This window comes from Acartia tonsa, chromosome 12 (genome assembly GCF_053477335.1).
Source record: "Acartia tonsa isolate MP-2025a chromosome 12, ASM5347733v1, whole genome shotgun sequence".
Classification (NCBI taxonomy): domain Eukaryota; kingdom Metazoa; phylum Arthropoda; class Copepoda; order Calanoida; family Acartiidae; genus Acartia; species Acartia tonsa.
In genome coordinates, this window is record NC_137271.1 from 1,133,088 (window position 1) to 1,195,059 (window position 61,972).

At 34.8% G+C, this 61,972-nt stretch overlaps 2 protein-coding genes and 5 long non-coding RNA genes across 7 annotated transcripts in view; 6 read left to right on the plus strand and 1 right to left on the minus strand.

The window, feature by feature from the left end:
* The window catches only part of LOC145334421 (vascular endothelial growth factor receptor 1-like), a 51,874-nt gene extending 42,137 nt beyond the window's left edge, over nucleotides 1-9,737 (minus strand). Inside the window, exons 1-2 of the mRNA XM_080179876.1 lie at nucleotides 9,687-9,737; nucleotides 9,137-9,206 (exon numbers count right to left, since the gene is read on the minus strand). Of these exons, the coding sequence (XP_080036002.1) occupies nucleotides 9,137-9,206; nucleotides 9,687-9,693 (77 nt within the window). The 5' untranslated portion in view covers nucleotides 9,694-9,737. The remainder of the gene's footprint in view (nucleotides 1-9,136; nucleotides 9,207-9,686) is intronic.
* Nucleotides 9,738-33,514: 23,777 nt separating this feature from the next.
* On the plus strand, nucleotides 33,515-43,937 carry LOC145334504 (uncharacterized). The gene is made up of 3 exons (XR_013884840.1): nucleotides 33,515-33,671; nucleotides 34,195-34,274; nucleotides 43,801-43,937. It is a non-coding gene; the product is annotated as an uncharacterized LOC145334504 (long non-coding RNA).
* LOC145334506 (uncharacterized) lies at nucleotides 35,007-35,625 on the plus strand. The gene is made up of 2 exons (XR_013884842.1): nucleotides 35,007-35,288; nucleotides 35,587-35,625. It is a non-coding gene; the product is annotated as an uncharacterized LOC145334506 (long non-coding RNA).
* LOC145334507 (uncharacterized) lies at nucleotides 41,919-43,173 on the plus strand. Its single transcript, XR_013884843.1, has 2 exons — nucleotides 41,919-42,836; nucleotides 43,135-43,173. It is a non-coding gene; the product is annotated as an uncharacterized LOC145334507 (long non-coding RNA).
* Nucleotides 43,938-48,147: 4,210 nt separating the features above from the next.
* On the plus strand, nucleotides 48,148-49,680 carry LOC145334505 (uncharacterized). The gene is made up of 2 exons (XR_013884841.1): nucleotides 48,148-49,451; nucleotides 49,570-49,680. It is a non-coding gene; the product is annotated as an uncharacterized LOC145334505 (long non-coding RNA).
* Nucleotides 49,681-49,999: 319 nt separating this feature from the next.
* On the plus strand, nucleotides 50,000-53,701 carry LOC145334422 (uncharacterized). The gene is made up of 8 exons (XM_080179877.1): nucleotides 50,000-50,119; nucleotides 50,304-50,421; nucleotides 51,053-51,094; nucleotides 51,387-51,499; nucleotides 51,931-51,990; nucleotides 52,254-52,330; nucleotides 52,850-52,903; nucleotides 53,371-53,701. Exons 1-8 carry the CDS (start codon nucleotides 50,043-50,045, stop codon nucleotides 53,511-53,513), a joined length of 684 nt encoding a protein of 227 aa, XP_080036003.1. The 5' UTR covers nucleotides 50,000-50,042; the 3' UTR covers nucleotides 53,514-53,701.
* A 3,312-nt stretch (nucleotides 53,702-57,013) lies between these two features.
* LOC145334508 (uncharacterized) lies at nucleotides 57,014-59,301 on the plus strand. The gene is made up of 3 exons (XR_013884844.1): nucleotides 57,014-57,346; nucleotides 58,250-58,285; nucleotides 59,205-59,301. It is a non-coding gene; the product is annotated as an uncharacterized LOC145334508 (long non-coding RNA).
* Nucleotides 59,302-61,972: the final 2,671 nt, after the last annotated feature.

The following is a 61,972-nucleotide window of genomic DNA, read 5'->3' on the forward strand; positions in this document are numbered from 1 at the left end:
AATTCCCATCCCCCTCAAGTGCTCCTAGAGGCCTCTAGGAGGCGTAACTGCTAGTGGATGTAAATTGTATATGGATGTTGTCTTACTTATTTTTAAAATAAGCATATTTTCTTAGAGCTAAGCTTCCAAAGATTTATAAAAACACACTTAGGATAACAAGGTAAAATTCCCATTCCCCTCAAGTGCCCCTAGAGGCCTCTAGGTGCTTAGCTGCTAGTGGATGTTTATTGAATATGGATGTTGTGTTACTTGTTATTAAAGTAAGCATATTTCCTTGGAGCTAGGCTTACAAAGATTTACAAAAACACCCTTAGGATAACAAGGTAAAATTCCCATCCCCCTCAAGTGCTCCTAGAGGCCTCTAAGGGCGTAGCTGCTAGTGGATGTATATTGTATATGGATGTTGTCATTCTTGTTATTAAAATAAGCATATTTTCTTGGAGCTAGGCTTACAAAGATTTATAAAAACACCCTTAGGATAATAAGGCTACAAGATTGTTTGTAGCGAAGCTATTCTTTAGTTTCAAATATTTTTTTATAGTTAATGGATATAAAATACGTGGATATATTGACAGGCGAAAATTTGTAGTCAAATTAGTATTCTTCTATGGATCTCATTTCTTGGCCAGTTCGATCATCTAGCAGGAGGGGAGGGGATGTAGTAAAATGGGTGGTATTGTCATTGTAGTAAAAATTACTTTATTAGAGTACATAAAAATCTGGTGCAACATCCAAGTAATAATATATATATATTGTTTTTGTGTTATAACAAAAATTTTGAAAAATTAAAAAAAGATTCCTGTGATTAATGTGTAAAATAATGGTTTAATTAGGTTCGATATAGGATTAAATTCACTAATATTTTACCTAAAAGGATCTAAAGGGATAATAATAGGGATAAATTGATGTACCTCCCCAATTACAATACACAAAATTACCCTTTCAATAGATTGCAATTAGTAGTTGAAACGTTTGGACACTCAAATTAATAAACCAACCAATCAAAATTCAATAAATGTCTCCAAAATTGAATAGCCTACGAATAAGAAAAGGTTATCAGAAAACTTTGGGGACTAGTGAAATAAACAGCCTGATGTCCCCTCCCTCCCTGCACTACCCGACCCCGTCTGTTGTTTTTTCTTCATGTTTTTTTTTATATATTTTAAATGAGTACATTCTAACGTTCTGATGGTGTCATCCTTGTTTTCAGTTCATTCTTATGCAGATAAATAACCCTTTGGACCTACAAATTTATATTTAATAAAAGAACGAACATTTTAACTCGGCAATTAGGAGACCGTTATCGTAAAACTTTGGGTACCAGTGCAGTGTAATGTACAGTTTTGTAGATTATAATTAGTAGTTGAAATGTTTGGACACTCAACTTGAACTAACTAAAGTCACCGAATTTGTAATGTCAACGAATAAGAAAACGTTATTATAAAACTTTGGGTACCCGTGAAATTTCTAGTCCAATGTCCCCTCCCTCCCTGAATTTAATGTATTTATATAATTGCGTCATAATAAACAAAACATTCATGATTTATATTCTAACAGAGTATTATGTATATAGTAGACTATAAAAGTTTTAAAGATTTTTAATCAATATAATAGATTTGAAATCTGCATAAAATTTTAAGGATTTTTTATAAAATTCGTTTTTTATATAATTCTTTATTTAAAGGCGCAAATACGATTTAAGTTAATAAATTTTGACCAATAGGATAGCTGGATTGGAAACTACCTACGCTCTAATTGGTTGAATGATGTACGTCACTTAAGCTTCTCCAATCAGAGCGCAGATAGTTTTCAATCCACCAATCACAGATCTCAAAATTATTTAACTTAATTTGTATTTGCGCCTTTAAATAAAGAATTATATAAAAAACTAATTTTATAAAAATTCCTTAAAATTTTATGCAGATTTCAAATCTATTATATTGATTAAAAATCTTTCCAACTTTTATAGTCTAGTATATAGGGAACTAGAAATGCCTGGATGTACCATCCAGGTTTAGATAAATTAGTGAAAATTATTGTTTCCTTCTGTTATAATACATTATTGATATTGCTTCTTATAGCTATTCTTTCATAGCGTAGTGGTATGATATGAGATAATGGGGTACGAAGATCAGAGGTTCAATTCTTGTTGTTAAAATAAACATTTTTTTTATTTCCTTTAAAAAAATTGAATTTTTTATTAAATAAATAAAATAAAACTAAAACTAATTTTGAAAAGTCACTTAAAATCTTTAAAAAAGCAATTTAAAAAAAAAATTTCGCCAAGCCTCGAACCGACTTCCTTGGCTTTAAATATTCTAAAGAATATTTCTTTTTATGATATTGTAAACAATATCGGTAATTAATAAAATAAAACTAATTTTGAAGTCACTTAATATCTTGCGGATATAAAAATCAAAATTTTATAAAGTAACAGGATATTTGTCTGTGTGTTTGTATGTTTGGAGGGTAGGGAGAGTAATATAATAGTTATTTAAAGCATCGTATTATTAACTATTATTATATAACACTGGCTTTAATCTGAAATGATTGTGCATTTTTATATTCATAGAAAACTGGATATAATAAGATGTTAAATATATTTTTCAGTCTGTTATGTTAAACAAAATTTTTTTTTGAAAATTAATGTCTCTGCTTGGAGTCGATCTTGAATAACCACGACCTTAGCCGTACACCGTACCCCTGTGCCACAAAAGCCGCACTAATAACAAACAAAAATTGGTCATGTTTTCACAACCCACAACAAAATTAATAATGGGGGTTAATCAACCCTCCTTTTTCTTCCATTGTTCTTTCCTTGAATATTAATCTTTTTCTTCCATTGTCTTTTACCCTACTATTAATCTTTTTCTTCCATTTTCCAATCCCCGACTATTAATCTCTGAATATTATAAGAGGGGATAGAAATTGAAATTTGGGGAATGGGTGGGAGAGGGTTTACCAAATTTCTTTTATAAATATTATTATAATAGCTAAAACTATTATGCCGATATTAAATTACACCAAATTTTTGTTAAAAATATTGTTATAAGAGCTAAAAAACGTTCCGCCGACATTAAAATACTCTTTTGTTTTAATTTATTGAATATCTTAAATTGTAAAAAAAAGTATTTGGAGAACCCTATTTTTCCTTTACTGTTTTTTGATGTATATTGTTAAAAGAATATCGTTTTTAGGATTATTATATGTGTATTTACTATATATATTATATATGTACGGAAAGTAAAATAAAGAAAGATTTTTTTTAAGATAAGATAAATATCTCAGAAAGTACTTTACGTATCTTATTGGCATGTTTAATATTCAATTTAAAATTAATCTAATAATTTTTACAAAGACGACATTAAATAGGTATGATTTTTAAACATGTTGATTGTTGAATTAACACCCCAACATGTGTAATTTCTTGCCGCGTCAAATTTTTAAAAATTAACCCGCTTACGCTAAACTATAATAGTTTAGATAGATGACCGTTATGAAAACATGTGAAATTTTATAGTATACTATAAGACATAAATTTTTGTATACATTGTCTAATTTTGAATATGATAATTGGTGTCCTCCATAGTTCAGTGGGAGAGTGTTGGTTACTGGTTATAATAATCGAGCGTTCTAATTCCGGCTATGGTTTATTTTTTTCAATTCATTTCCTTGTCTACCTTGGATGCGAGTTCAAGACTTACGAAAAACAAATTTTAAAAAATAGCTTTTTGATATTTTAAGTGACTGTTAATACAATGTAAATGTAATTATATAAACTTTTACCAAATATTACTTATTATATCAGAGAGTGAAACTGATATTTAGTGTTTGGGTAGTTTCGAACTGACAACCTTCCGACTTGAATCGTTTCAAAACTGAATCCTCATCTCTACCCCTAAGCTAAGATGACCATTATGAAAACATGTGAAATTTTAAAGTATACTATAAGACATAAATTTTTGTCTACATTGTCTAATTTTGAGCATGAAACTTGGTGTCCTCCATAGCTCAGTGGGCAAAGTACTGGCTATTGATTACAATGATCGAGCGTTCAAATCCTGGCTGAGATCTATTTCTTTTTCAGTTAATTTCCTTGTCTACCTTGGATGCGAGTTCAAGACTTACGAAAACAAATTTTAAAAAATAGCTTTTTGATATTTTAAGTGACTGTTAGTACAATGTAAATATGTAAACTTTTACCAAATATTACTTATTATATCAGAGAGTGAAACTGATATTTAGTGTTTGGGTAGTTTCGAACTGACAACCTTCCGACTTGAATCATTTCAAAACTGAATCCTCATCTCTACCCCTAAGCTAAGATGACCATTATGAAAACATGTGAAATTTTAAAGTATACTATAAGACATAAATTTTTGTCTACATTGTCTAATTTTGAGCATGAAAGTTGGTGTCCTCCATAGCTCAGTGGGCAAAGTACTGGCTATTGATTACAATGATCGAGCGTTCAAATCCTGGCTGAGATCTATTTCTTTTTCAGTTAATTTCCTTGTCTACCTTGTATGCGAGTTCAAGACTTACGAAAACAAATTTAAAAAAATAGCTTTTTGATATTTTAAGTGACTGTTAGTACAATGTAAATATGTAAACTTTTACCAAATATTACTTATTATATCAGAGAGTGAAAATGATATTTAGTGTTTGGGTAGTTTCGAACTGACAACCTTCCGACTTGAATCGATGCAAAACTGAATCCTCATCTCTACCCCTGAGCTAAGATGGCCAATATAAAATCTTGTGAAATTTTAAAGTATACTATAAGACATAAATTTTTGTGTACATTGTCTAATTTTGCACATGATAATTGGTCTCCTCCATAGCTCAGTATATAGAATGTTGGTTTCCTTATCTATAGATTATGGGTTCGAAGCTGTCCGAGAGGGCCAGGGATTTTGTTGTTATTGAAAATTGGGAGTTTCTGTGTAGTAAAAGTTGTCTCAAATGTAGGTATTAAATAACACAATGTGCAATAAATTGATGTAGATTTATTATTCTTGGGTGTACATCCCCAATTATTATACACAAAATTATCCCTTCCGTAGACAAGTTGTGGTTGAAACTTTTGGACACTCAGCTTAATGAGAAAATTCAATAATTTAAATTTCAATAATAAGTCCCCAAAGTAGTTGAACTAACGATTTGTTACGATTTTATAAAACTTTGGGGACTAGTGTAATATGTAATAAAAATCTAATTGTAACCTTACTCAATGTTTATATTCTAACAGAGGTTCATGGCTAAGGGATAAGACAATGGACAATAAATTGATGTACAACCACAATTTTGATACACAAAAATTATCCGTAGACAAGTTCTGGTTGAAATGTTTGAACACTCAACTTTATGAAAAAAAATCCAAATTCAATAAAGTCCCAAAAGTCAACGAATAAGAAAACGATTTTATAAAACTTTGGGGACTAGTGTAATAAACAGCCCAATGTCCCCTACCTCCCTGTTTATTTTCTAACAGAGTCTCATGGATAAGAGATAAGACATTGGACGATGAATTATGAAAAACAAAATTACCCTCATGTCTATTATATTTTATAATGTAAAGCTTGAAAATTACTAGTCTGTACAGACCAATAAATATAAGTCCCTAGAAACGAATGAGATAATTATTTATTTATTGATAAAACCTCAACATCAGTATAATTTACATTCCAATGTCCAGTTTTCATCGAGTATGAGGTATAGGACAATGGGCAATGTTTTAATCTTCAATAAAAACTTGTCTTCTCGACAATACAAACAAAAATCATTAATAATATTTAATCATTAATAACTAGTATCAATAACGTTTAGAGATCTTTAGATACACACAAACAACTTTATACTTTAATTTATAGGATTTTATAGGACGGACACGCCTTAATTATAAAGTAACTGCTCTATCTATAAAAAAAAGTTTGATTCGAGGAAAAGTTAGACATGTGTACTAAACATAGGTAGCAGGGAGTGTGGGGACAATGGATTGTAAATTAATCTGGTACTCAAAGTTTTATAACCAAATGATCGTAATATTTTTGAGCACTTGTATTGTATGTTATGGTTCCTAACTACAACTAACTTTCAACATATAATTATAATCTACAGAAGGGGTAATATTGTTTGTCATCAATGGGGATATATATATAAAATTATTGTCTATTGTCTTATCCCTCAAGATTCCTGACATAGGTGTATGTAATATGGGGTGGGTAATCCCTTCCCCGCATTTTATATTTCAAATTTTCATGTACCCTAATAAGGTGACAATCCCAGCTGGCTAAAATAATTACACACTCCATCCCCTTCTAAGCTACTACTCCATGAACGAACCAACCAATAAATAAGGTCCATTTTAGCAACCCAAATTGACAACAACTTTTCCCCTGTCAATAAATCCACGTATGACCATATGTCAATGTGACACTTGATATATTAATATTTGGATGTTGCACCAGATTTTCTTGTACTCTAATAAATTAATACTCACAGCTGGCTAAAATAAGGATACCCTCAATCCACTTCCTTCATACCAACCCCCTTACCTTCTAATGGATGAACGATTTGACTAAACTAAATTTGACGACAAATTTTCCATTGTCAATATATCCACATATTCTATATCCATTATTAGACGCCAGGGGCGAAGTCGCTAGTGGCTCGATAAAGTGATACATGTGCAGAATTGAAAGCACACATCACCTGCATGCAAAAAGTTTAACTAGCGCGAAATATGTTGCTAATATAAACAAGCTGTCAGTCATAGTTTTGAGTACAACAAATTGCGAGTTAGACCTTTTAGGTAAGGTGTAAGAAATCAGGTATACAGGTATTGGACTATAGGTATAAAAATAATATTTCATGCTGTCTAGTACTTTGGGCACTAGAACATATGCAACTTTTATTATTTTGTCTAACTTTAAAGATTTTGGAGACCACTGCAGAAAAGGATGCCGCTAAACCAATTATTCAAAAAGGACACAGTGGGATCTTTTGCCAAAAAACGAGACATTAAGGGTAGACAAAAGTAAACATCAATAAAAAAGCTTGTATTTGACGAAATGAGGTAATTTCTTTTGCTTTAACTCAAAAATAACATAAATTTTGCTCCTGTTAACTTCTAATGTGCATTTGGTAAGTACGTCTGGCGGTTTTGGAGGAGCGAAGCTACCCTATTTTTAAAAAATATATAAACCTTCATAACTTTAGTTAGGATAGGAATATTTTAACAAAATAAACGTTTATGTAAATATTTCTTCAATGCAAACAATGTTTGTGAACATGAATATAGCGTCAGGTGCACCCAGTTCGAGTCCCGGCATTTTTAGGTAGGTCCAGTATAAGTAAAATAGGACACTAATAAGGCATGTTTTCTAATGTTTTTTTTACAGATATAAACAACAATAACATAATTTTCAAAACACTTTTGATTTTGTGTTAATACCTTTATTCTAAGTCTAGCTATCTTCATTTAAAGTTTGTATAAGAATATAAACATAATTGCTTATATTATATTCTCTCTCAAACGTATATTTCTCTCTCTCTCTCAGACGCATATATAATGTTTTTGCAATATTATAATTAATCCCCGAATTTAAATTTCTGCTGAACCAAAACCAGTTAGAAATACAATTTTTTTCAGAACACATGAAATTTAGCAAATTTAATTGCTAAAATAAAAGTATTTATAAGTCATCTTTTTTTAAGGACTCCTTGTTCCCTTAAATGTCCATTAAAACCGCGAGAACGGCAAAAATCGTTAAAAATCACACCTACGGCGGCAAATAACGGCGAAACGGTTGGCCGGAGGCAAATAATGCATAAGTAAAGAAAGTTCCGCCTCAAAAAGTTAGAAAACATTGCAGAGATGACTTTGAGCTCTAAAAAGACTCCTTCCCCCTCTAACGAGGGAAAATTTCAAATTAACAAGAACGAAATTGTTCAAACCATGCAATGTAAAATGCTCAATTACTCAAAAACGGCCGGGAGGCCCCAGGTTATGAAAACTGTTTTAAACACAATACATGTTGCATATTAATATTGTTATTTCAAAACCCGGGGCATCCTGGCCGTTTTTGGGTAAAATGGAGATAACTGATTTTTTGGGGTTAAAAATCTTAATATTTTTGGTGAAACTTTCTCACAAAATGTCAATTTACACCACCAAAAAAATATTTTTTTTAAATTTTTCTTTAATTAGACATTGGTACAGGTATCTGAAAAGTACCTCAATCAAAAATTATTTTCATAAGATGAACATAAATGTATTTTTTGTTGCTTTGAAAAAATTGTGTAAAAAAATCTGGAAAATCATCAAAACTGAAAAGAAATTTTTCACTACCTTTTTTAAAAATGGCATAAATCCGCCAAAAATGAATATTTTTTAAAAATTTCTTTTCTAGCTGTCTACTTACAGCCATTATTAATTCCTAGGATAGATAAAAGTCAATTTTAAATTTTTTGGATGTCCCACTGGATCCCACTGTGAAGGAGACAAATCTTACAACAAATTGTTAGTTTGACCTTTTGTAGAAGTATCAGGGATCTGAAAGGATATGATAATGGATATAAAATCAATATTTGGGCATTAGAAACTATGCAACTTTTATTATTTTGGCTAATTTTAAAGATTTTGGGGACCACCGCAGAAAAGAATGCCGCTAAACCAATTATTCCAAAAGTAAACAAATTGCAAAATTGACCTTAAAGAAGTATTAGGGATCTTAAGGGATAAGACAATGGATCTAAAAAATATATTTCTTGCTGTCTTATACTTTGGGTACTAGAAACTATGCAACTTTTATTGTTTTGGCTAATTTTAAAGATTTTGGGGACCAGCACAAAGAACGCCACTAAAACAGTTATTCCCAAAGTAGACAAATCTTACAACAAATTGTTAGTTTGACCTTTATGAGGTAGTAGGGATCTTAAGGGATAAGACAATGGATGATAAATTAAAATATATCCTCTTAGTGAATTAACAAAATTACCCCTTACTGTTGATAAGAACTATTTGTTGACAAGTTAAAACTAGTTTGGTACCAATCATTAAAATTTAATGAAAGTACCCAACGTTGCTGTAAAACTTTGGTTACTTTTTTGGATATAGTTAAAAAAAACTTACCTAGCATTATAAGAAACACCGTTGGAAAGCCAAGGCAATATCAGTGTTAAGAAACATTGTAACAATAACCCTAAAATAAAATTTTTTTTTTTTTCTTCAAATAATTAAAATTATCATAAAAGGTTAAAAAACAGGCTCGGCAGCCACATGTAGGCCTCAGTAAAATCTTCATCTTATAACTTTCACATTCAGTGTGATATATAACCCTGTTCCAAAACAGACAATCTATTTTTAAAATATAAAATGTCTACTTGCATTTTCAGCATTTAATTATAGAGATGATTTGTTTATAACATTGTACATTGCTGTCTCAAGAATCATCACTCCAAAACATTTTTAAAATGGACGTACGGACATTCTGGTAACGATTATAGAGTTGTTACGTTTTCTTAAATTGACCTAACTACTACAGGAATCACCATACAAAGTTTGAAATCGATAGGACAATTCTAACATGCCTAAATTAACGAAAAAAGCTAACCGTTGCGGACGTACGGACGGACGGACCTACCCTATTTATAGAAAAGCTTCACGTTAAAAAAATAATTACCTTTCATGTCTAAGTAGAAAATACAAGTTTTCTTTCAACATTTACATTTCTGAAATATTTTAATAACTTTTATGTTTATTAGTATCTTAAAACAGCTCTTGAATGTTTTTCCAATCGCTTTTAACTTTGAACTACAAAGGAAATATACCAATCTATAATTTATTGGTGGAAAAGTTTAGACACTAAGGATTATGCATACAATGCTATAAAAAAAATTATAAAAGTTCAACGAATTAAAAACTTTGGGTACTAGCATAATTTACTGTAAAATGTCTTTTCTAATATTGATCTAATAAAAAGTAAGTAGTTAGTATTTTACAAAAAAGAAACAGTAACTTATAGTACAGTAAACATATAAAGATAATTTACATAGCCCTAGACATCTACGGATGGACGCACAGACATAGTTGATAGTCATAGAATAGCAATGCCACGAAAAAATATAACCTAATTAAAAATAAGATGTTAACTCACAAACAAAATATAAATTTCACATTTCAGACATTACAAATTGTTTCGAGTTTGAAATCAATCTTAATTTTAAAGGATTTTTACAAATATTTTGGAAGATTTAAAAATGTATGTTCAGTTCAGCGTAGTAATAATCGCGTAACTGCATATTTTGTTATTAATTTTATACTATTTTTAAACTTAATTAAAGGGACACTATAAAACTTTAGATTAATACTTCTAAATTTTCTGGGATCTAAAGGGATAAGACAATGGCCTATAAATTGTACATCCCCAATGATGATACACAAAGTTGAACCTTCTATAACATAAAGTTAATGGTTGAAACGTTTGAACACTTAAGTTAATAAATCAATCAAAATTCACTAAAGTCCCCAAAGTTTTTAACGAATAAGAAAGTTTTTTTTATAAACCTTTGGGGACTAGTGTAATAACAGCCCATTGTCCCCTCGCTCTTTGTTCTTTATTTAATATTAGTCTGAACGTCGCACGTTCTGTTCAGAATTTGAAACTAAATTGGCAATTCTTATATAAACATACAAATAAAAAGTAATCCGTTACGACTAAAAAACACAGCAGTCAACTAAATATAGAAAATCTAATATGAAAGTTTTTTCTATCGAAATAAATAATTTAAATTTCTTTTAGTTTAAATAATGTTTAAAATAAAGTGACCTTTTCATATTTAGTTGCAGGGAGGAGAAAATATTTTTTATGCAGTAAAAACATCATTACTACAGAGAGAGAGAGATAGGGAGAGAGAGAGAAAGAGAGAGAGAGAGAGAGAGAGAGAGAGAGAGAGAGAGAGAGAGAGAGAGAGAGAGAGAGAGAGAGAGAGAGAGAGAAAGAGATAGAATGAGAGAGGGGGGACAATAGACTGTTTATTTCACCTGCCCCCAAAGTTTTATAATAATATTTTCTTATTCGTCGACTTAACAACTATGAGGAATTCAGTGAATTTTTATTGGTTCGTTCATTTAAGTGAGTGTTCAAAAGTTTTTACCAATAATTTCAATCTACATAAGGGGTAATTTTATGAATCATCATTTGGGATGTACATAAATTTATTGACCATTGTCTTATCCCATTATGCCCCTATCATTACTAGAGCTGGATCTTTAATTCATTTTAGTGGTGAGCCAGATCGGGGTGAGCCAACTTTCCACCAATGAGAGTACAGCATTTTATGAAATGCCGCGCTGTGATTGGCTGAAATTCGGCTCACCCCGATCTGGCTCACCACTAAAATGATTTAAAGATCGAGCTCTAAAATAGATTGTATATCATTGTAAAAGTTAGTAAGGTTTTCATTTGTCCAAAGCTAAAAATATCGAAAGTTGTTTGTCTAATTTAGTTATACTTTTCTAAGAATAAAAAATATGTTAGGATGGTTCTATGCTATTTTTCTGACCTTTCAAACCCTCCTCTAAAGGCTAGAGGCGAAGCAAGAGTAGTAGCTTAATAAAGTGTTAGATTACGTTACCATACTTCAAACAGACTTCATAGCTTTTTTAATTATACGACCTTTATCCATATGTCCTAACTAGTTGTACCTGTTTAGGGGCCAAAGCAATGACCTTTTTTCTCCTAATATCATAGAATGTTCAAATCATTGAAGCTTTGTCTCAAAAATCAGCCATGTGACGTCATAAAAATGAGGGATTATCCATCTCTTTTTAACGGGTTTTCTTTTCCAATACTCATCTCATCATTCATTTTTATGACGTCACGTGGCTGATTTTTTGTGACACCTTGTAAGCTTTAAATGATTTTTAATGTCTTTAGTTATGACGCAGTTTATGCCAAGACTCAAACCCCTCAAAAACTAATGCTGTTATTGTAATCCATGTAGAAAATATACATTAAATATAAAATTTTAGGGGGCAGAAATGCTACGAGTACCATATCCCTCCATTCCTCCTTCCCTGGCCGTGTTTATTTGTTTTAGAGTAATAATGTTTATCATTCAATGTTTGAAAGTAATAAAAACAGCTTTTTTTAGTAGCGCAGCTACTCTATCATGAGGGTAGGTACGTTCGTCTATTTGTAAAACAAAGATGGTCTTTAAAGGGTAAGACAATGGCCGATAAATTGAGGTAAATCTCCAATGATTATTCACAAAATAATCTCTTTTGTAGATTCAATGTTTGATAGTAATAAAAACTGATTTTTTAGTAGCGAAGCTACTATATAATCAAGGTATGTCCGTTCGTCTATTTATCAAACAATGATGGTCCAACCAAGGTAAGACAATGGCCGATAAATTGATGTACATCTCCAATGATTATTCACAAAATAATCTCTTCTGTAGATTCAATGTTTGAAAGTAATAAAAACTGATTTTTAAGCCTAATTGACAAACAAAGATGGTCTTTAAAGGGTAAGACAATGGCCGATAAATTGATTCACATCTCCAATGATTATTCACAAAATAATCCCTTCTGTAGATTACAGTGTAGTGGTTAAAACGTTTGAAAACTCTACTTAATCAAACAACCGATGAAAATTCAATTAATGTCTTCAGGACGTTCTTAGCCATACTGAAAAATCATGAATAGCAACGTATTACAGACAGTTTTCCTCGAGTATTAAAATAAAAGTTAAAGTTAGCCTGGGTGTAAAGCTTATAATTTTTCATTTTAATATCCGTGTAAAGCTGTCTTAAATATGATGCGATAAATAACTATTGTTTCATTTTAGAAAAAATTCTATAGCTTGTTTATTACTGCGATAGTTATGGAGAAAATTTTCCCTGTTTTGTTAGTTTTGTAATAATTTCTACTTATAATTACAACTTTTTATATTAATTAATGTAATGATTGTAATAAAATAAAAATTCCTCCTATTATAAAGTTAAAGGATTTCTGTCTGTCTGTCTGCACCGAAGGATCTTGCTAACCACGGAACCGCTATGGTTCTCCTTTACAGTGAAGCTTCTCATAGGTCCTGGGAAGGTTTCTAACTATTTTCGGGGAGGGTACCACCAACCTATCAAGATAAAAATGGGGTCGATATCTTCTTACCCATCCAATGACCACTAGAGGCCTCTAAGGGCGTAGCCGCTAGTACTATTGTATAAAAAAGTAAGGTTTTCATTGTCTGAGGCTAAAGATTTCAATAATTAATTAACCGATTAAGTTCTCCATCTTATGGAATCTTCCATGGATCTAATAGGATAAGACATTGACTGATAAATTGATGTACATCACCAATGAAGATACACAAAATTACCCCTTATTTAAATTAAAATTAATAGTTTAACGTTTGAAAACGCAACTTAATCAACTCACTATATAAATGTATGAACCATATTCTAATAATGATAACTATAGACTAAAGATATATCTATCTACACTTAAAGTCTTAACTCTACACGTAATTGGTTTATTAAGTGTCCTATATATTCACGTTTACACAACCTTATGATAAACTTTATAAATGTATGGACCATATTCTAATAATGATAACTACAAACTAAATCTATATCTATCTACTTTACATATGAAGTCCTAACTCTACGCATAATTGGTTCATTAAGTGTCCTATATATTCACGTTTCACACAACCCTATGGTAAACTATATAAATGTATGGATGGACCATATTCTAATAATGATAACTACAGACTAAATATATATCTATCTACATTGAAGTCCTACGGAATTTCTCTTACAAGTGAACGTTTATTTGATACAGCAGAATAATTGTTTTACCTTTTTTAGCTAAAGTAGAAAAATTCACTTATTGGCAGATAGAGAGAGATAGAGGGGACAGTGGGTTGTTTATTACACCAGTTCCCAAAGTTTTATTATAACGTTTTCTTATTCGTTGGCTTAACAACTTTGGACACTTTTATTGAATTTTGATTGGTTGGTTCATTAAGTCGAGTGTTCAAACGTTACAACCACTAATTGTAATCTAGAGAAGGGGTAATTTTGTATATTAACCTTGGATATGTACATCAATTTATTGGCCATTGTCTTATCCCATTAGATGCCTAGTTTTCTGAGTTTACAATCCCCAAATTAGTTAAAAATTGTTTCTTTTTGTTGTTGTAATGAAAAAACACCGGTCTCTTTTTGTGTGTTACGATGAAGCCGTTGAAAGGTTGATTGGGCGATTTTCTCTCACTCTCTCTTGGGTGTTAGGTGTTAGCAAAATGGATATAGGATATACGTGGATGTATTGACAGGGGAAAATTTGTCGTCAATTTTGCTTGCTCTTATGGACCTTATTTATTGGTCAGTTCGTTCATCCAGAAGAAGGGAAGGAGGTGGATGGGGGTTTCGTTATTATAGCTAGCTGCTTGCATCACTTTATCAGAGTACATGAAAATTTGGTACAACATGTAATAATACAGTGTGTTTTTTTTTATGAGAACTTTTTTGAAAGCAATTTTACCCCGTTTATAGTTATCAGAATTTATTGATTGATGGCTTATTTTCTTCGTTTTTTAATGCAATTAATAGAACATTAAAAAAATATTTCAGTTTTTTAATGAAAAAGCTCAGTAAAATCAAAAATTCAAAACTTAGGTGACATGGTTTTAGCGCATTTTTCTTATGCTCAAATCTTCTACCCTTTGCAAGAAATAAATTGGATTTTCAGTAGTCGACTTTGGGGGGCCAGTACTCCCTCCCTGATTGAGATATGGCCTTCAAACTTTGATATATTCTAGTACATGTCCCCATTAGTATTTGTATTAATTTTTAGTTATATATCTCAACTTTGAAGCGTTTTGCAGCAATTCTTGCAAAAGGTAGAAGATTTGAACATAAGGAAAATGCGCTAAAACCATTTATAGATGTTGATACCTAAGTTTTGAATTTTACATTTTACTGTAATATTTTTTTGTTGTTTTATTAATTGCATTAAAAAACGAAGAAAATAAGCCATTAATCATTAAATTCTGATAACCATAAGTGGGGTAAAATTGCTTTAAAAAAAGTTCTCATAAAAAAAACACACTGTATATCGATTAATAACAGGTATCTTAAGGGATAAGACAATGGGTGATAAAATTATTTAAACACCAAATTATGATCAACAAAATTAACCCTTCTGTTGAAAATTATCGGAGAAAGATTTAATAAAAGTCTCCATAGTATAACAAAGAATTATATTATTTACAGTCGAATGTTCCCTCCCTACCTGGGTAATATAGGAATTGTGTGGTTTTTGTAAGGAATATAAATATAGAGTCGCTTTTTAATCAAATTCTATTTTGGACACCGTTTTCCAGTATGGTTTCCTATCCGGTTAATATCCGTTGGATTAAAACCGGCTCTTAGAGAGAGAGAGAGAGAGAGAGAGAAAGATAGATAGATAGAGAGAGAGAGAGAGAGAGAGAGAGAGAGAGAGAGAGAGAGAGAGAGAGAGAGAGAGAGAAGAGAGAATATGTATGACTCAATATTACGATAAAATTACCAGGAATTAATATGATAAAAGACAAGAAATTAATTTCCTCATATCACTTTGTGGTAAGAGCTTTTAAGGAAACAAAAATTTAGAGAGAAAAAAGGATTGTAGATTAAATATAACAATAGTATATATTGTTTGGATACTACGCAAAAAAAGACGTTGGAATTTCTCTCTCTCTCTCTCTTTCTCTATCTTTTTATCATTGTATAACATTTAAAAAAAGTGCAAATATACATTATTCCCATGTTTAATTAGTTTCTAATTTATATCTATCTACCCATCTATATATCTTATATCCATGTATTTATCTATATGTCTAATCATCTATCTATATATCTATCTAACCAGTAACCATATATCTATCTATCTATATTTCTGTCTATGTTTATCTTTGTATATCGTTTATCTAAAGTGCAAGTCTACATTTTACCTATATTTGTTTAACTTATAGTATCTATCTATCTAGCTGTCTATCTTTCTTTCTATCTATCTATCTAACTATCTATCTATCTGTTTATCTATCTATCTATATTTCTGTCTATGTTTATCTTTGTAAATCGTTTATCTAAAGTGCAAGTCTACATTATCCCTATGTTTGTTTAGTTTGTAGTATCTATCTATCTAGCTGTCTATCTATCTATCTATTTATCTATCTATCTATATTTCTGTCTATGTTTATCTTTGTATGTCGTTTATCTAAAGTGCAAGTCTACATTTTACCTATGTTTGTTTAACTTATAGTATCTATCTATCTAGCTGTCTATCTGTCTTTCTATCTATCTATCTAACTATCTATCTATCTGTTTATCTATCTATCTATATTTCTGTCTATGTTTATCTTTGTATATCGTTTATCTAAAGTGCAAGTCTACATTATCCCTATGTTTGTTTAGTTTGTAGTATCTATCTATCTAGCTGTATATCTATCTATCTATTTATCTATCTATCTGTCTATCTGTTTATCTATCTATCTATGTTTCTGTCTATGTTTATCTTTGTATATCGTTTATCTAAAGTGCAAGTCTACATTATACCTATGTTTGTTTTGAGTGGGGACAAAACCGCGATAGGGACAAAACCGCGACATAACAAAACCGCGACAGGGACAACACCGCGACAGTGACAAAACCGCGACAGTTACAAAACCGCGACAGTTAAAAAATAACAGAAATATAACTATGTAGGATTTTTTTTTCGAAAAACATGGCCGCAGCGCTCGGCCCTCTGGCCTGCCTAGCCGCGGGCGCTCGGCCCCCTTGCCCATAACCTAACCTAACCTAACTATTGTAAAAAAATATTAAAAATTTGAAAAAAATCTACCAACCTCTTTTTGTAAAATCCACGAAATTCTAAACTATAAATAAGTTAATGTACATTAAACATTCAAACATATAGGTTAGGTTAAGTTAGGTTATAGGCAAGGGGGCCGAGCGCCCGCGGCTAGGCAGGCCAGGGGGCCGAGCTCTGCGGACATGACCTTTTAGCATTAAGATTTTTTTATTATAGATTTTTTTGTAACTGTCGCGGTTTTGTCACTGTCGCGGTTTTGTCCCTGTCGCGGTTTTGTTATGTCGCGGTTTTGTCCCTGTCGCGGTTTTGTCCCCACTCCGTTTGTTTAACTTCTTGTAGCGACGATTCTCTAAAATGACTGTTAGGTTTCGGTAAAACGTTGTTAATGATTCCAATTGACCAAAAACATATTATCTTCAATGTGGTTAGCCTTTTAGAAATTTAAATAAAAACTTGTAAAGATTGTATCGACTTATTGCTAAATTGTACCTTTTTCTTACAGGAATCATCATGAAAAGTTTTAACCATTTTAGAATGAATAAATAAAGAATAATGTCTATATACAATATCTATCAGACAGAAGGATTGGCCCTTATCTTATAAATATTGGCTTATGAAACCGAAAATGTATTAAATGAAATAAAGAAACGTATAAACGAAATGTTACTTTATTAGAGCAGCTATGCCTCTTTTAATTCTGTTTAATTTATAAATAATATTATTGCATGCTTGACCTAAGATAAACATTTGACATAAAAATAAGGATTTAATGGTTCTCTCGTATACTTTAGCTTGATTGGGTGGGACAAACTACCAGTATCCTAACTTTTAAACAAACAATTTAATTTATGGAATTTTGTTTATTTTCATTGAAATCAATATCAATTTATCGCCCATGGTCTTATCCCTTAAGATCCATGAGTTTTAAGTATAACTTAACTTATTTTAGAGAAAAGGATAAGTTAGAAATATGCAATATAGACCATGCTTTTAAAAATTTAAAAACTACAATAAGAATTACAAAAAAATCATGGAATGGACCAACAAAGTGAGTTATAGAGCAGATGTTCAGTTCCCATATCAAAGGGAGAAAAGAGAAAATATGAAAATCGCTAAAACTTGAAAATATAAGATTTTCATCTTTTGAAGCATAACCGTGACGGATAAAAAAATGTAATGATTAGATGTGCATATATAGGATTCTTTACCAAAAAAAGCCATCTTTCTTGAACAGTAGTTCAGAATAATCATATTTCCCCTATAGAGTTACGTACTGACCAACTGACGGACGGACAGTCAAAGTAAATTATAGAGTAGCTTCGTTTTTAAAAATATAAATTGATTGGTGCACCCAATAAAATTCAGAGAAACCCTTTAACAAATAAGGAATAGTATCCTATAAAATAAAACCGGCGGAAGCCACTAGCCCCTGGGGTCTTTGTAAATGAATAGCCTAAAACCATCTAAAGACTTCAATCGAAAAATAAGGATGTCTAAAACCTTCCCGGGACCTATATGAAGGTTCCCTAAAATTGAGAACCAAATCGGTTCAGCAGTTAGAGAGATCCTTCGTTACAGACAAAAACAAGGATGAAAACATCCATAAAAGCGAAGCACTGAAACGTTAGGACAAACGGACATTAACACTTGTATAGTGTCTAAATTGAATTATCAGAATATAAAAGTATAAGAGTCGAAGCAAAATTGTAAGTAAATTTGTTGAAAAACTTCTTGATACAGGATAATGTTTATTGAGTTTATGGACATACTTACATTTTTAAGATTTGATTATAGAGTTGCTTCGCTTAAAATATTGTTCTTTGTTGTCCCAGGAATCAATATACCAAAAATCAGATCAAACGGATAATTAGATCACATAAAAATTTGCTGTTAAAAAATTAGAAAAATCAACATGTTTAAAATGGACGTACGGACATTCTGGTAATGATTATAGAGTTGCTACGCTTTCTAAATCGTACCTAACTACTACAGGAATAATCATGCAAAGTTTGAAATCGATAGGAAAATTCTAACATGCCTAAATTAACGAATAAAAGCTATCTATCTCGGACGGACGGACGGACGTACGGACGGACGGACCGACCTTAATTATAGAAAAGCTTCGCTTTTAAAAAGTCTTACTACTTTATATGATAGGATAGCAGGCTATAAATGGATATATTATTACTTGAATGTTACACTAGATTTTCAAGTTCTCTAATAAAATGAAATTGGCAGCGGGTTAAAATAACGAGAACCCGATCCACCCCCTTTAACCCATCCCATCCCATTCTACTAGATATGTTAGCAACCTAAATTAACGACAATTTTACCGCTGTCCTAATATCTCAAGAATATTTGTTATGTGATTGTCCTATAAGATAAGTCTACAGCTAAAATGACGTCAAAGCTTATAATTTTTAACGGAATAAATAAGTTCCATACGGGGATTATTAAACACTATGAAAGGAGGGGGGGAGGGGGATTAAACAAAAATGTCCAAAAATTTTTGGTATTCCAAAGACAACTATTTTTAAAAGCGAAGCTTTTCTATAATTAGGGTCGGTCCGTCCGTCCGTACGTCCGTCCGTCCGTCCGTCCGAGATAGATAGCTTTTATTCGTTAATTTAGGCATGTTAGAATTGTCCTATCGATTTCAAACTTTGCATGATGATTCCTGTAGTAGTTGGGTACGATTTAGAAAGCGTAGCAACTCTATAATCATTACCAGAATGTCCGTACGTCCATTTTAAACATGTTGATTTTTCTACTTTTTTAACAACAAATTTTCAAGTGTTTTAATTATCCGTTTGATCTGATTTTTGGTATATTGATTCCTGGGACAACAAAGAACAATATTATAAGCGAAGCAACTCTATAATCAAGTCCAAAAATGTAATTATGTCCATAAACATTATCCTGTTTTTAAGCAGTTTTTCAACAAATTTACATACAATTTTGATTCGACATTTATACATTTATGTTCCGATTTTTCAGTTCAGTTACTATACAAGTGTTAATGTCCGTTTGTCCTACCGTTTCAGTGCTTCGCTTTTTTGGATGTTGTCATCCTTGTTTATTTACAACTCCCTCCCCTGTTCTTTGAATGTTATTCCAATCCGTTTAAAATATTCAGAAAGCTTTTTATTGGTCTAGAGTAAGTTATCTGTTGGCCCCAGTGATGATACATTATAATACCTCTTACAATTAGTAGTTGAAACGTTTGGACACTTGATTTTATGAACCTACCAATCAAAATTTAATAAAAGTCTCAAGAGCTGTTAAGCCAACGAATAAGAAAACATTGTTATAAAACTTTGGGGACTAGTATAATAAACAGCCCAATGTCCCCTCCCTCCCTAATTGTACAAAAATCCATCAAGAATACAGGGATAGGGCATTGGAATACAAATAAATACATCTTTCAATTCTTAAATATTATATTGTGTCTTTAGTAGCTGTTGGATATTATATGTGGAAGTGAGATTTGTGGATTTATTCATTGCTATTGTAAGCACCCTGCCATCTTTGAGAATTATTATAAGGAGGCCGGGGACATTAAGCTGTTTAATAATATAGTCCCCAAAGTTTTATAATAACTTTTCATTAGTTGTTGGCTTAGCTTTTGGGGATTTTTATTGAATTTAGATTGCTTAGTTTATTATGTTGCGTGTCCTAACGTTTCAACCACTAAGTGTAATCTATAAAAGGGGTAATTTTTCTATCATCATTAGGGATTTACATCAATTTATAGACCATTGTCTTATCCCTTAAGATCCCTGAGAATCAATAAAACTCTCGGGTCTTCATTCATTTCCTGGGAAACCAAACACAAAAACAAATCAATCTCAGTCATACTCAATAATGGGGTCCTATGACAAACGCAGGAGTGGACACTTAACCTAACCAACCTATTTAAGACCTTCTTTTAGGTTTTTGTAATGCCTAACCCCTACGGGGGGCTTATTTGTACATTCATATCTTAACCTAACCTAATCTGTATAGAAATACTTAATTAGATTAATATTTGAAGACTCCTGCGTTTGTCCTGGAACCAATACTGGATATAAAATATACACGTGGATATATTGACAGGGGAAAATTTGTCATCAACTTAGGTTGCTAACATGGTCCTCATTTATTGGTTAGTTCGTTCTTCCAGTAGAAGTGGAGTGTATGGGGTGAAAGGAGATATCGTTATTTTAGACAGCTATGATCAGCACTTTAATAGGGTACAAGAAAATCTGGTGCAACATCCAAATAATAATATATTCATTTACTCAATCAATGGGGCAAAAATTAAAAGGAGGGATGGGACATTGGACTTTAAATATTAACAGGGACATTTAAGAATCAAAATAATTGGTTGAAAAGATTGGACACGAATAGTTTGAAAGTAACCAATCAAAATTCACAATAGTTTAGGGGTCTATTTATTAAGATTATAATAAGACATTGGACTGTAAATTATAATGGTACCCAAAGTTATATAAACATACACTCATTCGTTGACTTAAAAACTTTGGGTACTTTTATTAAATCTTGTTTAGTTGATTCCAAGCAAGAAGTTTCTAAACTTTTCAACCAAACTTTAATCTACAGAAATGTAGATAATCATTTGGGATGTTAATACATTTATCGTCCATAATTGTCTAATCCCATCAGATTCCTTGCAATCATTGTACTGGGGTGAAATCATTGAGGGAGGGGACATTGGGCCACAAATTATACTGATAACCAAAGTGTTATAACCACGATATATTTTCGTAGGTTTTAAACTTTGGGTTATTGTATCGTATCTTTTTTTCTCTTTCAAACTAGCAGTAAAAGTACTTTTGAACCAATAATTCAAAACATTTTCCAGTATGGCTTTGAAACCGATTAATATCCGCTTGATTGGATTAAAACTGCTTCTCAGCCATACTGATTTTCAAGACAATTTTCCACGCATATCAAAATAAAAATTATAAAATTAGTTTAAATATCCGTCGAAAGCTGTCTATAATACGATGCGATAAAGAAATATCATAAGATTGAACTGCTATTTAATCTTACTTTGGAAAATAAAATTATTTAGATGAATTGTTTTTAAACTAAAAGTGTTATACATATGGATAAAAAATTGTAATTAAATTGTTTTAAACTTTTTACTGATGTGAAAAAAGTGTTTGTAAAACTTTTGGTACCAGTGTAATTTACATTTCAATGCTTCCCCCCCCCCCACAATCTCCCTTGCTATTAGTTGTCCAGTCTGACCGCTATTTTGCTCTCGTATGCACCTCAGGTTACATGCGTGGAGCAGTATTTGACCGCCCCATACCAAGCGCGCTATTGGTGGGGCGCGCACATTTGACCGCCTATGTTCGTGCGTCTACATCATTTAGACTAAATTATAGGTATAAAAACAAAAGAAATCTGTAAATTAAACATTCCTTATACGTTTATTGTTCCGCAGAGTTTTTTTTGGGAAATAGTCCCATTAAGGTTATTTGGAAGTGATATATGTTTTATCATCTATATCACAGTCGAATGACCTTTATGGATTTTGAATCAACATGCATACATACAAGAAGTTTTGAGCTTTGGAGGATTTATTGTTATTTTTCGAGGTACATATTTTCAGTGGTTGTTTATAGATTAATCACTGGTTAATGTTCTTTGAAATATACCAATACATTGCTGCTGTATTATCAACAATCTACACTATATATTTTATATAACTAAAGATAAGGTATTGTCTCTATAGTCATGGCTATATAATATACATGACTAGAGTAGACACTGCTTTATTATCAACAATGTTCACTAAATATTATATATAACTATATATAAGTTAGTGTCACTATAGTCATGGTTAAATAATATACATGACTAGAGTAGACACTGCTTTATTATCAACCATCTACACTATATATTCTATATAACTATAGATAATTAAGGTAGTGTCTTACTCTTTATAGTCATGGTTATATAATATACATGACTAGAGTAGACACTGCTTTATTATCAACCATCTTCACTACATATACTATATAACTATATATAAGTCAGTGTCACTATAGTCATGGTTATATAATATACATGACTAGAGTAGACACTGCTTTATTATCAAATTTCTACACTATATATTATATATAACTATAGATAAGTTAGTGTCTCTATAGTCATGGTTATATAATATACATGACTAGAGTAGACACTGCGGGTATAGTCCTTTCCATGACATCGCTCCATATGGGGCGATGATTTTAATTGATCGCCTCTTATGACATGGGGCGATGTAATGGCTCCTTGAAAGGGGCGATTTAATAGCCCCTTATAACAAGAGGCGATGTTATGACTCCTTGAAAGGAGCGATTTAATAGCCCCTTGCCCTAAGAGGCGATTAAATGATCCTTTATCGCTCCTTTATCGCCCCTTCTAAAGAGGAGATGATATGTCCTCTTATCCCAAGGGGCTATTTAATTAAATATCGCCTCTTCATGGCCCCTTCACTATTATATATATCTTAGTCCCTTGATGGCCCCTACATCGCTCCTACATCGCCCCTTCATCGCTCCTCCATCGCTCCTTCTCCAAATTTATATTACATTGTACTTTGATGGCCCCTACATCGCCCCTCCATCGCTCCTACATCACCCCTTCATCGCTCCTTCTTCAAATTTATATTACATTGTACTTTGATGGCCCCTACATCGCCCCTCCATCGCTCCTACATCGCCCCTTCATCGCTCCTTCTTCAAATTTATATTACATTGTACTGTGATGGCCCCTACATCGCTCCTACATCGCCCCTTCATCGCTCCTACATCGCTCCTTCATCTCTCTTTCTTGAAATTTACATTACATTGTACTTTGATGGCCCCTACATCGCTCCTCCATCGCTCCTCCATCGCCCCTTCATCGCCCCTACATCGCTCCTTCATCTCTCCTTCTTGAAATTTACATTACATTGTACTTTGATGGCCCCTACATCGCTCCTCCATCGCCCCTTCATCGCTCCTCCATCGCCCCTACATCGCCCCTACATCGCTCCTTCATCTCTCCTTCTTGAAATTTATATTACATTGTACTTTGATGGCCCCTACATCGCTCCTCCATCGCCCCTTCATCGCTCCTCCATCGCCCCTACATCGCTCCTTCATCTCTCCTTCTTGAAATTTACATTACATTGTACTTTGATGGCCCCTACATCGCTCCTCCATCGCCCCTTCATCGCTCCTCCATCGCCCCTACATCGCCCCTACATCGCTCCTTCATCTCTCCTTCTTGAAATTTATATTACATTGTACTTTGATGGCCCCTACATCGCTCCTCCATCGCCCCTTCATCGCTCCTCCATCGCCCCTACATCGCCCCTACATCGCTCCTTCATCTCTCCTTCTTGAAATTTATATTACATTGTACTTTGATGGCCCCTACATCGCTCCTCCATCGCCCCTTCATCGCTCCTACATCGCCCCTACATCGCTCCTTCATCTCTCCTTCTTGAAATTTATATTACATTGTACTTTGATGACCCCTACATCGCTCCTCCATCGCCCCTACATCGCTCCTTCATCTCTCCTTCTTGAAATTTACATTACATTGTACTTTGATGACCCCTACATCGCTCCTCCATCGCCCCTTCATCGCTCCTACATCGCCCCTACATCGCCCCTACATCGCTCCTTCATCTCTCCTTCTTGAAATTTATATTACATTGTACTTTGATGGCCCCTACATCGCTCCTCCATCGCCCCTTCATCGCTCCTACATCGCCCCTACATCGCTCCTTCATCTCTCCTTCTTGAAATTTATATTACATTGTACTTTGATGGCCCCTACATCGCTCCTCCATCGCCCCTTCATCGCTCCTCCATCGCCCCTACATCGCCCCTACATCGCTCCTTCATCTCTCCTTCTTGAAATTTATATTACATTGTACTTTGATGGCCCCTACATCGCTCCTCCATCGCCCCTTCATCGCTCCTACATCGCCCCTACATCGCTCCTTCATCTCTCCTTCTTGAAATTTATATTACATTGTACTTTGATGACCCCTACATCGCTCCTCCATCGCCCCTTCATCGCTCCTACATCGCCCCTACATCGCCCCTACATCGCTCCTTCATCTCTCCTTCTTGAAATTTATATTACATTGTACTTTGATGGCCCCTACATCGCTCCTCCATCGCCCCTTCATCGCTCCTCCATCGCCCCTACATCGCTCCTTCATCTCTCCTTCTTGAAATTTATATTACATTGTACTTTGATGACCCCTACATCGCTCCTCCATCGCCCCTACATCGCTCCTACATCCCCTTAATAGCCCCTTACCTTAATTTATATAACATAGCCCTACATAGCCTCTCCATCGCCCCTTAATAGCCCCTTACCTTAATTTATATAGCATAGCCCCTACATAGCCTCTCCATCGCCCCTTAATAGCCTCTTACCTTAATTTATATAATCCTTACCTTAATATATATAACATAGCCCCTACATAGCCTCTCCATCGCCCCTAAATAGCCCCTTACCATAATTTATATAACATAGCCCCTACATAGCCTCTCCATCGCCCCTTAATAGCTCCTTACCTTAATTTATATAACATAGCCCCTACATAGCCTCTCCATTGCCCCTTAATAGCCCCTTACCTTAATTTATATAACATAGCCTCTACATAGCCTCTCCATCGCCCCTTAATAGCCCCTTACCTTAATTTATATAACATAGCCCTACATAGCCTCTCCATCGCCCCTTAATAGCCCCTTACCTTAATTTATATAGCATAGCCCCTACATAGCCTCTCCATCGCCCCTTAATAGCCTCTTACCTTAATTTATATAATCCTTACCTTAATATATATAACATAGCCCCTACATAGCCTCTCCATCGCCCCTAAATAGCCCCTTACCCTAATTTATATAACATAGCCCCTACATAGCCTCTCCATCGCCCCTTAATAGCCCCTTACCTTAATTTATATAACATAGCCTCTACATAGCCTCTCCATCGCCCCTTAATAGCCCCTTACCTTAATTTATATAACATAGCCCTACATAGCCTCTCCATCGCCCCTTAATAGCCCCTTACCTTAATTTATATAGCATAGCCCCTACATAGCCTCTCCATCGCCCCTTAATAGCCTCTTACCTTAATTTATATAATCCTTACCTTAATATATATAACATAGTCCCTACATAGCCTCTCCATCGCCCCTAAATAGCCCCTTACCCTAATTTATATAACATAGCCCCTACATAGCCTCTCCATCGCCCCTTAATAGCTCCTTACCTTAATTTATATAACATAGCCCCTACATAGCCTCTCCATCGCCCCTTAATAGCCCCTTACCTTAATTTATATAACATAGCCTCTACATAGCCTCTCCATCGCCCCTTAATAGCCCCTTACCTTAATTTACATAACATAGCCCTACATAGCCTCTCCATCGCCCCTTAATAGCCCCTTACCTTAATTTATATAGCATAGCCCCTACATAGCCTCTCCATCGCCCCTTAATAGCCTCTTACCTTAATTTATATAATCCTTACCTTAATATATATAACATAGCCCCTACATAGCCTCTCCATCGCCCCTAAATAGCCCCTTACCCTAATTTATATAACATAGCCCCTACATAGCCTCTCCATCGCCCCTTAATATCCCCTTACCTTAATTATATAACATAGCTCCTACATAGCCTCCCCATCGCCCCTTAATAGCCCCTTACCCGAATTTATATAACATAGCCCCTAAATAGCCTCTCCATCGCCCCTTAATAGCCCCTTACCTTAATTTATATAACATAGCCCCTACATAGCCTCTCCATCGCCCCTTAATAGTCCTTTACCTTAATTTATATAACATAGCCCCTACATAGCCTCTCCATCGCCCCTTAATAGTCCTTTACCTTAATTTATATAACATAGCCCCTACATAGCCTCTCCATCGCCCCTTAATAGCCCCTTACCTTAATATATATAACATAGCCCCTACATAGCCTCTCCATCGCCCCTAAATAGCCCCTTACCCTAATTTATATAACATAGCCCCTACATAGCCTCTCCATCGCCCCTTAATAGCCCCTTACCTTAATTTATATAACATAGCCTCTACATAGCCTCTCCATCGCCCCTTAATAGCCCCTTACCTTAATTTACATAACATAGCCCTACATAGCCTCTCCATCGCCCCTTAATAGCCCCTTACCTTAATTTATATAGCATAGCCCCTACATAGCCTCTCCATCGCCCCTTAATAGCCTCTTACCTTAATTTATATAATCCTTACCTTAATATATATAACATAGCCCCTACATAGCCTCTCCATCGCCCCTAAATAGCCCCTTACCCTAATTTATATAACATAGCCCCTACATAGCCTCTCCATCGCCCCTTAATATCCCCTTACCTTAATTATATAACATAGCTCCTACATAGCCTCCCCATCGCCCCTTAATAGCCCCTTACCCGAATTTATATAACATAGCCCCTAAATAGCCTCTCCATCGCCCCTTAATAGCCCCTTACCTTAATTTATATAACATAGCCCCTACATAGCCTCTCCATCGCCCCTTAATAGTCCTTTACCTTAATTTATATAACATAGCCCCTACATAGCCTCTCCATCGCCCCTTAATAGTCCTTTACCTTAATTTATATAACATAGCCCCTACATAGCCTCTCCATCGCCCCTTAATAGCCCCTTACCTTAATATATATAACATAGCCCCTACATAGCCTCTCCATCGCCCCTAAATAGCCCCTTACCCTAATTTATATAACATAGCCCCTACATAGCCTCTCCATCGCCCCTTAATAGCCCCTTACCTTAATTTATATAACATAGCCTCTACATAGCCTCTCCATCGCCCCTTAATAGCCCCTTACCTTAATTTATATAACATAGCCCTACATAGCCTCTCCATCGCCCCTTAATAGCCCCTTACCTTAATTTATATAGCATAGCCCCTACATAGCCTCTCCATCGCCCCTTAATAGCCTCTTACCTTAATTTATATAATCCTTACCTTAATATATATAACATAGTCCCTACATAGCCTCTCCATCGCCCCTAAATAGCCCCTTACCATAATTTATATAACATAGCCCCTACATAGCCTCTCCATCGCCCCTTAATAGCTCCTTACCTTAATTTATATAACATAGCCCCTACATAGCCTCTCCATTGCCCCTTAATAGCCCCTTACCTTAATTTATATAACATAGCCTCTACATAGCCTCTCCATCGCCCCTTAATAGCCCCTTACCTTAATTTATATAACATAGCCCTACATAGCCTCTCCATCGCCCCTTAATAGCCCCTTACCTTAATTTATATAGCATAGCCCCTACATAGCCTCTCCATCGCCCCTTAATAGCCTCTTACCTTAATTTATATAATCCTTACCTTAATATATATAACATAGCCCCTACATAGCCTCTCCATCGCCCCTAAATAGCCCCTTACCCTAATTTATATAACATAGCCCCTACATAGCCTCTCCATCGCCCCTTAATAGCCCCTTACCTTAATTTATATAACATAGCCTCTACATAGCCTCTCCATCGCCCCTTAATAGCCCCTTACCTTAATTTATATAACATAGCCCTACATAGCCTCTCCATCGCCCCTTAATAGCCCCTTACCTTAATTTATATAGCATAGCCCCTACATAGCCTCTCCATCGCCCCTTAATAGCCTCTTACCTTAATTTATATAATCCTTACCTTAATATATATAACATAGTCCCTACATAGCCTCTCCATCGCCCCTAAATAGCCCCTTACCCTAATTTATATAACATAGCCCCTACATAGCCTCTCCATCGCCCCTTAATAGCTCCTTATCTTAATTTATATAACATAGCCCCTACATAGCCTCTCCATCGCCCCTTAATAGCCCCTTACCTTAATTTATATAACATAGCCTCTACATAGCCTCTCCATCGCCCCTTAATAGCCCCTTACCTTAATTTACATAACATATCCCTACATAGCCTCTCCATCGCCCCTTAATAGCCCCTTACCTTAATTTATATAGCATAGCCCCTACATAGCCTCTCCATCGCCCCTTAATAGCCTCTTACCTTAATTTATATAATCCTTACCTTAATATATATAACATAGCCCCTACATAGCCTCTCCATCGCCCCTAAATAGCCCCTTACCCTAATTTATATAACATAGCCCCTACATAGCCTCTCCATCGCCCCTTAATAGCCCCTTACCTTAATTTATATAACATAGCCTCTACATAGCCTCTCCATCGCCCCTTAATAGCCCCTTACCTTAATTTATATAACATAGCCCTACATAGCCTCTCCATCGCCCCTTAATAGCCCCTTACCTTAATTTATATAGCATAGCCCCTACATAGCCTCTCCATCGCCCCTTAATAGCCTCTTACCTTAATTTATATAATCCTTACCTTAATATATATAACATAGTCCCTACATAGCCTCTCCATCGCCCCTAAATAGCCCCTTACCCTAATTTATATAACATAGCCCCTACATAGCCTCTCCATCGCCCCTTAATAGCTCCTTACCTTAATTTATATAACATAGCCCCTACATAGCCTCTCCATCGCCCCTTAATAGCCCCTTACCTTAATTTATATAACATAGCCTCTACATAGCCTCTCCATCGCCCCTTAATAGCCCCTTACCTTAATTTACATAACATAGCCCTACATAGCCTCTCCATCGCCCCTTAATAGCCCCTTACCTTAATTTATATAGCATAGCCCCTACATAGCCTCTCCATCGCCCCTTAATAGCCTCTTACCTTAATTTATATAATCCTTACCTTAATATATATAACATAGCCCCTACATAGCCTCTCCATCGCCCCTAAATAGCCCCTTACCCTAATTTATATAACATAGCCCCTACATAGCCTCTCCATCGCCCCTTAATATCCCCTTACCTTAATTATATAACATAGCTCCTACATAGCCTCCCCATCGCCCCTTAATAGCCCCTTACCCGAATTTATATAACATAGCCCCTAAATAGCCTCTCCATCGCCCCTTAATAGCCCCTTACCTTAATTTATATAACATAGCCCCTACATAGCCTCTCCATCGCCCCTTAATAGTCCTTTACCTTAATTTATATAACATAGCCCCTACATAGCCTCTCCATCGCCCCTTAATAGTCCTTTACCTTAATTTATATAACATAGCCCCTACATAGCCTCTCCATCGCCCCTTAATAGCCCCTTACCTTAATATATATAACATAGCCCCTACATAGCCTCTCCATCGCCCCTAAATAGCCCCTTACCCTAATTTATATAACATAGCCCCTACATAGCCTCTCCATCGCCCCTTAATAGCCCCTTACCTTAATTTATATAACATAGCCTCTACATAGCCTCTCCATCGCCCCTTAATAGCCCCTTACCTTAATTTATATAACATAGCCCTACATAGCCTCTCCATCGCCCCTTAATAGCCCCTTACCTTAATTTATATAGCATAGCCCCTACATAGCCTCTCCATCGCCCCTTAATAGCCTCTTACCTTAATTTATATAATCCTTACCTTAATATATATAACATAGTCCCTACATAGCCTCTCCATCGCCCCTAAATAGCCCCTTACCATAATTTATATAACATAGCCCCTACATAGCCTCTCCATCGCCCCTTAATAGCTCCTTACCTTAATTTATATAACATAGCCCCTACATAGCCTCTCCATTGCCCCTTAATAGCCCCTTACCTTAATTTATATAACATAGCCTCTACATAGCCTCTCCATCGCCCCTTAATAGCCCCTTACCTTAATTTATATAACATAGCCCTACATAGCCTCTCCATCGCCCCTTAATAGCCCCTTACCTTAATTTATATAGCATAGCCCCTACATAGCCTCTCCATCGCCCCTTAATAGCCTCTTACCTTAATTTATATAATCCTTACCTTAATATATATAACATAGCCCCTACATAGCCTCTCCATCGCCCCTAAATAGCCCCTTACCCTAATTTATATAACATAGCCCCTACATAGCCTCTCCATCGCCCCTTAATAGCCCCTTACCTTAATTTATATAACATAGCCTCTACATAGCCTCTCCATCGCCCCTTAATAGCCCCTTACCTTAATTTATATAACATAGCCCTACATAGCCTCTCCATCGCCCCTTAATAGCCCCTTACCTTAATTTATATAGCATAGCCCCTACATAGCCTCTCCATCGCCCCTTAATAGCCTCTTACCTTAATTTATATAATCCTTACCTTAATATATATAACATAGTCCCTACATAGCCTCTCCATCGCCCCTAAATAGCCCCTTACCCTAATTTATATAACATAGCCCCTACATAGCCTCTCCATCGCCCCTTAATAGCTCCTTACCTTAATTTATATAACATAGCCCCTACATAGCCTCTCCATCGCCCCTTAATAGCCCCTTACCTTAATTTATATAACATAGCCTCTACATAGCCTCTCCATCGCCCCTTAATAGCCCCTTACCTTAATTTACATAACATAGCCCTACATAGCCTCTCCATCGCCCCTTAATAGCCCCTTACCTTAATTTATATAGCATAGCCCCTACATAGCCTCTCCATCGCCCCTTAATAGCCTCTTACCTTAATTTATATAATCCTTACCTTAATATATATAACATAGCCCCTACATAGCCTCTCCATCGCCCCTAAATAGCCCCTTACCCTAATTTATATAACATAGCCCCTACATAGCCTCTCCATCGCCCCTTAATATCCCCTTACCTTAATTATATAACATAGCTCCTACATAGCCTCCCCATCGCCCCTTAATAGCCCCTTACCCGAATTTATATAACATAGCCCCTAAATAGCCTCTCCATCGCCCCTTAATAGCCCCTTACCTTAATTTATATAACATAGCCCCTACATAGCCTCTCCATCGCCCCTTAATAGTCCTTTACCTTAATTTATATAACATAGCCCCTACATAGCCTCTCCATCGCCCCTTAATAGCCCCTTACCTTAATTTATATAACATAGCCTCTACATAGCCTCTCCATCGCCCCTTAATAGCCCCTTACCTTAATTTATATAGCATAGCCCCTACATAGCCTCTCCATCGCCCCTTAATAGCCTCTTACCTTAATTTATATAATCCTTACCTTAATATATATAACATAGTCCCTACATAGCCTCTCCTTCGCCCCTAAATAGCCCCTTACCCTAATTTATATAACATAGCCCCTACATAGCCTCTCCATCGCCCCTTAATAGCTCCTTACCTTAATTTATATAACATAGCCCCTACATAGCCTCTCCATCGCCCCTTGCTCGCTCCTTCTCCAAATTTATATTACATTGTACTTTTATGGCCCCTACATCCCCTACATTGCTCCTCCATCGCCCCTTCATTGCTCCTCCAAATTTATATTACATTCCACTTAGATGACCCCTACATTGCCACTCAATCACCTCTCCATCGCCCCTCCATCGCCCCTCCATTGCTCCATCTCCAAATTTTTATTACATTGCAACTTGATGGCCCCTACATCGCTCCTCCATCACCCCTACATCGCTCCTTCTTCAAATTTCCATTTTAATGGTTTGTTAAGTAGTTAATATTTATTTTAGTTAGGTATATTTAAATCACTTCTTGGGGTTAGATTTTAAGGGATTTAATTTAGAATATCTACTTTACAACTAGGGTATTGCGTCAAAATCAACCACAAATTTAATGTTTTATAAGCAGGAGAGATCCAGTCAATTATATGAAATTTGGTATTTAATTATGTAAAAATAATAGTTATTTAAAGTCCACAAGATATTTAAAAGAAAAACAGTAAATTTTATTTTATTTACAAATTATGTTTATTCAAAGTAAAATTAGCAAAAAGAAAAATATTAAGTTGTCTATGGTCATAGAAATTAATCTAAAAATCGATGTATTATTTGTCTATGAAGTGTACACTTCGTTTAATTGTCGGGTCGGGTAGGCCGCTGCTAGCAGCTAGGAACTAAACTTTGAAGTAAACGTAAATTATAATCTGTGAAAAATCAACAAAAAACAACATAAATTAAAAAAAGTATTTTATTTTAAAATGTAATAAGAGAGGGTTCCGTAAAGGTTATGTGTTTTAAGTTAAAAACAGTAGTAGAACAATAAAAATTTATGTTAACTTTTTAAAAAAGATTTGTCTATAGTGATATCAATAAGAAATACACATATTTAGTGAATATTATCGTTCTACTACTATTTTTAAGCCTTAAAACAGACATCTTTACGGATTTTACCAAAAACCTACCCCTCTCATTAAAAATTTTGAAGTAAAGTGTATCAAAAACTTATCTATAATACAAAGTAGAACGATGTCTGTCCGTCTGTCTGTCCGTCTGTCCGTCTGTCCGTCTGTCTGTCCGTCTGAAGCTTAAGATCTCGGTAACCACTGAACCGAATGGGCTCTACTCTTCAGGGAATATACCTACTGGTCCTGTGGTGGTTTTAAGATATTTTCTTGAGGGGTGGGACACCCCTAACCCCCCCAAAAACAAAAAATCCCCGCCTTAGGGGAGACTTCAACGTCAAATAAGGTGGTATCGTACATAAAAAATTAAATTTAACAAACAAAAACATTTAAAGTGCCACTAGAGGCCTCTAGGGGCGTAGCCGCTAGTATCTACTAAAAGAATAAAGATCTATATATATATCTATTTCAGAATTGATAGTGAATTAGATGGTCTTATTTTAATCCAGGTTTCTCCACCAGCAATAAGTAGGAACCTTTTAGAACTAATCTCAAGTGGATTTCTCACGTCTATCCTGGGTCCAGCTCTGGCCAGTCAAACTGAACAGGTACTGGGTATCCCCGCATGGTTAGGTCCTCCCTCAGCTGTTTGGCATGAGGGAAAAAAATACTACCATTATTTATTTTCTCTTTATTAACCCTCCCACAAAATAGTTATAAACCTTCCCAGGACCTATGAGAAGCTTCCCTGTAAAGGAGAATCATACCGGTTAACCGGTTAGCGAGATCCTTCTGTACAGACAAACAGATAGACATCCTGTTACTTTATTATAAGGATAATGTATGGTTTCAGTGCTCAATAGAATTTATATTGATATTAAGTAAAGAAAGATCTTTTAAGTTTTAAAAAGACTGGATAAAACATTAAAGACTTTAGTATTTGCTGTTTATTTTTATTTTTTTGAGTAAAAGCAACAAAAATTTTGACAAATCTGCTGCTGAACGTAATGTCCTTTCAGTCCCAGAATAACGATTTATTAAAACGCTGCCACTTAACGAATAATATAGGCAAATATCCCCTTTTATAAAAAAAAATCTGATCTGCCTATTCATCCATCCATTGTATTTTAGGAAGCTGTAGCTTATACATCGTACCTGAATTTATTTATAACAGAAATTTCTGCTGAATCGCTTTCAACCCTTATTTTAAGGTAGGAATTTGCATTTGAAAGTAAAGCTTTTTACAATAAGTGTATGTCCTTTTGTACGCTTTTAATATTTGCCAGTCGATTACAAAAATACCATACATTTTAATATCTGAATTGATGTTAATTTACTGTTGTTTTTATCAAAATTGTTCTAAGATTGTATTTGTTGTGCTGCTTTAACATTTTATTGTACTTTTTTAATAGCGAAGCCACACTTTGATCACTTTTTCTGTCCGTCTGAATGTTAGTCAGTCCGTAACGCTATGAGGGAATTATGATTTTCTCAGATGCTATTTTTTTGTGAAGATTCTCTATACTAAGGAGCATTTACTAACTTTGTCCGTCGGTCTGTCAGTCATGCCACAAAATTAAAATAAATAAATGCGTGAGAAAGGTTTCATGATTTTTTCCAATGTTTTTCAATCCTTGATTTTTAAAAATGCCATTAAATCTTCTGGTCTGTATTCCCATCCACTATTTTTGTGTGCTTCGCTACTAATGGATGTTGTCATCCTTGCTACTAACTATTTTATATCTAAAACTGTACACATTTTCTACATGCTAAATTAGGTAGGTTTTTGTACACTACAGACTGACAGATAGATATTATGTTAAATAAGAAGGTTTTTGAAAGATTTTACCTGTTTGATTGCAAACAGGATATTGAATGACAAACAGACCAATCAACAACAAGGAAGCTGTTTATAGTGTCTATTAAATATGATGTCAAACAATACTGTCTTAACCTCTTTTCGAGGAAGCTTTGTGTTTATCAAGTTCGAAATTAAATTCCTTATCATTAAACCAAAAACAAAGCGCAAATGTCGTCTTTTAGGGCTTTCCTTTCAAAATGTGGCGCGGCATAGAGTGTTTGTTTATTTTGAAGCGCACGTTCTTTACTTTTGAATGAGATATGAGAGTGTGAAGATTGCGGAGAACAAAATTGGGCCTATCATTGGTCTCATTGTGTGCGAACGACCCTAGTATATCAGGGATTTGAAACCATAAGAGCTTCAGGTAGAATTTGTTAATTTGATTAAGAAGTATGGTGTATAAGACGATTATATGTAGTTTTAAAAAGGCTTTAGCCAGCTAAGCATGAAACTTAATTATGATTAATATATGTTTTAGTAATTTTTATGTGCCTTATTGTTGCATTTAACAATGATTTATTAAACCAAATAATTTTCCTTTAAAGCCAAAGTTTCCAAAGATTCTTTAACCATAAGAAAAGAAAAAGATTTTTTTAGTGCTCAAAGTTTTAAGATAACGAATAATATTTTATTCTGTTTATTAATTGATCTTGTAATTTCAGGTCTTTTGAAATAATTTCATCAATAAATCTATATTCAAACCTGCTGTTGAAACTTGATGGTTCCTGGTATTGGGGGTTTTGTATGTTCGCCAACTGATCTCGTGAACTTCCCGCTAATTCGGAAGTCCAAGCTCAACCAAAGTGTCATGGTTGAGACAATTTCAAAATATCTGATGAATAGGCGTTAGCATTCATCAAGAGATCAATAGCATCTAGTGAATTATTGATGCAATAAGCTGTGACAATTTTTCTGTGAAATAAGTACCTAGTGAATCAATATGCCACTAACCAAAAAGCAGAAAATTGAGCGAGCAATCGCTATTGGCAGTGAAAGGCTAGAAGTTTTTGATGAACAGTTAAAAGTGTTTTATGACAATCTAAAAGCCTGCCAAAGTTTTAGTTCATGTGAAGATGTGAATGTAAAATCAATTCGTGACATTTTTAGTGAGGTCAAGGACCAATCTGACCTAATAAAAAGTCTAAAACCTGCCGTGGAGACTAGTGAGCTGCGCGAGTTCAAGCGTGATTTGGATGAAGCTAGTGAGCAGAAAACTGTTGCAGATAAAGTTTATGCGTCGTTGGAGCAGTGTACAAAAATTCTGTACTGGCTGGACAATGATTCAGATGACGCGAGGTCAAGCACTGTCGCCAGGAACCTCGACGTCATTGAGAAGGTGAAGATGGACATGGGAGTGCTTAAAATTTCCGTGGAGTTGCGCCAAGAAGTACGTGATATGTACCGAAGGCTTAGAGAGATGGAACGTCGTTCATCCAACCTGGATGAGAGTGGGACACCTGCCATGCTCTCCAGAAGTATGTCTGCCGTGGATATTCGGAGTTCCAACCCGCAGTATGGGCGCTGGGACAACAGTTTGTTGCCGTCGTTCGATGGTACTGACACGGATTACCCAAACTTTAAACAGGTCTTTAAGGATCTATGCTCTGGTTATGGATTTGCTGACCAGAGGTTAAGTCTGATGTTGTGTATGGAGAAGGTGATAACCAACCCGGAACTACGCAAGCAAGTGTCAGCGATTAGAGATCACAATGAACAATGGGCGTTTCTTGACCAGATGTTTTTATCAAACACTCACCGGTTCATGAGGATTTTAACTAAGTTGAACAAGATGAAACCTGTGGATAAACCTGTGGACGTGGTTAGCGCAATTGCTACCTTCAAGAGCATGATGCAGGAGGTAGAAGCCATCGTTGGTTCTGCAGCTAAGGATTACAACCACCTAACTCTCATTCATATTTTTAAAGACAAGTGCCCTGAAAATTTGAGAGACAAAATTATGATGGAGCTAGGTAGCATGAACCAACCTAACATCCCGAAGATTGTTGAACTGCTGGAGAGGACCAGGGGTGCCATGTTGGCCGGTGATATGTCCTATGACAGTGGCGCCGGCAAGAGAAATCGTGACAGAGCTGCCGCCGCGCAAGTATCTGGCCGCAGCGACAATAAGAATGGAAAGGCTGGGAAGGACAAGGCTTCCAAGTGGAACAGTGCATGTCCTGTGGAGAGCTGCAAGGAGAAGCACCCGATTTTCCGTTGCCTCACGTTTAAGAAGATGGATGTGGTTGACCGAAAGAAAATTGTCCAGCAGAAGAAGTTATGTGAACTCTGTTTGTGCGACGGCCATACTGCTGACAAGTGTAATAAATCTGAGAAGCTTGGTGTTTGTGGTACTAATAATTGCGACAGATACCATTCCAGGTTACTCCATGAGGCTAGTGCTGGTGTGAATACAGTCTACAAGTCAAGTTCTGCACCCAGCCCCTGTACCTTCTTACTTCAGTTAGTTCCTGTTGTAGCACCTGGCGGCGGCACCTGCCACGCCACGGTAATGTTTGACTCCGGGGCAAATTTGCCACTTGTGTCTGAGAAGTTATCCAACAAGTTGAAGCTGAAATCTACTGGCAGATATACAACTATTTCTGTAGCTGATGGCAGTGAGTCTTCCTGCCGCAATGTTGTGTTTTATTTGAAGGATAGGGACGGCAATCTGAGGGAGTTTGAGGCAGCTGTCATGCCTACCCTCGGCGGGGCCAACGAGATGCGCTCGGTCCACCCCGAAACTGCCGCCGAGATATTTAAAATGCCGCCAGAAAGGTTTACATATATTAGTGGAGGCTTAGATATCATCATTGGAAATACACATCCTGACGTGTTTCCTTCAACCTACCAGAAAGTGGGCCAGTCTATGTTGTGGCGAACCATTTTTGGTAGTGGTTTTATCTGTACGAGTGCTGATGGTGGAGCTGGAGATCAAAAGTCGGCTTATAAGGCTGTCAGTGTCAGTGGAGGCACCTTGCCAGACTTTCTGACGTCTGAATCGTTTGGCATACAGCCGCAGGCACTTTGTCCAGGATGTACTGCTTGTCAAGAGTGCAAGGCTATGGCCGACGGCACTACCTGGGACCAGCGTGAGAGGCAGAGGATAATTGAGGCAGGTTTAACCCTAGACTTGCAGTCCAACAAGTGGACAGGTCAATATGCTTATATTGAAGATCCTCACACTTTACCCTACAATGAAAGTTTAGCCCGCAAAATTGCTGAAAAGGATCGTGCCAGGATGGTCAAGGAAGGTACCTATGGAATGTATGTGGAGGTATTCAACGACGCCATAAGAAGAGGCGTTTTCCAAAAAGCCACGCCTGAAGAGTTGCAGTATGAAGGACCTAAGTCTTGTTCATCAATAGTGGTTGCTTTCAAGGAGGATTCAAGTTCCACACCTATGCGATTGTGTGCAAATAGTTCTCTGACGTTCAAGGGTACCAGTTTTAATAACATAATGCTGGGAGGCCCGCCGCCAATGCAGAAGATATTTTATCATTTGATGCTTTTCCGCGGTTACAAGGTTGGTATAACCGCGGATATCTCCAAGTTTTATAACTCCATCCTGGCCACAGAGTTCGACAGCCAGATGAAGAGAGTTTTATTTTCCCCGACGCCAGATGGTCCACTTGAAATTTACCTGACCAAAGTTGTAAATTTCGGCGAGTTAGCTGCGGGAAATTTGGCAGTTACAGCCCTGAAGTTGACGTCCCGCCTGTTCGGCGGAAAGAGTGAAGCAGAGGTCAAGGAGATGTATGGAGAGGGACAAATAAATGGTAGTGAAATTGTTGCCAAACCTGAATTATGGAAGGAGCCACAAATACCTACCTACCCTGATGAGGAATTCAAGTTACCTCAGATTCCAGTTGCAGTCAAGCTTGAGAAGCACAGCTTCATAGATGACGTTACTTCGGGAGCAGGATCGAAGCCAGAAGCCAAGGAGATGATGAAAGAGGCCGACAGGATTATCGGTAAAGGTAGTTTTTCCTTCAAACAAGTCATTTATTCTGGAGATGATTGCCAGCATACCAAGGTTCTCGGGCTGATATGGAAGCCAGCCACCGATGTGTTGTCCATCGCCACAAGAGTCAACCAAGATGGTAAAGTCAAGGGAAGGAAGGTGAAAGAGGATGCTGATTTGTACAACCTCCAGGACGCCTTGGACGAGAATCTGACAAAGAAGATGGTCCATAGGTTCGCCGCCCAAACCTTCGACCCGATCGGGCTTTGCAGCCCTATTCTGTTGAGAATTAAACTTGTCCTGCGGAAAACCTGTTTGCTGAATTTGGGCTGGCAAGATTTCATTCCAAAAAGTCTACGGGATGAACTTGTTCAGTCGCTGGAGGACAGAGCTGAGGTCGCTAAATTGGAGTTTGACCGTTGTGTGGTTCCGGATGAACCAACTGGCCTTCCATCCTTGATGATGTTTTCGGATGGGTCATCAGAGGCTTATGCAAGTAATGCATATTTGAGGTGGCCAACTAGACAAGGATTTGAAACGTTTCTGCTAGCCACCAAGTCAAGAGTTGCGCCGGTCAAGTGTGAATCAATTCCACGCCTTGAGTTGATGGGGTGCCAGATGTCCACAAGGTTGGCAAAGTCCGTCAGAGATGCCCTGCCCTTTGATATTATCAGAGTGATGTATTTTACTGATTCATCGTGTGTTTTATCACAAATAGTTTCCAACAGTGCTATGTTGAACACATTTAATTCTCATCGTATTGGAGAAATTCAATCTGCAACCAACAAGGATGACTGGAGGTGGGTCCCGGGGACGCAAAACGTTGCAGATTTGGGCACCAGAAGCACCTGCAAAGTATCAGATTTGGGACCAGGTTCCAGGTACAGATTGGGCCCAGAATGGTTGCGCCAGGATGAAAGTGCGTGGCCGGTGAAAACTGCCGAAGAAGTCAAGCAAGTTTTACCCCCAGAGGAGTTGAATACCAAAATGGTTAAGTTATGTTCAATGAAAGTTGCCGGAGAAGCCGCTGAAGATGTCTTTAGGTTTAAGCACAGGAGATCATTTGGACAGGCCAAACGTATTATGGCAGCTGTCCTGCAAGTTGCGAACACCTGGTTGAAGAAGCTAAAGAGCAGACAAGAAGGTAAGACTACAGCCGCTGGTAGTCATGTAGCAGCCACAGATTCTGTGTACAAGCCGTCTTTGTACAATTTTATGGCGGCGGCGGAACTTTTCATTGTGTCACGAAGCCAAGAGGATGAGTGGATAAATGACGCTAAAGGCAATTATGCGTCATTAAATCCATTAGTGCATGAAGTATCATTGACCTGGCCTGTCGTTGGTCCCGGTGGAAAGTATGTGACCAGGGAGATGAGGATTCTTAAGATGGTTGGTCGTGGACAGCCAGTCATTGACGCCATTACTGGCGGCCGTAAAATGATATTTGAAGACATGCCAGGTTTAATAATTTTGGAGCCTGGTAATTGGTTAGCTGCTGTTTTTATGAGAGAAGCGCATGTTGAGCTTCACTCTGGTGTCCGTGGAACTTTAGCTGAGAGCCGCCGTTGGTGCTGGATTGTGAAGGCAAGGAGGTTGGCCATCATGGAAGTGAAGAAGTGTTGGCCCTGCAGTGTTGAGAGGGCTAAGGAATGTCGTGCTACCATGAAGGAGGTGTTACCTGACAAGTTGGTCCCGAGCAGGCCTTTTGAAGCTGTGCAAGTCGACCTGATGGGTCCGCTGGTTACGAGGAGAGCTGCCGCCAAAACGAGGAGTCAGACAGCAACGAAGAAGGTGTGGGTGTTCGTGGTGGTCTGCAGATTCTCAGGGGCGTTGTGGTTAGATGCCTTGGAAAAGTATGATACCAGCAGTATCCTGTTGTCCCTGCGCAAGTTGGAAGCTGTTCATTGTCTGCCGAAGATCATAGTAAGCGACATGGGCACACAATTATCCGGTGCTCGCAAGGTTTTAGAGCAGAAGTTGGGCAGCCAGGTAGAGTTTTCTTGGTCTCAGATCCCGGCCCGAGCCCACCATTATATTGGGCAGGCTGAGAAAATGGTGGGATTAACCAAGAGATTGCTGTCCAAGAAGTTGGTGAATAGTTCTGTTAATTTCAACGAGCTCCTGGTGCTGTTGGCGGAGGTCAGCAAAATTATGAATAGCAGACCACTGACGATTGAAGCTGCAAACGACGTGGAGAATTGGCGGCTGATTACCCCTGGCCAGCTGCTGGGAAATGTTGACCGCCAGCCGTTGTGCAATGTGGCGATGAAACCGGAGGACCAAATTTCCTCCAGGTTGAAGTTGTTGGAAGATTTATCTGCCCAGTTTTGGACTGCCTACCGCCAGGAGATCCTACCGAAGATATTACGGATGTCCAAGTGGAAGGATGAGATGGCAGAGCCACTAGCTGATGGAGATGTAGTTCTGGTTACGAGTACCAATCCGCTGATGAGATGTTTGAGGATGGGCCGAGTGACGAGAATTGAGGATGGAAGAAAGACGGCAAGAGTCTTGTTCAGACTGACAGATAAATCTCCCCTAGAAGAACATGCTGTATCAGTCAGGCAGTTGTTAAAAATTATGATTAATAATTGATTTTTATTTTATGGAAATTGAGATTTTTTTTAGTAAAAAGCCACATTTTTCATATGCCTATTTTTATGCCTAAAATAAGAATCAAATGAAATGCAATTAAATATTCTTCTATTTCATATGCTCAAATTTAATTTTATTGAGTTTAATTTCTTTTCAAAAGTACAATTCATTTTAAAACTTACCTGAAAAGTTTAACAAAAAGGAATAAATGTGTCGAGGTTGCGTGATTCGATATTTATTCTATGAGAAAAAATCAAGTATTTTTTAGCAGATTTTTTTTAAAATTATATATGAATTTCAATCAAGTAAAACATTTTTATTCAGATCAAGGAATGATTGAAAATTCATATTTAAAGTTTTTTTTTTACAAAGAAAAAATTGGTATTTTTTTTATAATTCCGATGAAAATTCTAACGAGGATGTTATTATTTTGCTATTCTTTAAGTATTAAAAAGTTTTATTTGTTGATTAAGATATTACAGTTCTTATTCATTAGGTTTGAAAAACTTTCTGCCCAAGGATTTTGAAAAATTTTTTCTTACTACTCTTTTTGATGCTTAACAAATTTAGTTTTAAGTACCTATAAATCTTAATTTTCTTGTCTAAGATTTATTTCGTTTTATTTTTACCATTATTGTTTACATTTACATTTCAACCTGATTTCGTAGGTACTTATTGATTTATTAATAATGATTTATTACCTATTGATTATGAAATGATTATTATTTAGTATAGTTGTTATATTACAACATCATGATTAATAGGATTATCCATTTTAGGATTGTGTATGTGATCTTGTGATTGTCATGTGCATGGAATGTTGTATGGTACAAACCAATCCCCATCCTTCTATCCTAAATGTGAGGTATTATGAGTCCTAGTGAGGAGTATAATATTGTGTATGCATTTCACGGGGTTTCATTTAGTTAGGAGCAAAATTGTCACGTTTTCGGGATGTGGCCATTCTCATGTGATTATGGTGAGTTGAGTTTAGTGAGAAATGTTGCTAGTGCTCAGCGCGAAAAAAAACCTTGAATCTCGTTAAGGAAGTTAATTTGACTTTCAAACGGGGGGTGTGTCTTAACCTCTTTTCGAGGAAGCTTTGTGTTTATCAAGTTCGAAATTAAATTCCTTATCATTAAACCAAAAACAAAGCGCAAATGTCGTCTTTTAGGGCTTTCCTTTCAAAATGTGGCGCGGCATAGAGTGTTTGTTTATTTTGAAGCGCACGTTCTTTACTTTTGAATGAGATATGAGAGTGTGAAGATTGCGGAGAACAAAATTGGGCCTATCATTGGTCTCATTGTGTGCGAACGACCCTAGTATATCAGGGATTTGAAACCATAAGAGCTTCAGGTAGAATTTGTTAATTTGATTAAGAAGTATGGTGTATAAGACGATTATATGTAGTTTTAAAAAGGCTTTAGCCAGCTAAGCATGAAACTTAATTATGATTAATATATGTTTTAGTAATTTTTATGTGCCTTATTGTTGCATTTAACAATGATTTATTAAACCAAATAATTTTCCTTTAAAGCCAAAGTTTCCAAAGATTCTTTAACCATAAGAAAAGAAAAAGATTTTTTTAGTGCTCAAAGTTTTAAGATAACGAATAATATTTTATTCTGTTTATTAATTGATCTTGTAATTTCAGGTCTTTTGAAATAATTTCATCAATAAATCTATATTCAAACCTGCTGTTGAAACTTGATGGTTCCTGGTATTGGGGGTTTTGTATGTTCGCCAACTGATCTCGTGAACTTCCCGCTAATTCGGAAGTCCAAGCTCAACCAAAGTGTCATGGTTGAGACAAATACAAATGACTAATGATAGGCCAATAAACATACTAAATTACCAATACAAATTTTAATTAACCAATGGTAGGCCAGTATGACGTCATTTTTATATGCACTATAAAAAGCTTCAAGAACAAGAAAGGAATGCTATTTTAATCTTTTTAAATCGTGTAGTGATATTGTTACTTCAGAGTTTCCCTATGTTACGTATTAATACACGATTTTGTCAACGGATGTTTTGGTTGCTTATGACCTAAAATACCAAAGTTAAATCATTTTCTATTGAAAAATAAATTATAAACTTGTAGATATGTCAAATATATAAATTCATTTATCGTATTTATTCGAAACCGATTAATATCCGGTGGATTAGAACCGGTTCTCATCCATTCGAAAAAACTATATATTTAGCTTCGTATTATATCCAGTTTTCTACGGATATCAAAACTGGTTTTAATCTTATAAGTGTACAGCGGAAAGCTGTTTATAATACGATGTGAGAAATAAATATTAATTTACTCTAGATGGCGTTCACATTCCCGGAAGCCCATTCTCCATCAAGGTCGGGGATGACCGGGTCCGCGTTGATGGCAGTGTCAGAGTCCTGGGCAACGGTGTTGACTGGGTGACCTTCAGTGAAGTTGGGGCTGGCACTTTGTCGGTCACTGTGGACGGTCCTTCGAAGGTAAGGTTTCAGCATATACAACAACAGCAGACTTTGGTACAGACAGACAAACAGACAGATATACACATATCCTGTAACTTTATTATAAAGATGAAATATTCCTGTTGTGTACACGCACACTGTCACAAATTCTTTATTTGATCAATTCTGAGCTCTTTAAAGTTGAATAGGTACCTAAAAACTCTTTTTCAAAAATATAACTTTGTAAAACTTGTTTGAAAATAGTATTACAATCCAACTTTGTCTGTCAGGTGATCTGGACCCAACCTTTTAAATTCATTGGTTCTCTACATTTAACAGCTTCATTAACTTCTTGGTAAGTTTTTTTTTTATAGATTTTGGATTTTTTTTGTAAAAGCGAAGCTTTTCTATAAATAGGGTCTAACCGAACGACCATCTTTGAGAGTGCTCTTTTCGTTAAGGGGGGGTTTTTTAATGACATCTAACCGTGAGCAAAATGGTCTAAATATTGAGCTAGACCCTTCAAACTTGGTATATAAGCCTAGTCCTATAGGTATTACATCTAAATGGCAAAAAAATCCAAAAATTTTTATTTTTAGGTTAGGTTAGGAAAGAAAAACCCTGCGGAAATGGGGTTTTTGGACTTTTTTAGGTCTATTTTGAAGTAGAAACTTAACTTAAAGTGTTCTTTCTTTGGGTATTAACTTAAATACACTGTATCTTTTCATATGGACATTATTTAGGATGATTCAGCAAGTCGGGGACCGACCCAAGGGGGCTATGGGGGTGGCCCGCAGGGGTTAAGTACATTTTCCCCAATATATATGTTGTAATACATCGAATTATAGGTTTTTTAGGTCAAGGAACTCAAATTCAGAGCTAAAATAAGCATTAGACTAATCTGAAGTTAGCCCTAGCGGGCTAGGTTGTTGGCCCGCAGGGGTTAAGCGCATTTTCCCCAATATATATGTTGTGATACATCAAATTATAGGTTTTTTAGGTCAAGGAACTCAAATTCAGAGCTAAAATAAGCATAAGACTAATCTGAAGCTAGCCCCAGCGGGCTAGGTCAATGAACCGCAGGGGTTAAATGCATTATTTTCCAATATATATCTTGTTATATATTAAAATATAGGTTTTTAAGGTCAAGAAACTCAAATTCAAAGCTAAAATTGGCATAAAAAATACCTGAAGCTAACACCGCGGGCTAGGTAGATTTTCCGCAGGGCTTATGTGCACTTTACCTAACTTAACCTGGAAACTTACTTATTCTTTATGTTTTTTTCCTTGAATAAACTGTGTCTATTAATGAGGACATTATATTAGATAATCCAGCATGTTGGGGTCCGACCCCTGCGGGCTAGGTGGGTGGCCCATAGGGGTGTAGTGCATTTTTAGGTTAAGAAACTCAAATTCAGAGCTATTTTAGTTATTTGACTGACCTAAGGCTAACCCCCGCGGGTTAGGTGGGTGGCCTGCAGGGGTTATTTTCCCAAATTATGTGTTGTTAAATAGGTTAGGTTAGGTTGGGTAAAATTCATTAAAGACTTGCAGGCAACCCACCTAGCCCACTGGGGCTAGCTTCAGATTAGTCTGATGCTTATATTTGCTGTAAATTTGAGTTTTTTGACCTAAAAACCTATAATTTGATGTATGACAACACATACTTAAAAAAATGCATTTAACCCCTGCGGGCCACCCACCTAGCCCGCTGGGGTCGGTCTTCGACTTGCTGGATCATCTGAAATAAGGTCCTCATGAATGGACAGTTTATTCAAGAAAAAAACCTAAAAAAATATTAAATGTAAGTTTCTAGGTTAGGTTAGGTAAAATGCACTTAAGCCTTGTGGGCAACCCACCTAGCCCGCTGGGGTTAGCTTCAGATTAGTCTAATGCTTATTCTAATTTGAGTTACTTGACCTAAAAAACCTATAATTTGATGTATGACAACGCATACTTTAAAAAAAATGCATTTAACCCCTGCGGGCCACCCACCTAGCCCGCTGGGGTCGGTCTTCGACTTGCTGGATCATCTGAAATAAGGTCCTCATGAATTGACAGTTTATTCAAGAAAAAAACCTAAAAAAAATATTAAATGTAAGTTTCTAGGTTAGGTTAGGTAAAATACACTTAAGCCCTGTGGGCAACCCACCTAGCCCGCTGGGGTTAGCTTCAGATTATTCTAATGCTTATTTAAGCTCTGAATTTGAGTTCTTTGACCTAAAAAACCTATAATTTGATGTATAACAATATATATATTGGGGAAAATGCACTTAACCCCGGCGGGCCACCCACCTAGCCCCCTGGGGTCGGTCCCCGACTTACAGAATCATCTTAAATAATGTCCTTATAAATGGACACAGTGCATTTAAGTTAAAACCCTAAGAAAAAATAACTTAAGGTAAGTTTCCACATCAAAATATACCAAAAAAAGCCTAAAAAACCCATTTCCGCAGGGTTTTTCTTACCTAACCTAACTTAAAAAATTACGGATTTTTTTTAACATTTAGATGTAATACCTATAGGACTAGGCTTATATACCAAGTTTGAAGGGTCTAGCTTAATATTTAGACCATTTTGCTCACGGTCTACGTTTAGATGTCATTAAAAAACCCCCCCTTTTAATAGGTTAGAATTGTCTTATCGATTTCAAACTTTGCATGATGATTCCCATAAAAGTTAGGGATAATTTAGAAAGTGTAGCAAACTTAAAGGAAGTTCTTGGAGTTTTTTTTTATTTATTTACACAGGATTCAATCCCATAATACGACCAACAAAATGTGTAGGTACACTTTTCAATCAATACTGTAGTCGAATTGTTCCTTTATTTGTTACATTATCCATCTATCCCCTCTAGTTCTTTGCTAGCATTGCCACTCTAAAAATATTACTAGTTGCTGCGCCCCTAGCATCTAGAGGCTCCGATTCCGTATTCTTTTTAAAATAGATATAAACAGGCTTTTCCTGGTTCAAGAAATAAGCAGAGCAAGGCTAAAAAATAGCCTAAAATAATCCCAAAAATTTAATTTTACAAATAAATTAGCCTTTAAAACTTCCCGGGATCGATGTGAAGATTTCCTACAATCAGAGAACTAAACATTTTTTAGTGGTTAGTAAGATCTTAACAGACAAATAAACAAAAAACCTTCCCTATTCTTAATATTACTTAGCGGATGTGCCCCCTAGCATATAAGCTTTCTGTATTCAATGGGATAAGTAAGCAGTGGAAGAAAAATAGCCTAAAATCATACCAAAATAAGGATGTTGTCTAATAATGATAAAGGTCTTCACTGTCAAGAAGCTTCACTGTAAAGCAGAACAATTTTAGTTAATCGATTATTGATATCTAGAGAATCAGAAAATAATAAAACTTTATATAATAGGTTTTACCTGTAAGTAATGATTTCTTTATATTTGTAGGGCGGTGTTGTTGGGCCAACAACCCCTGTAAGCAAGCCACAGCCACCTGGTGGTCTTGTCACACCTCAGAGGAGATTCCAACAGCCTGTGCCAGTTGTGGTTTCTATTCCAACTACCACACCTACATCTCAACCACAGGTGATTGTATTTAAAGGGATAAGACAATGGATGAAAATTGCTTTATATTCCAAATGATGATAAACAATTTTATCCTTAGATTCAAATTATTGATTGAAGTTTTTACACTGCTACTTTAAGAAACAAATCATAATTGATTTAAAGTACCTAAAGTTTTTAACCAACGAAAGAAATATCGTGTTCATAAAATTTACCAGTCCAATGTCCCTTCCTCCTTCATGTTCAGAAAGATTTTCTTATTTTGTTGGATTTTAAAATAGGATATATCATGGTTTTCTCTCAACTTTTCAGTCAGGAGAAAATAATTTTAATAAGACCAAATATATTTTTTTGTTCTGTCTACGTTTACAATATATATTGCATTTAATATTAACAGATACCTAATTGAGAGTTTAAACTACAATATATATAAACCTTTTATTAATATTATCAAAGAATAATAGTATGAAATTGCACATATCCTCTTTTATAGAGTAGTAGGATTATTTTTGTCGAAGCTAAAGATTTTGGAAATTACTGGTCCAAATTGGTTGCACTTTTCAGGAAAGCTATATTTATGTCTTGGGGTAGTTCAGGCAATTATAATTACCCCGTAGCCACCCCATAGATGCTAGGGGCGAAACAACTATTTTTTTATAAAGCATAATTAAATTTTTATTATTTACAGGTGATAACAACTGTCCCCGGTCTGCCTGCTGATTTCCAGTTACAACTAGCTACAACCAGCAATTTTCCACCCTTAACTCCCAGTGGATCCATAATAACAACCACAAGTAACACGCCCAATCTACAATTGCAATAAGAAGCCAAAGAACACCCTGCAAAGCTGTTAATATTGCTATTATTATTACTTACACTGCTTCTAGTACCTAGTGTTTAAAGTTTTAAATTTTAAATTTTCTTAATAAAGAGTTAAATTTGTAAATATGAATTATTTTTGTTTTCATCATAGATTATTTTATATTTCAATTTTAATGTAGTCAATTAATTTTATTTTATATTATGTACAAAAAAAAATGCAAGTAGATACTTTTTTATTTGCCATTTGTTTTCTGATTTTATTTTTGTTTTATAAAAAATGTTTATTTTAGTGATTTTTTCTTGTAATATTACTTAATTTTAATTAGTATTTAAGAATATGTGCTTTTAACTATTTCCTAGTTTATAAAAATGGTATATATTTATAATGGGGGGGGGGGGGCGGGTAAAGCGGCGATTATCCCCCCCAAACGAATTTGGTAGGCACCCCCAAAATTTTTTTATTTTAAATTTTAAAATTTACCCCTACCATGGGGGTGTCGTAGGCAGCCCCAACCATTAATGTGCCCGCCAGGATGGAGGTATTAAAAAAGTACAACTATCAGTTAGGTGTCAAACTCATATTTTAAAAGTCATACATTTGTGGCCCTATGATTTTAGGCAATTTTTTTGCCCAATTAATTTATTTATATGTGGAGTGGTCGCCCTGAATTTAAATTGGATTTTTTTTCTTTTTTAATACTGCCTGGCTCAAGGCTGCTATGACTACAAAAGTTGGACCATAGTTCAATATATAAGTTGTCTTCATGGGCATGCACTTTGATAACATTTGGCTCACAATCACCACCAGTAGGAGCACCTTAAAGGCCATCATCTTCAAAATCAAAATTTTAAAATGGATTTTTTTAACACATCAAAAAACATTTTTGTATACTTTTGAGGGTAATTTATATCTTTTAAATGTATTAAGCTATATCCATTAAACTGGAGGTTATTTTATCAGAATCAATTTTTAAAAGAGGAGAAAATTGCAAAATAAATGTTTTCCCATTCATTTTCTTTGGAGTTGCATAATGAAGTGGATCAGTAATAATGAAAAATATAGTTTTTGATTGATACATAAGCAAACTTTATTTATTTTAGTTGGTATAACTAAACCAAACATGACTCTAGTATTTTCACAATAGTAATATTTGAATTCACTGCTGGAAGGTGCTTAGAATCACTTGCTCTTGTCCCCCTTAGAGAAAATATACCTACTAATGATTAATAATGCCAAGTTTCATAATAAAATTCAGATTCTAAGTGCCATTTGTGCATTGATTACAAGATGGTTGCATTATACAAAACCCTATTTATAAAATTGTAATTTGTAATATGATTTATTTTGTATATTTAATATTTGAATGTATTGCATTAATTAATAAATTCTACAAAATTCTGTTGAAAGTTTTTTTATAAAATAAATTTCACAGTTTTATTCTTTTATTTTTAATCCATTATATACCATAATATTAGTTTGTCATTTTAACCTTAAATTAACTTTGTCACTCATAAAACTAAAATTTAACCCTTCCTTACAATTAAGGTCTATGTAATTAAGTAAATTAAGTGTGTGAAAAAAGACTTCTCATAGGTCCGAGGAAGGTTTGTAACTAATTAAGAGGGGGGGGGGAGGAGTATCGTATAGATTTGAACAAAAAACATTTAAAGTGCCACTAGAGGCCTCTAGGGGCGTAGCCGGTATTAATAAATGAACTATATCTGCCACGTATTTTTTTCCTTGTTTAATACAGAACTACAATGGTAAAGTCTGGCGAAACGGATTTACAGCCTCTCAGCGGCAACATGGAGACCCTGGTGGAACAAATCGTTTCAAGGTAAAAGATATGTGATTATATTCAGGCTGGCCATAAACATACTATTTTTGCATACAATGCATACTATTCCAATCCATAATCCGCTCGCTGGAGGATCAAGACATGCAGGATCAAACCTGGATCCTTAAATTATTACCTATACACATATATATGATATTTTTTGTAAGATTACAATTTTGTTCAGGGTCAAGAGTAATTACTATGAAGGTTTACCCCTGGATAAATGCCCAGATTTTGACCGCCCATTGAGACCAATAGTCAGTGCAAATGTTTCCAAGAAAATTAGATTGTATAACAGATATGTAAGAATTTATATTATTAACAAGGATGACAACATCCATAAGTAGCGAAGCACAAAAAAATAAATAAGAATTTAGATATTAGTTGTCAAAAGCATGTATATTAGGGAAAAAAATCACAAAAACTTTTCAACATGCTCAAAATAATAGGAAATTTAATTTGATATTTTTAACCACAAATATTTTTAAAAACGGACCATAAACACCAAAGATATGAGGAAAAATGTGAAAAATATAAAAATAGCCAAAAACCTCTGAAAAGGCAGTCTGACCGCCATTGATGTTTTCTTGAAACGACAAGAAATTAAATTTTGATATCTATAACTGAAAAAATTTGGAAATCGGGCCATAAACAACAAAGGTATGGAGAAAAATGTGAAAAATACAAAAATAGCCTAAATCCTGCCTAAAGGCAGTCTGACAGTCATATTTTTTTCTTGAAACGACAGGAAATTTAATTTTGATACTATATCTAAAAAAAATTTGGAAATTGGACCATAAACACCAAAGATATGGAGAAAAATTTAAAAATAGCCTAAAACCTGCTTAAAGGCAGTCTGATAGTCATAGTTGTTTTCCTGAAACGACAGAAAACAATTGTTGTTTTTAAGTTTTCAAGTTGTTTTCATTCTAGATATGTGCTGCATACGAAAAAGATGAACAATTCAAGAAAGATGTAAAGTAAGTATAAATGTACCTATGATTCTGTTAGTCTATACATTTCGGCTCAAATCACTATTGCCTATTTTGATATCATTTACAAAAGAGAGGGGTAGTTTCACGAAATGCATTAGAACTTAATTAAGTGAACTGTATATTTTTCCCTAGTTAATGGGTTTAACTATATTTATATATTTATATTTAGCTATATTTGAAAGAATTTCTATTTTCTACCACGTATTTTTTAAAAATATCAAGACTTAAAAATCTTTCAAATATAGCCTCTAACTCCATCATGTTTTATTAAGAGAGGGAGTATAAATAAATCATATCAGCAACTGAAGGACGCCGGTCACAAACTCCACAAGGAGTCAGCTGATTATGATGCCAAAAAATCAACTGTGGTTGCTGGAGGCGTAAGGTATATTGTTTTGTTTGAATTTGAAAAACTGTTTGTACATATTTCAATTAGGGGGAGGTAGGTTGTGCTAAAATTCCGTAAAGGTGTGAGTTTTAGGCCTTCAAAGTTGTAGTTGAACTAAATATTTTTCAGTAATATTTTGTGTATAGTTCTTTTCAATATGGAATACACATATTTAGTAAATATTATTGTTCTACTAGGTACTTTTTTAAAGAAATCAACTAAAAAAAAGAGTTACAGCTCTAAGATTTATCTTGGGAGGGTAGTGGTACCCTCCCCAAAATATGTTTTATACCTTCCCTGGGCCTATGAAAAGCTACCCTGTAAAGGAGAACCATACCAATTCTGCATTTTGCGAGATTCTTTGGTACAGACACACTGACAGACAACAGACTGAGTTTTTCAACCTCGTTTAAAATATTTTATTTTAGGAAGAGGAAGCATGAGAAGGAGGTGGAAGATGATGATAAAATAAATATCTGGCAGCACAGGTAAAATATTGTTAAAATGTTAGGGTAGGGGAGGGGGGGGGGGGTGTTAGAAAATATCCCACTCAAAATGGAGGAATGTGGTGTGATGGTAATTTGCTTATGAAGGGGATAAAATTAAAATATGTATAAAAGTTTTCATTTTTATTTTAGGGGGGTAAACACCCTTTTACTCTCCCCCTTACACGTTCATGGTTTAATGGTTTATTAAGTAGTTAACATTTATTTTAGTTTATAGGTATATAACCAATGTATTTTGTATTTAGGCAGACCATCGCCAAAATTATCGCCATGCCGATTGGAGATGTCCGTATAGAGCTGACAAAACATTTAGATCTTCTAAGTATGAATATTAAAGTTACCTAATAAAAGCCAAAATTTGGGAAAAGTCCTTTTCGTGACATCGCTTCTTATGGGCCGATTTGTCTTATTTTTAAAATGGCTTTTTATATGTTATTTTAGGTTAGGTTAGGTTATATTGGGTTAGGTGATTGCCCCACAGGGTTAGGTAATTGGCCCCGCAGGGTTTGAGCCCCCCGCAGGGGCTAGAAATAGGAGAAAATCTACTGTGAAAAATACGACAAATCGCCCCATAAGAAGTGATGTCATGAAAGGGACTATACCCCAAAATTTTTATATGGAGAAATATCAAATTCTATATGATTGATCATGTTTGGGTAAGAGCATAATATTTTTATTGTCTATTTTATATTTTTTAGCGAGAAAATTATGTTTAAAAAAAATTCTTGAGCACCAAAAATCTATTAATTATTGAATTAAGCTGAAGCTTCTATAAAGATGCTACATGATCTGTATTAGCTTCATAAACTTATAAAGATTATAATTTAGTTCTTTATTTTAGAGGACAAAATTGGAGAAGCACCCACCATCACTCGTCCTCCTAATGAGTTAAGAGGTATAGGTAGAATTGTGTAGAAAATGTAAGAAGCAATCCTGTAAAGGAGAACCATATCGGTTTAACAGTTAGTAGGATTCTTTGGTACAAAAAGACAGACAGACATACATCAAGTTCCTTTATTATAAGGCTAACCAATCCATTTTGTGTTTATTTGAACATACATACGAGAATTAATTAATGTACCTACTTTTTTATATTTTAACATTTGACAATTAAACAATTAAAGACACCTTGAACTCAACAAAATGTTTGATATACTTTTGACTAAATAATTGCTGGTAGGTATTGAGATTCAATTGCTCTTGTTCGTGCATAGGCAGATATTTATATTTTATAAGTAAAAATTTAAATTCTTAATACAAAATCCACAAAATATACAGTGCCCATTTAGAAACGAGAATAATAAATCTGCCGTTTTTATGATGGATTGACATCCATGATTAAAATTGATTAAATAATTTCAGCGGATCTGGTGGCAGTCCAATTATTCCAATTAAATCAGGAGTGTCTGTTCAACCCCGCCGAATGTGTGGATGCGATTCTTGGCGAAGACAAAGACATTCCAGAAGAAGAAGGAGAGACTGGCAATGATCAACAATCTGAATGAAATATTAAGGGGGTTGGGGGGCTTAGTTTTGACACTTTTGCATAAACAGTAATTAATGGGGACTGACTTAAATGTGGTTTTCTGCAATGCTATATTATTTAAAAGTGCTCTAAAAGGTAAATTATGTGAAAATATTAAAATTATCATATTATGGTTTTATTTTACTGTTAAGGGTTTTTATATGATTCATTCTTAGTATTATTACTAATGATTATTCTTATCTGTTATTATCTTATTCTTATAATATATGATTACATAGTATTAGTCTTTAGGTATATATTGAATCATTTCATAATTCATAGATGTGAATCAATATTATTAAAAACCTGTTTTTCCTTCATAGTTATTTGTTGGTTATAAAATAAACTCTTTAAATGAGTGTTTTTATATTGATAACCATATGTTATGTTGAATCTAACGAGTGATATTTAATTCAAAGATGTAAATAGATGATATTACTTTATATAAAAGTTAGTAAAAAGGGCATTTTGTACTTTTACTGATTATGCTAAAATTTCGGGTATAGTCCCTTTCGTGACATCGCTTCTTATGGGGCGATTTGTCATATTTTTCACAGTAGATTTTCTCCTATTTCTAGCCTCTGCGGGGGGCTCTAACCCTGCGGGGCCAATTACTAACCCTGTGAGGCAATCACCTAACCTAAAATAACATATAAAAAGACATTTTAATTTACGACAAATCGCCCCTTAAGAAGCGATGTCACGAAAAGGACTATTCCCAAAATTTCAAATGATAGTCTTTTTTTCCTACCTAAATAATTTTCATTTCCTAAAAATTCATAAAAAAAAAGGCTTATTAAATATTGGTTTTAAATATGTGAAATTAATTTTCATAGCATTTTTGCCTACCTAGCCAAATTATTTTTTGTTTTTATGCTTGTAATTCCTGTTACAATATTTTTTTTATGTTTGAAATTTTCAAGTGATGTTATTTTTGGTTTCAGAATGGCTTTAAGCAAGCTGGATGTTGAGTATCATTCCAATGTATTAGTTCAAGTGTTTCATAATGATGCAGATGCCGTGGATTTTCTGATAGAAAAAGGTAAAGATTTTTTTATTTTCCAGATTTTTCCTCATATCTTTGGTGTTTATGGTCCGATTTTCAAATTTTTTTCAGTTAAAGATATCAAAATTAAATTTCCCGTCATTTGAAGAAAACAACAATGACGGTCAGACTGCCTTTTTGCAGGTTTTTGGCTTTTTTTTTCTTTTCCCCCATATCTTTGGTGTAAATGGTCGTATTTTCAAAATTTTTTCAGTTAAAGATATCAAAATTAAATTTCCCGTGGTTTGAAAAAAACAACTATAACAGTTAGTCCCATCCTCTAATATTTGTGCTTCGCTACTTATGGATGTTGTCATCCTTGTTATTGTTTGTTTGTCACTCCTTCTGATTTTAGAGCTTCACTTTTATCAATATTGTCATCCTTGTTTATTTAGGAATTATTGGACCCCAGAAATGCCCAAAACCTGGTTGCCAGCGTTACATGCGAATACAAAAAAGCGCACGGTAAGATGATAAACTCACCATTTATTATTCATTATTGTAAGATTTGAAAAGGGGAGAGGAGGGTGAACTTTTTCTTTTTCAGTTATGAATAGCCTTATAATAAATTAACAGGATGTCTCTGTCTGTCTATTTGTAATGAAGGATATCTCTAACCGTTGAACTGATATGGTTTTCCTTTACATGGTAGCTTCTCATAGATCCTGGCAAGGTTTATAACTATTTTGGGGGAGGGTCCCACTCAAGAAAATCACTCATAAAAAAATTACTCCCCCTTCCCTCCAAGGGGCCGAACCAGGTTCATAGTTTTGTTGGGGGGGTTAAAAATTTTTTTTATTGAAAAAAATCCAAAGAGGATAATACTGAGACCTGTAGTGGCATAGCCGTTAGTAAATAATACTGTACTTAAACATTCTATATTTAGTTTAAACAAGAGAGCCTTCTGCTGTAACGTACACAATAAAAGCTTGATCAGCATCAGGTAACTAACACCTAACATCCTAATTTCAAAAGATATATTTACTAGTAATTACAGACTAACAGATATAAGACTGAAAGATATAGAAAGGGTGTTTTAAAAAAACATGAGCTTCGAAAAATTTTATTTTATCATGAACACTACCTACAGTTTTGGTCAAAAACTAATAAAAAATGGAAACAAAAACAATTTTCCTGCTATATTCATAAAGATTTATTTGGTTTTTTAATCTTAAACAATTATGCCTAATAAGTAAGTTTTTCAAAATATCATTAAACTAAAAGAACAAGGACATATGCATTTTTTAATATTTCATTGAGAAATAAGGGCTGTAGATGCTAAAAAATACTTTTTCGTGGGTCTTACTGTAGATTGAAGGACAAACTGTCTTAAGTCCTTGAAATTTAAAAGTCTTTATATGGTCCATCAAAAATTATAATGAAAAAAGTTAAGACAGTATTTTACACATACAAAAAAATAGAAAGATAGTTTTACGACAAATGGCTGTTCAGTTCAGTTGCAGCAATTTTCCTCAAAAATTTTATTTTAAGATATAACAGTTTTCTGGAGTGTTACCAGATGCGGATAGGTAAAATCCTGCAATGTACTTATAACTGGGTAAAGAGGCTCAACATAAGTATGAGTGTTCAGGTATAAAACAGGGGGGGAGGGGGGTTAATGCAACCATCTCGTAATCAGATTTAAAATCGAATTCTAAGTGCTATTTATACATTGATTACGAGATGGTTACATTAACCCCCACTCCCTTATAATAATAGATAGGTAGTCAAGTACTAAAATAGCAAAATTCTAGGTAAATGGTACAACAATAGGAAAGTACAAATTGAAAAGTTCTGTCAGTGGTTTGGTAGAATACTGCATTTATAAATACTATATAAAAAAATGACATTAAATGGGGATACATCAATTTCAAAAAGCTTATTCTAAGGACAAATAAGTTTTAAGTCATAAATTTTTATGCTTAGAAATATTTTCAGCTTTAATTTCTTTTATTTGAAAGCTCCAAACAATTTAAGGCACATATAAATAAGGGGGGGGGGGTAACTTTTGCCACTTTTGTGTAATCAGTGTACTGTGGGCTAGATATTGATGTGAGCCTACTACCCAAAAGTAAACTTTTATCTTAAAGAACCTATAGTCTTATATCAATACATAGCCCACAGTACACTGCAGTACACTGATTACACGAAAGTAGCAAGCTACCCCCCCCCCCCCTTAGTTTCAATCTATGGTAAGTTGGCAAAATAATTTTGTTCCATTGAAAAACACATTACTTCTTTGATAAAAACTCTTTTTTGATTGCAACTGATATTATAATCTTAAACATGTTATTCTTAGGTTGCTGGAATTAGCAAGAACCTTGTGGTTAAAATCTACAACTTTATAAGGAACTTAATCTTAATCTTAATCTTAAAAATCTATAATATTTTGAACACTTGATAAACAAGAAATTGTTTCAATAAAATGTACCTAGTTATTTCAAAACTTTGTACACAAATGGACAATTGGAAAGTTTGAGTTTTTTTTAAAAAGCGAAGTTTTTTGATAATTAGGGTCGGTCAGTCCGTCCATCTGTCCATCTGTCCGTCCGTCCGTCCGTCTGTCCGTCCGTCCGTCCGTCCGTCCGTCCGTCCGTCCGTCCGTCTGTCCGTCCGTCCGTCCGTCCGTAACGGGTAGCTTTTTTCGTTAATTTATTTTATTTCAATTGATTAAAAGATTAAGAATGTAGTAATTTAGACGAGAAATTTGTTCCTGGAAGGTGAATCAAGTTATAGAAAATGGGCCCACTTTAGGGGGAGAGGATGTGGTAAGTTTATTCTCAGGGGTGTATATTCTACACAAGATTAATTTTTTCCCCTGCTGAAAAAATTTGTATTTGTTTTCCCCTCCTTGTTTTTTTTCCAGCAAGGAAGGGGAAATATGCAAAAAATTCTGATCTTATTTTATTAATATTACCCCCTCCACCCCCCCCCCACATGTTCTTTTATTTTTCTTCACCAAGCAGGGCAGAAAATGGAAAAAAATGTTATGTTTTCAGTTCTCTTATTTTTTACATTTTTCCCCTAAACCATTGAAGGGTCAAACATGCCGAATATACAACCCTGTCTTTTTTTATTTATTGATTCATGCTTAACAATAAATAAAGAATCCAGTTGATTGATTATACAACATAAATGTAATGCTTAAGTAAATTTCTGCCTATAACTATTTAAAAAAAAAAACTTTCTCTATTAAACGACATTTGACAAAATAAGAGGGGTGGGGGGGGGGGAGTTTTGCCGCTTTTGCTAACTCCGTGATTATTAGGTATTGATAATAGAACATAGGTAATTTGGGATTAAATGAAGAAAAAATTACAATAGGACTCCAGGTTCAATAACATCAAAAAAAAGATGCATATCCTGTTTTAACTTTTCAAATAAAAAAGATAAATTTTTTACCTGCAAGACCTGAACTTAGAGGCCAAATATGTCAATAACATAAAAGAAGATACATATTCTGTTAAATAAAAGAAAAGATTTTTTACCTCTGCAGAGTGAACCAAAAGGCAGGTTAAAATTTTTCCTTCAGATATGTCAATAACATTCAAAATGTTAATAATCACGGAGTAAGCAAAAGTGGCAAAACTCCCCCCCCCCTTATCTTTTTCTTTCTCAATTCTCAATTCACTACTTTTGGACTTTAACATGAACCTATCATGCATTTTTAGGTTGTCCAAATCGATGAATCGCTGTTCAACCACAAGGTAATTTACTTCTAGTGGCACAGCTTCTGCCACTTTAGCTATCGGTCAGTTGAATGCAAAAAGTTCTGTCAGGTCAAAGTTAAAAATTCTTTTAAAAATCATCATATCTATCAAATGCCTAATATGTTCTTCTAAAACGTATAAAAGTTCACTACTCTAAGTACCTTAACTCTTTAAATACACTACATAGAACTATCCCTTTAAATATCCAACACCTGCTTTTCAAATTGTAATGGCTATTAAATCCATTCTTACTTAAACTTATTTAATTGATTGCAACTAAAATCTTCATAAAACTTTTAATCCTGTTGTCTGTCTTCAAATAAAAAACTTGAGGTAAAAGAGGACTATCCACAAACAAAAGGAAGTGATTCTAAGCAACTTCCAGCATTGATCCATGGTATTTTTTTTAGTGAATATACTAGGTTTATGTTTGATATTTGATTTATTGACTAAGAATTTAGGTTTCACCATGGCTTATATGAAACAAACTTTTAAATGTAAAGCCTTTTTAAAACAATATCATAAAATGCTTTGTTGAGTTCAAAGGACAAAACTAAAATAATACTGAAGAAAGGCATCAAATGCTGTATATTACAAAAGTATATTAATTAAACTGTTTACAATATTACAAGTTACCAACCCTCTTTCTAAATATACATTTTTAATCACAGAGCTTTTAAACAACAGTTTGAACTCATCAAAACATTTGATGATACTGCACCAAACAATACTTATCATTTCAAAGTTTTTTTTCATAAAAAAAACAAGGTGAAATCTAAATTTTTAGTCGATAAAGTAAATATTAAACACAAACCTAGTATATTAAATATTCACTAAAAAAAATCAATGCTGGAAGGTGCTTGAAATCACTTGCTCTTGTTCATAGATAGTACCCTGTAAATGATCTTTTTTTTAGCCGAAATACAACAGAGGAAGACAGCCAAGGGATCAACTCTGGGTGTTTGGCCTATGTTGTACCTCAACAAAACCTGCAACTGTGATAGCCATACCAGGAATATTTATGTAATCATCATTAGTGTCAAAATGAAAGGGAGGGGGGGGGGTATTTTGCTCCACATGCTCATAGAAGGAAAGTCCCAAAATGAAATTTGAAATAGCTACTTAATTCGGTTTTCAAAAAAAAGTTTGCTTTAAAAAAAATCAGGTTGATATCTTTAAAAATAAGCTCAGAACTCATAATTTTAGTGTTTTGGGGGGTCTTTTGCTCCACTAGCCCCTAGAGGGAAGTGCCGAAATTCAATTTTCAAAGTTTTATGTGTATATCCAGTCATATAAGAGATTTTAAAAAAAGAATTAGGTTGACAGGAATAAGGTATAACCAATAAGGAAATTAATTCGAAAATTGATTTGGGGGGCAAATTATCCTGAATATTCCTCAGCTGTTTTCCCATTGGCTGATTTATAGAGTATGTATCTAGATTATATCATTATAACATTGATCAACCAATACAATTGTCGTCAATTTAGGTTGCTAATATGCAGGGATCTAATGGGATAAGACAATGACAAATAAATTGATATCTATCCCCAATGATGCTACACAAAATAATATTATCTATATATTACAATGAGTGGTTGAAATGTTGGGACATTTAACTTTATGAACCAACCAATCAAAATTCAGTAAAATCACCAAAGTTGTTTGCCAACGAATAAGAAAACGTTATTATAAAATAAGACTAGTATAATAAACAGTCCAATGGCTTTTCCCTCCCTGCTTTTATGGTACTCATTTATTAGTCTGTTCATTCATCCAGTAGAAGGGGAGAGGATAAGGTCAAGGAGGTGGATGGCGGGTTTCGTTATTTTTCCAGCTGACAGTGGATTTTTATAATAGCAGATATATCTGGTGCAACATCCATGTAATAATATATCAATTACCATAGTTGGACTGTTTTAATGCTAAAAATTGTATCTTCTAAAAAACAGGTTTTAAGCAAGTATGGTGAAATAGGGTTAAATAATTAATTTCCTTGTTGGTTATACCTTATTCCTGTTAGGTTGATAACTATAAAAACAAGCCCACACAACCCTCCCAAACTTTGATACTGTATTTCATTATGATTTCATAAACCTTCTATTTATAGTTCCGAATCGTTCAGCAGAAACTCTGTTAGCCCTCATCAAGAAGCATGTTCGGCCTGGTTCCGTAATTCACAGCGACCTGTGGAGGTAAGATATCTATTTTTGATTATTATGTTAAATTTTTGGTTATCTATTGTATTCTAGTATTTTGCTCTAAACTTATTAAACAATTTCTATAATTTTACCTTTTAGACCAGATAGATAAACCTTTTATTTTCAGCAGCAAAGCTTATTTTCCATGTTTGTCATGTCTGGCCATCTTTCTCACTCTATAGCATATTTTTTTGTGTAGATTCCCTATACTATTTTAGGGCATACAATGAGATACCTAACCTTCAAGGATATAGATTTGAACATGCAACTGTTAATCACTCGGAAAATTTTATAGATCCGGTGACAGGTAAGATTTATTAGTAGCTAAACTACTCTATTATTCACTTTGTCTGTCTTACAGTCTGTCCGTAATGCTAATAGGGGAAATGTCATTGAAGATATGCAAGGGAAATTGTTTGGTAAAGTGTATAACTTAGTTTGTCCTTCAGGCTGTCGATCATGCATAAAAGACATTGAAAATATTTTTTTATCTAGGTATATAATATATATCAGAAAGGTTTTGTAATTTCTTATTATTATTATTGCACTTCTATCAAATGAACATATTCCCTATAATTTTTTTTGTCGCTTTGTCCTTCTATAAATTTTTAGTGCTTCACTACTTATGGATGTTGCCATCTTTGTTTGTAATTGTTTTTAAAAATTTGGAGATTATGGTAAAATTATACAAAACCTCACAACATTTCTATGATAGTTAATCTCATTTGAATAAGTGCATTAAAATTCTTACATATTAATTTTGTCTTATGTTTAGGGGCCCATACACAGAACATTGAGAGTGCATGGAAGCAAGTATGTTTAATAAGCTATATAAGTTTGAAAGAATTTTAATGAATATAATCGATTTGAAATCTGCATAAAATTTTAAGGATTTTTTATAAAATTCGTTTTTTATATAATTTTTTATTTAAAGGCGCAAATACGATTTAAGTTAATAAATTTTGACCAATAGGATAGGTGGGTCAGAAACTACCTGCGCTAACTTTTTAAAGCTCAACAATGGAATCATCTGAAGATGTATTTGTCTGCAAGTTAAATTAAAAAATACAATTTAAATTTAGTTTTATAGGCTTAAAAATTTGGCAGATATAAACCAAAATCATGTAGTATATTGTTACCTCTTCCTATTTCTTTAACATTTTGATCTGAATCCACTAAAACTTAACAGATTGTATAATGTAAATATGCAATATGTGTATAAAACTTGTTTACGGTGTCTGATGCACTAATTTTTAGATGAAGCAGGCTGTTAAAGCAGGAAATGGCTTCCCCAACGAAAATCTTCCAGATCATCTGTTCGATTACATGTGGCGTAACAGGTAATTCAATATTCATTTGACTTCATGTGGAGGAACAAAATAAAAACTTGTCTTCTGACACATTTATTATTAGGTAGGAATCTAGGTAATTCACATGATTTTAAACATCCTGTATGTAATTTAGTCTGCCAATCAACCTACAGAA

Coding starts and splice junctions, on each gene's coding strand:
- LOC145334422 (XM_080179877.1), top strand. CDS start 50,043: ATGGTAAAGTCTGGCGAAACGGATTTACAGCCTCTCAGCGGCAACATG. Junction 50,422..51,052: donor TTAGATTGTATAACAGATAT/GTAAGAATTTAT, acceptor TTTTCATTCTAG/ATATGTGCTGCATACGAAAA. Junction 52,331..52,849: donor AAAACATTTAGATCTTCTAA/GTATGAATATTA, acceptor TCTTTATTTTAG/AGGACAAAATTGGAGAAGCA.